The sequence below is a fragment of the Dioscorea cayenensis genome, chromosome 17 (assembly GCF_009730915.1).
Source record: "Dioscorea cayenensis subsp. rotundata cultivar TDr96_F1 chromosome 17, TDr96_F1_v2_PseudoChromosome.rev07_lg8_w22 25.fasta, whole genome shotgun sequence".
Taxonomy (NCBI): Eukaryota; Viridiplantae; Streptophyta; class Magnoliopsida; order Dioscoreales; family Dioscoreaceae; genus Dioscorea; species Dioscorea cayenensis.
In genome coordinates this window covers 18,082,219-18,152,854 of record NC_052487.1, presented here as the reverse complement: position 1 = coordinate 18,152,854, position 70,636 = coordinate 18,082,219, and the positions used below count along the sequence as shown (strand labels likewise).

The window sequence follows — 70,636 nt, the reverse complement described above, 5'->3', positions numbered from 1 at the left end:
TCTATACTTCTTTGGTCTGGCAAAAGCAAACTTACATATGCTTCTCTTGGGTGATTTTGTATGTTGCTTGGCCTATCCTAAAGGTTTAATTGTTGACGATTTAGCTTGAAGAGTATTCCCTGGTGAAGGACTTCTACTGAAGAAAATTGTCAGGAGAGAGGCACTAGAGTACTTGGTCCTGAGAAGAGAAACTGAGAATGTCGCAAGTGCAACACAGCTGAGGAGCGAACCCGATGGCATCTCACTCTTTGGAAGATGCTGGATGTAGAAAAAGATGGCAAACTTACAGGATTCTGAAAATAAAGCAACAAATAGCGGCTTTCTGCATGGAAAATGGGAGATGAGGTCGAAAGGAAGAGGACAAGAAGGATCTAAACAACTGTATAACAAGGAGAATATCATGATGACATGTGAGGATTTAAAGGAAATCTTTCAACAGATTTGGAAACCGCCAAGGTATTCTTGATTTGCCTGCTTGTGCCTTGCTTGTATCTCTTTTACATCACCCCATCTTTTGTTGTCTTGAAAAACTACATTCTTTTTATGGTTATTATGCGTATAAATCGGATCTACGATTGCTTGTGATGGCTGGCTGGGACTGCCTCATCGCATGCATAATGATAGTAAAAGTAAGGGAGCAGTTGAAAGAACAGGATTTTTGGTTATTCAATGAGAGATCTGTTTATTATGGAGACTGTGGACTTTTTATGCTATGTTATATCCATTGGACTCACTGATATCCATGATGCTCGAAGTTTGTGGGACTTCAGAATGGGGAAGAATCAGGATATATGTCAGCTTTGAGGATTCTGACTCAGCTGTAAAAGCTCGCGTGCAGCAGCAGTACTAGTTGAGAAAGCGGCTTGACTGCTGGAAGACTGCAACTGCTACTCCAGCAGTTACCTTGACCTGCCTGCTACGCTCTAAATATGCTGTAACTAAGTAACACATGTACATTTTTGTTTCGACGGCGTCTATATATATGTTACACCTTTTATTTAGTTTATCTTTTGGGCAGTGGGATAACAATGATCTGTAATAAGCATTGTTCCCATGATGACGAATTCTAATATGTAAAATATGAGATTTCCTGCACTAATTGTGCGAGAGTTTACTGTAGCCAGTGCCCATATAAGGTATGCAAGGCCTTAGAAGAACTCTAATTGACGCCTAGCAGGCTATCACAGCTCAAATGCATTAGAGCACATTTTACTCTTCTACACATACGAGACTGGGATCACTTTAAAACTAGAGAGGAGACTTTTAGTAGTGCGTTTTGTATGGACCTTATTGGGCAACAAACTTTCGCTGACAATTTAGTGCCCAACTTCGGCGATTGAGGCAGAAAGGAATGCTGGGACTTGCTCACGAATGGGAAACCACAGGCGTTTAGGGAAAACAAAGAGGCGGCAGGAAGGTGCTGACTATTATTCTCTGAGCAGTTCCATTTATTGGCAGGAATTCTCTCTCAATTGTTGCTGCGCAATCCTCAATCATGAGGCTAAATGCTGACACCATGTTCCGCCAGTAGAAAAGTAAGGTATCTCAGATCCAAGAACTTTTTCTTAACCTCAAGTCTCTTGTTTGCCACAGGAGGTGGAGGAAACTAAGCGAGGTCGACTTATCTCGATGGCAAAGCGCATAATGACATGCTGGATTCGCTGCTACACAAAGTGCCGTTCCTAAAGTTCCTAAGTCAATCGCAGTACAACTTTCTCGAAACTCAGGCTGTTTCTCCCCTCACATGGTGCACGCAAATGCTTTTTGGCACTGTATGAATACCTGTGTGATGCTTGGCAGTGAAATCCTCTGATCTTTTGAATTTAGACAATTTACATGAGCAGCTGAATGTGATCTTTCCTTGTCCCAGCAGGACGCAAGAAGTGGCATGGCCGCCTGGTGAATTATTACCGTTTCGCTCACACTCATGCGAAACTTTGAGTGCTAAGAAAATTTAAGAGTGTTTTCTCATGCGCTATATTACATTGCTATAAATTTATGTTCTATATGAAAATTAGGAGAGCTTCTAATAATGTTACGACTTCTGTGTTGTGAGACACACACTAGTCGTTAATCCTATGTAGAGTGCCTAGAGAATGCTTGCTCGGTATGCTAATTTTTCCAGCTTTTGCTGATTGGATTCAGAAAGCTTGAAACACTAAGAATACATCGGAACTTACTTTCGCAGCATGGTAAATACACTTTGTCAAGCCTTAATGTTTGTTTGAGCATATGTATGCATGATGTTGTTGGACAGCCCCAAATGCGTATATATATTTTCCTCAAAAGTTAATTGGGCATTAAAATTTGTCATCATTTAATCATGTAACTGATTTTTAAAAGAAGTAGAAAATAAAAGGGAATATGACTAGTAAGTGTCTCTTTTCTTGATGTTTTCTTATAGAATAGGAAAGTTTGGTATGCATTTGGTACCCAAAATGGGCTACGATTTGGAATCTTTTCTTGGTTTGTTTTCTCAATGGAATAACTAATCTCTAGCATCTGTGTTGTCTCTAACCAATTCCTTTTGTGTTTCTGGGTCAAATTTTGTCTAGAGAATTTCACGTTTCTACCACACAAAATTGTCTTTCTGTTGTTTGGTAGAATTTTTCCATTTATGGCTGAAAATACTCCTACCTTTGGCTGGTTAAGAAACCTGAAAGTTGAAATCTCACCCATGCGTTAGACTTTGAGGGAAGACAGCTAATTTCTTAAATTTTAAACATATATATATATATATATATATAAATTCGAAATTATTTTGATCAATGTTGTCCTAGATTTCTTTTGCATCTGTTTAGCTATTGGTGAGGAAATGATTCGCGAAAGCTTTAGAAAATAATTTATATAAAAAGGGCTATCAGGTACCATAGTATTGATTTAATTTACCTATATTTTTGAGTAAAAGTTTGTCAAATATAATTACGCAAAGAGAGCAAGATTTTATAGGTTTAGCACTTAAAATACTGAGAGAGAGAGGAGGCAGTGTTAGGCAAAAAGCAAGCTGAAGGCACTAAAACCCACAAAGCTCTAGCAAATATTCTTTTGCGTCTTATGATGAAACACTCTCATCTCTTTTAATCTTTAAAACTCTTTGGAGTTACTATAAACGCGTCTTTCTTTTTGCACTTTTAAATTCATTTACATTTCCATTCATGAAATCATGCTTTTCTCCTTTTTCTTTTTAATACTAGTATTATTAGATACAAATCAAACATATTTGGATTTAACTCAATTTAAACGCTGAGTGATAGGAATGAGAAACTCAATTTTATATACTCTAGATTCATGATTTTAAATTAATCGTATGGCTATTACATGACAATAATACACTTTTTAATACGTAATAATCTATGGCAAGTAAACCAAGTGAGCTTTTGTTAGAGAAAATTGAGATTTATATATTTAAATCTATATATATTTTTAAATTAACCAATGTATAAGACTCATTAGTTATTATTAATTACTCCTAACAATAAAAACTTTATTTGAAGCAGTGAAAAAGACAGGCATTCATGCACATAAATGGATTAGATGAAAAGAAACCACATTTACCTCATAAAACCTTCAAGTATGCCCCTCACTTTGTATTGCAGCTTATATAATCTCTGATTTATGAACTTATTTTAAATATTATTGTAATATAAAGAAATCATTTCTAATTTAGTAGTATAAAGCTATATTTGATAGATTAAGAAGTACATGTCAACATTCTCTCTTTATTTTTATTTTTATTTTTTAAACACTCTTAAATCATGTCGGATACTCAGACTTTTTGGGCCCAAAGTTTGGTAAACTGAAACATCAACTGGTTATGTTTGGCTGCCTGCTTCTTTTCACAAACTATGACCATCTAACCATCTTTGAAAATTTTATTTCATTCCATTAAACTTAAACCAATTCTAAACCATGATGTTAGCATGCACTTAGAGATTCTCTTTCAGTATAGGTTCCAAAGTGTTTTTTAAATCACTAATAAAAAGGATAAGCATCACATGCACATATATTAATATATATATATGAGAGAGAGAGAGAGTGAAGAATAGACATGATATATATAAATTATGATAAAGAGTGAGACACTGAAACATTCTTTATAGCTGAAAGATTCTCAATGAAGAACCATCTCACATGCACAAACAGGATTGATCACTTAAAAAAGTACAAATTTATGCTTCTTTAGAGACATAAAACAAATCAAAAGGGATCTGATGCTGGATAATGCTTGCTAGAATCCTGGATTTGAACATTAATCTATTTGCTTGCAAATTTACATGCTGATCTGATGTTCCCTTCCCTCACTAACAACCCCTCAGAAACAAGATATAAAGAGCTCAAGATTTTAAACTCACAACAACAAAGTGTTAGACATAATAAACAACAACCACAACAATAACAACAGCAGCAGCAGCAGCAGCAGCAAAGTGTTCTTCTCATCTTGTGCAGCTTTCAGGTGCTGTTCTTTTCCTGCTCATAACTCCCAACTGAAACAAATAGTATGAACATAATCAATCTAACAACCAAAAACTTTCTTTTAATAATTTCAAGTGTAACTATATGTCTTAGTTCTTACTGATAATCCAGATAGATCAGATGTCTTTAGAACTCTCAACCGTTTTGCTGTTGATACAAACATGCTGCATTTTTTTCCAAAGAATATATATATCAGATTTATTTCCATATTAATCATGTAATGTTTTCCCTAGTTTTTAAAGCTTACTTCCATGGAACATCATCACCAACAAGCATCCTATCTCCTTCCAGTGTCTTCTAGCAAACTAGTGTGTATTCACTGACTCCCATCTAATAAAACCAGTTAGCACTAGTTTCTCTTCCACTGTTTTCAGATCTCTTTGTGCTGAATGAAAAGAAGTTATTAGTATTCAAGTAAATTTATCAAAGAAAATTTACAATGAATATGAATTTATACCAGAAAGAAGACCTCTGAAAAGGTTGTCTACAGCTAAAGAGAGTTCTTCATAGTTATCATAAGCATTCAAGTCCACTTTTCTTCCAATTGGAATTCCATCCATGTTGATCTTCACAAACAAGCCTTTCTTGCTGGTTTCAATCTTGTTTACATCCTCGGTTCCGTCGTTTTGTTGTTCGATAGATGGTTTTGAGGTGCTAGCAAGTTTTTTTCGGAAAGACCGGATTGGAGGCCAGCCTACTATCGGAACATTACTAGTTCTACAATTCACAAAAAAAGCATAAAATAGAATATCATAATACAGTCTAAATACTAGAAATATATAGTCTGTTTATCTTGTGTTCATGTTTTAATACTAAAAACACAGCAAGTAACACTACAAGATCATATGAACAGTAAACAGTAAACAGTAAACATACTGGCTTTTGAAAATCATGAGTTCTTCTTTGAACTCTTGAAAGTAGTACCTAGTCTGTGAACTGTTTGCATTCCCAGAAACAGCAGATGAAAAAGTAGGCTTCTTCTCTTGTTTCTGCTGCTGCTGCTGCTGCTGCTGCTGCTGCTGTTCTTCCTTTCCATTTAATAATCCTGAAAATTTAGAAACAAAATAACAATGAATACTTGTTATATATATATAATAAAACATGGTGATTTTCTTTTTGTTCTAACCTTCTGGTTTTGATTGAACTATAGTCATGAATCTTCCTGCAGTTCCAGCACAAGAGTTTGGCATGATGTTGTTGTTGTTATTATTAGGTGGAGTTGAGAAGTAGGCAAGAGTTAGAGCAGAGGCTGCTTCTTCACCTCCAGGAAGGCCAAGCCTGAGCTCTAGCCTCTTCTCAACTTCATCACCAAGTCCATTCACTCTCACACCTCTAGTAACTATCCACTCCCTCTCTTTTGGTATCAAATCCAAAAGCTTAGGCTTCAACTCTTCTTCCATCTTTCTTTGAGCTCAAAACAATGCTAACAAGCTGGCAAGGCTTTAAATAGAGACAGATAGAGAGATGAGAAGGAATCAAAACAAAAAAGCAAGAGAGAAGTGACAATAACAATAACAACAACAACAGCAATAATAATAATAATAATAATAATAAATAATAAATGATAAGATCATAAGACCCTTTTGGGGACAAAGAGAAGTCTGGAGAAAAAAAGAGAGGAAAGTAAAGAACCTTTAACTTTTGCTTGAACCAAAGGCTGGGAAAAAAACAAGAGTCATCCAAAAACAACAAGAACAACAACAACAACAGCAACAGCAAAACAGTAACAGAGAGCAAAGCAAAAGATCAGTTCCTTTTGATTCCCTTGAAGAATGAAAATCCACTGCTTTGCTCCTCCTGTGACTCAAGTCCAAAAGTCCCAAAGTCCAAATGGTTTTCTGTTCCCTCAAATGCTCTGTTCCCACTGATACAACCTCTGTTTTTGTGAATTATGTATTTTGTGAGTCATAAAAGGGAGAAGGAAAGAGAAAGGACATGGGATGGGAGAGAAAGAGGAGAGATTCCAAGGCAGAGCAAAAGGGAAATAGAGCATTAGGCACGCAAAAGGATTGTAGATGAAATGGAGAGGAGGCGTGCAAAGAAGAGAGCACAGTAAACGAAGAAACAGAGTAAGAGAGAGACAGATACAGAGACAGAGAGGGGTTGGTTGAAAGAGATGGGAGTTCTTTCCCTCCTTCCAACTGCTCTTTATTGAAACAAGTGTGTGTCCTTGAAAAGCAATGATCTGGATTATCTTAGACTAATCCTCTCCTAAGTAATTGCCCTTTTTTGGTTTAGTTGTCATGCAATGATATTTCTTTATTTTATTTTTTTATTTTTTGGTTTTTGAACACTAGTTTTTTTTTTAAAAAAAAAAAATTTAACGGTCTCTAAATTTATTCGAGGTGATATACAAAAATTTTGAAAAAAAGTTCTTCGAAGGTCATATAAAGTGACCAATGGTTTAGAAAAAAAAACACGAAAATCTTTCTGGGGGTCAAGCATTTGCCCAAATAAGATAAAAAACTTAAATTAGAATTGCCGGGGAGAATCACCATATATAACACAAAATTTAAATCTTTTCTGGTTAGAGTGTTTTTTTTTTTACACATGAAAATTTAGATTTGAATCACTTGTTTAATTTATCAAAGTCTCTACTATTTCAACTAGTTACGGTTGGTGTTTTTTCACAACAAAGTTTTAGTTTTTTATTAAATGATACTTGGTGTTAAATTTTGTTTTCGTCAAAGTTTCTGTTTTCTATTAATGAGGGAATTTGTGTATTTTAATTTTTTTTTTATTTAGTTAGTTGAGGTATTGAGTACAACTGAAGTAAACATGTTGTTTTGACAAGCATTAAAATAAAATATATTTTTGGATTTAGAAACCAAAATATATTGCAAGTGGGAAAAATAAAAGAGTGATAATAAAATTTAAAATGCTTCACAAGATAATTTCAATGAGATATAACATTAATTTTATTGACATGTGGTATTTATTATTTTCAACAAATGATGATTTTGCTTTCTGAAGAATTTGTTTGCATGCTAAATAAAATAATATTTTATGAAAACATTTTAAGTTCATTATAGGTAGTGAAACCATAATAGATAATTTCTCATATTATCTTATTCAAATTATTATTAAAGATATTAAAGTTTGGGTCAATTAGATTTATATGTGCACTTGTCATATCATAATATTATTTCACGATTTAAATTTTCATAAATTTAATAAAATTTCATAGAAGAGTCAATTTTTAATTTATTGACACCAAATTTTTTATAAGATATTTCAAATTAAAAGTACAAATGTATAAAAGTATTAATTGTACGTTTATGCACGGTCTAACACGTGATTTTATTTAAATTTTATAAAACAAATATATATGTACATATATGTGAGAATAGTAGCAAATCAATAATTTTGCATCAAATCAAATATAAATCAAGAAAAATTATAGCTTGCATATATATATATATATATAATATGAAAAAAAATCAAAACAGATATTTTTTTAATTAGTTTGATAGACTAATAATAATCTTAATTTAACTATTAACAAATAAAAAATAAAAGAAAGAAAGAAAGAAAAATTAAAGAGTGATTATAAAAAGTCATTGTCATGATAATGAAGAGATAAGAAGAAGGGAGGGATTCATGTTCATTGTATGTGAGAATTGTTGGGATGGTGGTCCATAATCTTGAGGAGCAGCAGGAACAAGATGCTTGGGCGGCGCGTGGCCGGAGATATGGCCTACATAGTGCACTACTAGTACATTATATATTTATAAGCTCTATAACAAAAGCATTACCTTACAAACTTATCAAATACCAAAGCAAAACCATTAAATATTAATAATAATAATGATGATGATAAAGTGTTTTTTTCCACGTATCTCCATGTTATTTTCCAATTTGTTTGACTTCTTCTTGCGTACATAAAACTCCCTTGGATTTTTATTTTATTTTATTTGTTTGACAAAAACAACAACTGCAATTAAAGAAATAAATAATTGCGAGGATGCACCAGTTATAATATTTTAACTGTCTTTAAAGATGAATTCCCTCTTAGTATATAATCTTGGAAAGGAGAAAATATTGTTTTTTCCACGAGAGACCCACACATACAATACTGATGAATTATACTGGGGCTCTAATGCACAATGCAGAAAAAATACTCAATAACAATACCGTTAGAGTAAGGTTTTGAGTCCTCATCCCATTTCACATTTTGTGGTGAGTTATTATTGGACTACTAATGGTTTCTTCTCTCTAGAATTTTAAACAAAGCTAATGAAAAAAAAAAAGGGGATAAACCACAGTTTATTGAAAATTAAAAACACAGACATGATAAAGGGAAGACTCAAACTAAGATGATGAAAAGACAAACAGACTACTTTGATAGACTTGCAGCTAAGAGTATAACAAGTAAAAGACAAAGATGAGATCACGAATACTCAAAAAAGTAACAAGTGCGCTAACAATGCCCATTAAAGGGTGTGATCAAAACACCAATTACAAGATTGAACAACAGGCACAAAAGAACTCCGAAAAAGCTTTATTAATGGGACGAAGTTCCTCCTGGTGGGGTGGCATTAGGGGCCACTATACAAGCTAGCCATACTGTCCTCTAGCTCCAGATTGCCCACAAAGATCTAACTTCTTATTATCGCCAATGTCGACTTCTCCAATGTAGCTTTTGTAATCTCCGAAATTATAAATATCCAAGTAAGAAGCATATAATTAGGTCCATCTCCCGACTGCCACACAGAAATATTTCATGTTTAAAAATTTTTAATTGAAATTTTAATGTTTTTATTATAGAGGTGTTTGGCTGACCGGGAGTGAGAACTCCAATTTTTAGTTGAAAATGTAAATTTTTTTTTGGTTATTTGGTAAATCAAGTTAGTTATTGAGGAAAATTCAAATTATTAGTATATTAATTTTATAGCATTAAACTAAAAATATTTAAAATGTCCATTTTTTTTTTTAATTTTTCTCTTCTATCAATTTTTTTTGAAGCATTCCTTTACTTTATCACTCTTCTCTCTTAATGTTTTTTCTCAACCCAACCTTTGTTACTATTGAAATTGTCATTACAAGAAAACAAATTATTGAATAAAAAAAAACTCATAGTCTATTGACATCTAGTCCCCTGTATGAATTAAAGCACTCATAAGCTAGTGCCATATTGTCCCCTTTATAAATTAAAGCACTCTTCTCTCTTAAATTTTTTCTTAATTCAATTTTTGTTTCTGAATAACTTCAATCACATTATAAATTAAAGCTAAATCACTCATAGCCTAGTGACATCTAGTCCCTTGTATTTAGAACAAGTCCTGAGTTCGGCTTCTCACTAGTGTAGGTGAATACATGACTTGTTCATATATTCCAAGAAGAAAAAAAAAACATTATAAATCACAGAGATGAGAGAAGTCAACTAATTTTGAGTAGAAATATAACAAAGATAAATTAATAAATAAACATAAAACCTAATTATGATTATTTATTTATTTATTTATTGGCTGTTAAATCAAAGAAGGACATGGAGTTGTGTTCTCCAGCAAAATGTCACAGATTTCTGCATGATGAGACTGGGTGAGTGAGACCAGTGGTTCTTGCTTGACTGGTTTTGTCTCAGAGCTCTATAACAAGTTCACAAGAGTTGGTGCCATGATTGTACTCACCTGAACAAAGGCACAACACAACCCAACCACTTCATTACCAGTATATTCTTAATAATTAGTTCTTCATGCTCTGTAACTATACACTTTCCTATATTTGTGTTTTGTACTGCAATTTATTAGAGCATGTTTGGTATGTAATTTATTTGTTATTGTTATGCCACCCACAGACATAGTTGAAGTTGAAGATATTGCTTACAAATAAAAAAAAACAAAACATTGCATGATCTTTTCTTCTTTGTTTAACATATATTAACAATTTAGGATATGTTGGTACCTGAAGCCAAGATACCTGAGAACTCCTAATTTGGGTTGTTTTTTGGAATATATATAACTTGAGAGGAGTAACAATATATTTCATTAAATGCCACTGCTCACTCACTTGTTTTTATTGTAATTAAAATTAATCATTTTTTTTTATCATCTACAACCCATAACTCTACAAGAGACTTAAAATAAAGGGTGTTGCAATAACTATCTATAACAGTCTTAACTTCTTATACACCTTCCCTAATGCTTGAGAGAGCTCTTCTTTACCAGAAGACCTAATTAAAGATTTTATACACTTTAGATTGATAGACCAGTTGTGAAAGGATGATCTTTTTTTTAAGGTTATTTTTTGAAAGCCTTATCATGCTTCACTATCTCCTATTCTTTTTCTTGTGATTATTTAAATATCTCTGTCATTTTATGTATCTGCGCTACTTGTTCTTACTGTTATATTTGTACCTATAATCAGTTGTTTTTTTTTAATACGTTTTGGGTATAATTTAGGGTATATGATATATTTAGTTTTTAGTATTAGTGCTTAGGAGTTTAGAATTTTGGATATATGATTTTATAGTATTTTGATTTAAGATTTTTGGGGTTTTATAATATTGTATAATTTTAAGGTTAGAGGTCTATACTGTTGAAATTTGAAGTTTATGAAAAAAAAAATGATGTATATGCCAACTTGGCATCTATGTTATTCGGAAAATTTATTCAATATACATGTTAAGTAAAATATAAGATTGATTATGAAAAAATATTTTTGAAAAACCATAACAAAACACAATTTTCTTTAATGTGGATATATTTTGTCTGAATTGATTGTATTCAAATCACTTGTAAATTCTATGAAATTGAATTTTAAATACTTCAAAGATTTTGAAAATCATACTTTACCACCTTCGTAATAGAAAAAAAAAGTATAATACTCGAATTAATTCTTTTACTTTTCTCTCTCTTTCTTTTTGATTCTTCTACTCAGAATTATGTCATATTAATCTCTCTACTCTTGAAAATGACCCAACGTAATCCTTTTACTTTTAATCTCTTCCCATCTACTCCTTCTATTCTTGAAAATACTGCCACTAATTTGTTCATTTTAAAATAGAAGAAACTAAGTAGAACCATTTTCAAGAGTAGAATGATTAATGAAGCGCATTTCTGAGTAGAGGGACCAAAAGATAAGAGAGAAAAAAGTAAAAATACCAATTTAGATATTATACCTAAAAAAAATAGTAATTTTCGTTCATGCCAAGTGAGAGATTCACGAATCAACTCCGTCATACAATGATTGATATAACCGGCCTGCTCACTTTATTAAATAAAAATTGCATGCTTCCCAATTTAAAAAAAAAACATAATAAAAAATTAAAAACTATAATTTTGTCATAAACATTTTTATAAGACTGACGCAAGCTCATGAATGTTTTTTTTCATAAGTTTATATTTTGGTACAATTTTCTTTTATTCACAGTATTATAAATGATTAATTTAAAAAAAATAATAATATTTAATATCCCTATGTGACACCACACATATCAAAGCAGAGGAGGGAGTGCAAGCATATATACATATGTGTATCTTTGGCTGATGTTATCTGGAAAACAAGGACAATAGTGAGAAGTGAGAAATGAGAAAGGTGGTACAAAAAAAAAATAAAAAAATAAAAAATAAAAACAAAAACAAAAAAATCCAAAAGATAAAGATGGATAGATGGATGGGTCTCTATTTGTTTGTTGTTGATTGGTGTGATGGCAGAGAAAACTTGCCGCTTCCACACTGCCCACCGCGTGCTGTCCGAATATTCCTTACTTATTATTATTATTATTATTATTTATTATTTATTTATTGTTATTATTATTATTAATTTTTTATGTTAAAACCACCCCGTTCTAGTTGTTAATAGCATTATCTCATGTTCTTTACGAGAGGTTTACGAGAGGAAAACGGCAGCTTAAAAAAATCTCTTTAAAAGTTTGGATTTCGTGTGAATCCTGATAATCCAAGATGAGAGCTCGTGAAACATTAACTCCGGACAAGTCTATTTTGAGTATCGGCACTTGTCGCTTTTTTAAAAAAATTCAATTTTTTATATATTTAAAATGAGTAAAATGATGCATGTAATTTGTATTTTTTATTTATTATTTTTAGGATTTTAAACTTTTAGCATATTTAATATAGTGGTCATTTAATTTATGATGATAAATATTTACTATTTTATCTCAAATCAAGGTATAATTCAGGACCATAGGGGATGGTTTAACCTATCAAATTTGTTATATTTTATCATATTAATATTTTACAAGTTATTTTTAGAATAACCAAGAAATTTTTTTGAATGAGATAACCTTCATATTGAACATTTCAACATGATAAGAAAAAATATATTACTAATTTATATATTTACAAATTATAAAAAATGGCACTGGTATTTATTCATGATAAAATATTATTCTCACTATTAGTATAGATTTTTTATATTCTAACCGCTCAGCTTTTGCCACAGTGGCTAATATCTTTTTTTTTTTTTAATTTGATGTTATATTTACTAATCCATGCAAGGCTCTTGCAATCTCAAACATAAAATGCTAAAATAAAAAACAAAATAACTGAAACTTGAACTAACAAAGATAACACAGCACTAACAAATACAACAACGTGATCAACATGCTCCTATTCTCATTGCTTCCGTCTCACTATCCATTTTAATCAACAACTTGTCATAAATGTGCCCACTTCTTACTTTTACTTCACCTTATAAAGCAAATCAAAAACAATATAAAAATAATAATTTAAAAAACAACCCTAATGTCCATTTATTATTATTATTATTATTATTATTATTATTATTATTATACATTGAAAGTGATGCATAGAAATCAAATATCTTATCACTCGGCTTCTGCTGCAATGGTGGCACACTGGCCTTTTTTATTTAAGCTAGGATAACAACACAGTTCCATTACCGAAAGCCGAAAGACATACAAACAAGCATCAATTCTTCATATATATATATATATATGACCAACCAGTACAAAGCCACCAAACTACTGCATCAATTATCAACAAGCTTCTTTCATTCATTCCATTCATTCACTCACTCATTGCTTGCTATTCATTCATGCTTTTGGTGAGAGAGCTTCTTTGTCATTGAGTGGATGACCATCTTTTCCCTTTGTACCAACACCCACGTTTCACAAGATAAAGGAAACAGCTCATGTTCAATGAATTCACATGTTTGTTATCTTTGTCATAGTGCTGTGTGTTATTAAAATTAAGCCAAAAAGACAATAGAGAACAACAAAACTGTATTTCTTGTATTTGTATCAAATGAAGCAAATAAGATGACCATGCTTTTCTTTTTTTCTTGTTCATGTTTGCATGTAATATTGAGGAAAAGAGAAAAAGAAGCACATATTAAAGCTGATATAGTACTATTACATCAAATTATATAGTACTATAAATGATGTCAAAGAGAACAACATTAACTTATTGAAGTAGCTTGCACTATGGACAAGATTAGTCATCTGCCTAACTGAGTGTTCGAGACTTTCATACTTTGAAATGGACCCATTCCACGTTCATTTACATCATGCTTTTCTTTTTCTTTCTTCCATTGTTTTTTGCTGTTGTGATGCGTCATCCCAACAAGTATAATTAATATAAAACCTTATCTAAATACTTATGATAGCTAATCAATGCTTACAATGCGCTAAACTTAAATCACTTTAAAAATCATGTAGAGATAGATAATCTCTAGTTAAAGATTCATTAAAATGTCTGCAGCTTTTCTTGTCATACTAAACATGCAAGAAAATGGATTATCTACTGGCATAAAAGCAAGATATATATATATATATATATATATATGAACTTGTTTCTTAGATCCTGATTTTGCTTATGAGAGTCTTGAATCATCTTCCATGAATCTCTAATTTCATTGGTCACATATCTTAAATCTTTTGAAAGCATATAAATATAACATAAACTATTGTCGAGCCACGAGTGAATGACGCATTAGTGAAACAGCATATAATTGAACACATTCTTCGTCTTTCTGATCCTAATGATGCATGCATGATTGTCATTAGGAAATCTTGAAGTTAATTAATTAATTCAATCAAATAGTGAACCATGATGCAACAAGCAGTGTGTTTTCCCTTATCCTTAAGACGCCAAAAATGGATAGATGACCAACCTCATACCTTACTTGAATGTCCATTAAACCAGTCAAGTGTTAGGTTTTACACTTCCGAAAGATGCCTTCACAGCTGGCTTCAGGAAGGAAATTAAGAACTTCTATACTTGAAGAAACCATGGTAGACCTGTTCATCAGACAATAACATTTTTCAGAACTTGGAAACAAATATTCTATCATTATATATGGATCATATGATATACTTTCCTTCATTTTTCATACATTGGAAACAGAAGATGTTCACATGAAAATCAAACTTTAGCTGCAATAATAGAATTTTTTTTTTCCGGAGTCTTTGCAGTAATTTCTGCATTGCATAAGCAAGAGACAATTTCATAGGTAGTGTCTGCAAATTTAGTCCCATCCATGGTTTCACATCAGCCTATCAAGATAAAGAAGACTAATTCCACAAACATTACAGTGGGCTTTACCTTTCCAAACCAAGTTTCTCCAGGAGGTTGCTTAGATTCTAACATCAATTGATTACTCGGTTGAAAGTACATAGGAACTAAAGATCATACAGAAACAAGAGAATGACAATTGTCGGCTTATTACATTTCTTGAAATCAAAATCATAGACATAATAAGAGGATAAGGCTTGCAAGAATTTAAATTTACTTTGTAGCAGGTTGCCAAAAAGCATCCATTTATCTCACATTATTATGATGGCTTACCATACTATAATTCTGATGCAGTATTCAAAATTCATTGGTGCCAACAGTGGGGTCCAAGAATAAGACATACCATGTATTGGAATCCAAGTCATCGTCACCCTTCACCAGCTGCCTCCAACCTAAAATTTAGGATTGAATCATTAAGGTAGAAGACCCTTTGTGCTAGTGGAGTAGCATCAACTTGAAACACACAATAGGCACCATAAAGTTTTCAAAGTCATTACAATTGAATCATAGACCTGGCCCTGAAGATAAACTTCAGAGAAAAAGGCCCTACTTGTATATGCCAAAGAGTCAGACTTCACCATTCCTACAAGTGCAGCAGCAATTCATGGGTTAAATCACATGAATGACATCCATATATATCCATAATCAAGCAATAATCAGTGCTACCTTTGACACAGCCCCAAGCATAAATATATATAACAGTAGTTTTTCGTCAAATTGTTAACTCAAGGCATGACCTTTTCTTCAAGGAAATCAAATGATCTTCAGAAAGATATTATATATGAAAAGATAGACACATGCAACATGAGAAATAAGTATGAGGATCATGGAAGACATTCACTGTTTACTAAAGAAGATTACCTGGGACAAGGCTATGGAACAGGATGGCAATGAATTAATTCCAAAAGCTTCACCTTTTCCACCTTTATCTTGATGATTCTCCATCCAATCCACCATGAGATTTTCGAATTTATCTGACAGTACTTAAACAATTAAACATCCAAAGTTAGTAAATATCATATATAAACTTAGGCTCAACGGTTACACTACAAGAGTTAGTATCAAGCAAAGAGATACCTCTGCCAAGACTGATGGAAAGTCAATGAGGAGTATCAACATATGTAGTCAATAGAACAACAAGACACAAATGAAAACAAAAAGAAAATGCTACTTAAAAAAAAAAGAATTCCTTTCAATGCTGAGTCAATGGCACAAAAGTAGCATGCAGATATCCATCAAAATTCAGGACCTAGCAAGAGATAAGCCCATTACATCATGAAATCCCACCATCAACTAATAAATAGTCAACGCAGAAAGACGGATAAATGAATATCACATTTCGACAAACCAGTCATCACAAGCCTCCATTGAGCATCTTATCGACGCTAGTCTCATCCAACAGCAGAAATCAACAAGCACCATTATGCTCAGCGCTTAGTCCACATGCCATCTATTTCTTTCTCCTTTTCTCCCTTATGAATCTTCTTCAAATAGATCAGTACATTTCAAGTTGGATCAGCAATGAAGGAAGCAAGAGATTGCTAAATGCCCCCATCTTTCAAAAACAAAGAAAGCCACAAGCATCACAACAAAGATAATACCAAACTCTCAGATTCCTCGTACTCGGCATTCCTTTTCTAAATCAAACATCAGCAGAATGGAAAATAAGAAAACAGATATAAAAGCAAATGAATGTAGACCAAGTGAGTTACTGTACTTAAAAGTACCAGTATCAACCATGGTAGTCGACAACTGCCAACCAAAGATTGACCTCACCATTTAATTGTAATTTTTTTTTTCATATTTCAGGAAAATCTAAAACAAACATATCCATATACATATTATGGAAATAGTAGGTGAGCAATTAAAATGTGCACTCTGCTATTTACAAAGTGAAGCAAGGATCCGTCGAGGAGGTTCAAATGATCGGCGTGAGTGTAGGACAGCCCAGTTGTCCAATAGAAGAATGTCACCCTGCTTCCAAGGTATCGCAACACACTCCTCTTCCAGAATCTTCAAGCATTCTTCTATGATATCAGAGGGCAAGGGTGCACCATCTCCAAAAGTAACTGCCTTATGAGGATCATTTCGAGCATCCTCCCATCCAGTATAAGCAGCAACCATGCTATTGAACCATATTTTCCGCCCCCTTGTCTGATCAAATTTAATTGCTGGTATGGGACCCATTACTGTTTTTACACAATCCTCCATCCATTCCAATTTCATACCCAGTTTGGCAGCCCTGATACAAAAAAAATCAAATGATCAGGATGCAAATCTTAAGGAGAATATGCTGCATACATGGTGTGGTGTTGAAACTGAACTTAGTTATCGCCTATAAGGAACAGAGAGCAAAAGTTATTCCTAAATAGAGATGAACTTGCCAAAATGGTATGAATAAGAAATTAAAGAATTAAATAAATCATATATAACTATAAATGCAATTGGAAAGTACAACACTATATCATCATAAGGTCTTAATTGAAAATAAATTCAACTGGTCAACTGAGCCAACATTGTCTCCTAAAATAAGCAGCTATAGAAATTAAAAATTTAGGCAGCAAGGGGGTTCAAATATATATTTTTCCTAATTGCAAGCATGTCGATAATCATAAAACTACAAGAACTTGGTTAGTGAACAAGTCAAACCAGTTGCACCATGAAATGTTAAAGCAATAAAGTGAAACTTGAATCAAGCCTTCCAAAATTAGATCTGAAGCAATTAGCTTGAAAATTTATCAATTTCAAACTTTGAAAACACCAACAGTCATGAAATTCAAAATGCTGGAAACATACAAAACTCATAATAAAACAATAGTTTTTATAAAACCACATGAGCAAGTTGAGTTAGAATCTCTACAAAATGGGCCTTAAAAAAACACGTGCAATGTTTCAACACAACTACATCCACAGAAACTAGAAATGATGGAAACAAAAACATGTGCTCAAACAATACAATTTCATTAGATACACTAGAACCATAGCTAATCAATGTAAATTACATTTTTGTTACACTGACAGTGCATTGTTTATCAACTACATTCACAGGTCAACTTTTATCATAAACTTGCAACTCACTATCGAAATGCATATTCTTGTAGTGTCCCACAGACATGTTTTTTGAACTCTATACACTAGTAAACTTCAAATAAACATCTAAAGATAGCAAATTCATAATGTCCATCCCTACATACAATGATAATGACATACTTGGGTTCATAAGCACTTATCAGTTGATCCACCTTCTCAAGAAATTTTTGGTAGATATGAGCTTCGTGAACTCCAGCACTTCTAGGTTCTCATGAAACAACCACACTTGCAAAAAGGTGACATCTTTTCTCATGATCAACTTGGTCACAGATAACACGGCCCTCCTTACTACATAGAATCTGACACCAATTCTTGGCATCTCATTATCTAAAGAACGCGAAATAGTCCTGACTCCTTACCAAAAGCCTGGAAAAGAATTTGATGGCCTTCCATCTTGTACTTATTCAACTTACATGGACAACATTCAACGATATAATTGCACAATTAATCATCAAACAAACAGCAGACCAACAACAACCAAACTCCAAAAAAACTAGTCCAGGCTGACCTTTGAGAATATTACTAAACTACAAATCATTCAGCATAAACCAAATGAAGGAGAAAGCAAACTTTAAAAAGTAAATGCAACAAACAAACCTTTCCTCAGCAACACTCTTGTCTTTGGTTAAGAATGTCGATTGCCATCCACGACCAATGGGTGAAGAAGGATCATCTCCCTCCCCCAATATTCTTACATAAATCAATCCATGCTTTTCCAGCCTATCTACAAATTCAGGAAACTTGTCTTTCATCCTTTCATAAACATAATGACTGAGCACAATTGGGGTCTCCCCACCGCATTTAGGCTCCTCCTCACAGAAGAAAAACAATTTGGATGGAAACTCAGGAACCTGGCAATTCCACCCAAACAAATCAAGGATTTTTTCTCCCACAACAAACTTATTTATCTAATTTCATGACAAAATATAAGCACAAAAAGTGCAAAGGAATCAACAAATCATAAATTGAACAACCTTAAATTCCCACCTCCAAAATCAAACTGCACCATAAAAAATTCCAAATATTTACTAGAATAATCGTAAATTCACAAAAGCTTGTATTTTTCCATTAACAAAATCATTAAAAATATAAAAAGAAAGAACCTTTGTAACTAATTTAAAAGATAAAAACAAACCATTCAATATTACAAACACTGATTAAGAAAATTTTTTTTGGGGGAAATAAATTGAACCTGCGCCATCTCATGATGGAATGGAATTTTCTGATCCGGCGGCGATTCATTGGCAGTGAAAACCCGGCCAACAACGTTGGTCCGCGGCGCAGCTCCGCCAACGTAGGGCAGCTCCTCATACCCAAAAGCCTCAACGGCCCGGTTGAACTCCAGCGCCCCCAACACCGGGAACCCACGGAAGAGAACCGCACCGCTCGATCCAAGCAGCGATTCCAACTGGGGTTTCCTTGCCTTCACGGCCTCCGTGAACCGGACCAGGTCTAGCTCACTGCCGGGCCTCGGCGAGAGGACCGCCGGGAAAAGCACCCCGCCGATGGTCCGCTGGTGTTGGATTCGGGTCTCAATAAACGGATCCGGAGTCATTGCGGGTTATCGGATCCTCTTCGGATGGTTCGATAAGAAGTGTATCTATGTATAGTTTGGTGATTTCGGTGAATCTGGTCATAATTGAGGTTAGATTCATTAGATAATTGTAATACGGTATAGATCAGCATCGCAAGAACAAAAAAGAGTTATTATTTGTTGTTTAGTCCTTTTTTGTCATTTTATTTGAGGTTTTGTTTTTCTTTGACGACCTTCAAATGTATCATATTTATGGATGGGTAATATTCTTTGAATATGTTCATTATCTAATATTGGAGGTTTTATTGATGAGTTAAAATAATGACATATCGCTATTGTTGAGCTCACCTTATTTTGAAAAAAAAAAAATTATAGATATGCATGCAGTTATAAATTTTTTCATAAAATATCAAATAAGAAATGAGGGAGTTACAATAAATTTTAACAAATATTTTTTTAAAATTATTTTTTTAAAAATATATTATATCCTAATTTATAGAGATTTTTGAAAAAAAAAAATTTGATGCTACAAAAACCAATTTATAAAATATCAACAAACTAAATAATAATCTTCTATATATTATGAATATTATAGAAATAGTGGATGGCTACTATAGCACATGACACCATTGTTGCAATCACATTATTGTAGTGGCCGCGGCCGCCAATGTTCTATGGTAACAACAACACTATTACTATTCTTTCTATCAAAGTATTTTGGACAGTTAGATTTAATTAATCATAATCGTCAATTTCTCTCTTGAATAGTTATAAATATCCCCTTATTTGTTATGAATCATATAGAGAAGAAGAAAATGTTGTGAAATGTAAGACCTTACAGAACAGTACCACAACAAAATAAATGAAAATAACACTGAAAAATAAATGGCACAAAGATATTACGTAGAAAACCCCTAAATAATTAGGGTAAAAACCATAGACAAATATAAAAGAATTTATTAAGTAAAAAATTTTAAGAGTTACAAACTCTCTCTAATAATAAAGAGAAAACCACCACTCTCTCTTTTACTAGGAGAAATACCAACTCTCAATAACATTTTTATTATTATACTCTCACTCTTCTCTTTTACTAGGAGAAATACCAACTCTCAAATCCTCACTCTCACTTATCTCATTCACTTAGGTGGTGTTTGTTTCTCAATATTTGGAGTTACATGTAACTCCAAATACACTGAAAACTAAAATCCTGTGTTTGTTTCAATGAATTGCATTTTCCCAATGTAATTTCAAATTCTTTCAAAACATACGGATAAAGAATTTGGTTTTACGGCCAAATTGGCTGTAAAACCAAATCCCCTCCTTATTGGAATCCTGTACATGATCATTCAGTGGCATAAGGGGGTAATCTCATCTTTATCCTGCCCGACGCGCTTCAACAAGTACCTTTCGGTGATCCGCACATCTAACCCCATTGCACTTCAACACAGATGTTCCTCGCTTCAGCATGGACCTACGAACATCCATAACTGATCCCCGCCGTTGTGCTTCAACATGTGCCTTCCGGAGATCCACATCTGATCCTTGCCACAGCCCTTCAACAAGAAGCTTCCAGAGATCCACAGTCATGTCTTATCTAGGGTTTTCTCTCACTAACCATCTTCCCAAATAGGAATGGGGATGGGGCGGGGCGGGGCGGGGAATGGGATCCCCGTCCCCATCCCCGCTCTCCACGGGGCGGGATTCCCGTTAAAAATTCCCCATGGGGAAAAAAATCCTCCCTGTTTCACTCCCCGCGGGGATCCATCCCACGGGGAATCTCCGCCCCGTCCAAAACATTAATATAAAATTTTTTTATAAATAACTATAATATTTCTAATGCGATTTATATTCACATGCTAAAGATGCTTATATACTGATTGAAAAATAAAAAAATATAATGTATGATGAAAAAAATCTAGATCAAATGGATATTTAAATAAAAAAATATAATGCTTATATGTAGCAACACATGGATATTTGAATAAAAAAATCTAGACAAATTACAATTACCTAATTATCCAATTCATTTAAATTAAATAAATAATTAGTTTTTTTATGAATATTAGAAATTTGAAAAATTAGAAGTTTGAATTTTTAATTTTGTAGATATATTATATAATAATTTTTATTAAAAATAATTTAAGATTTTTATTAAATAAATATGTTTTAATGAAATATATAAATTTAAATAGTTAATAAGTTGTATGAAATAATTATGAGTTCCATAATAATAACTAAAAATATTAACAAATAAATATTTATTGATTATATATATATATATAATATTATGTTAATGTTGAAATAATTTTTTTAATAAATATATTAAAAAAATATAAAATATATTCTTTTGGGGAATCCCATGGGGATTCCCCACGTGTTCCCAGCGGGAGGCGGGGCGGGGATCCCCGTGGGGCGGGAGACCATTCCCCGCCCCGCCCATGGAACGGGGATTCCCCGCCCCACCCCCATTCCTATTCCCAAATCTCTAGGATTTTCAGAAAATATATATTAAGCTCCCATCTTTGATCACACCTAGTTTAGAAGGGAAGAGATAGTGGAGGGCAAAATTTGGAGTTTAGGAGGGAAGAGATAGTGGAGGGGTGGGGGCATTCAAGGGTCGAGATCAAGAAGGTAACGGTGATGGTTGCGAGCATTATCCAAACTTTTTTTTTAGAAATTTAAATTCATGTATTCATGTTCCTCTCATTTTTTGGGCACGCATTTTCTCAATATTTTCCACAATATTTTTAATAATAATAATAATAAATAACTAAAATAAATCATGTGATAATTAAATTTATAATTAAAAAAAAAGTATATACTAATGTGTCCAGTAATTAATTTAATAATAAAGTTAAATCAATATCCGATTAGTGTTTAGATTTTAATTCTTGATTTTGTTTTGTAATTTATGAAAATATCTAAAATACTGGGCTAATTTCACCTAAGGTGATCATATACCTCAAGTGCATTTATCAATCCCTTCAACCAAACAAAAAATTCTATAACACAATAATTCCAGTTACATCCAACCAAACATAAGATTTGATTGCACTGTATTTTGAAAATCAAGTATTTTTAATTACATTGTAACTGAAAATCCATTATAATTATAATTACATCCAACCAAACGCTACCTTAGTTGTGTGTAAAGAATGAGAGCTTCATCACTTATTTATAGGGGAATGCAAAGTGTTTTTCACCTACCAAGCCACCAAATTTGGTTACCTTCATCCTTGAATTTATGGGTGCCATTTGATTAAGCTGTTGGTTTAAGCAAATGGTTTGGAGAGCCATGGGATGGGGGTTTTAGACTAACAATTCTCCTGCTTGAAGATTTGATTAAAAGGCAATCAAGTCTTCACACCATTCTTTCTATCTTGTCATTTGATGTTGCTTATGTCTCTGTTAGGCCATAAGGGGATTGACACCATATGAATCTACTAGCGTTGATTGCTTTTGTCATAGAGTCTGCTAGGTTTTCCTTGGTATGAATCTTTTGCATATCAATTATACCTTCTTCCACTTTCTCACGAACGAAGTGGTATTGAACTCTGATATGTTTTGCTTTGAATGAAATGTTGGATTCTTTGCAAGATCCAATGCACTCTGGTTATCATGTAATGTTCTCTTTTTGTGTCCAAGTTCTTCTAACACCATCTTCAATCACACCGCTGCTTTACTGGCTTGTGTAGCTGCAAAATACTTTGCTTTTGTCATTGACATAGCCACGACTGACTATAGTTTTGAAACCTAGCTCACAGCTTCTCCTGCTAGTATGAACACATATCCAATAGTGAATTTGCTTTTATCAAGATCACCTGCATAAGCAGCATCAACATATCCACTGACAATAAATCTAATCCCCCATAACATAATGCAACATCTGAGGTTCTCTTTACATATATGATAATAATCTTGACAATACTCCAATGCTTTCGACCAAGATTCGCAATGTACCAACTTACCACTCTCACTACATGTGCAAAATCTGGTTTTGTACAAATCATGGCAAACATTAAGCTTCCCACTGTTGATGCATATGGTACTCGAGACATCTTCATCCTCTCTTATTCACTGCTAAGACACATACTGGATAACTTCAAATTGATAGAAAGTAGAGTATAATTTGGCTTACAATATTACACGTTGAAATGCCGCAAGATCTTCTTCAAATAATTATTCTGAGAAAGCAAAGTCTTCCTATTATCTCTGTCTCAGTGAATTTGCATCCCTAGAATCTTGTTTGTCGGTCCCAAGTCCATAATTTTAAATTCCCTACCTAATTGTGCCTTCAACTCATTGATATGATCTTTGTTTGGGCTTGCGACCAACATGTCGTCAATATATAGCAATAAGAAGATAAAATCTTCTTCTTCAAACCTTTTAACATATGCATAAGGGTTTGTATTAAATTTGTTGTAACCAAGGCTCATAGTGAAGGAATCAAATCTCTTGTGCCAACATTTTGGAGCCTGTTTTAAACCGTACAGAGATTGGTTCAGCCTGCAAACTAAGTTCTCTTTATCTTTTTCTTCAAATCCTTTTAATTGGAGCATGCAAATTTCTTCTTCAAGATCTCCATGAAGAAATGCAGTTTTGACATCTAACTGCTCAAGCTGTAAGTCAAATGTAGTACGCATTGCTAAGGCTACTCGGATTGTTGTGAATCGAACCACAGGTGAAAATAATTCATTGAAGTCAATTCCTTCCTTTTGAGCATATCCTTTCACCACCAATCTAGCATGATAACAATCTACTAGATCATCACTATTATGCTTGATCTTATAGACCCATTTGTTGCCAATGAGCTTTCACACTTGTGGTAGTGACACTAGTTCCCATGTCCTATTTTTATGAAGAGCTTTAATTTCTTCTTGCATTGCTGCCATCCACTAAGATGCATCTGAATTGCTCAGTGCTTCTTGAAGAGTTTATGGTTCTCCATCCTCAGTTAGAATACAGTATGCAATGTTACCTGCATAATATAATCAGAATACTAACTTGGTGCCTTTCTCATACGGGTTGACCGTTGAACTTCTGGAGCTTCAGATTCAACTGGCACTTGTACCTTGCACTATGGTGTGGCTTCAGCTTCTTTTTCTACTTGTATTGTTGTAGTCTTTGTGCTTGTGTTTTCATTTGAAGTGTTTTCACCATTTGCTTTCTCTAATTCTTTATCTTCTATGAAGATGACATTCTTGCTGGTTACAACCTTGTGGGCAGTAGGATCCTATAGGCGACACCACTTAACTCCATTAGCATATCCTAAGAATATACATTTTCTGGATTTTGGTTCCAGCTTTGCAGTTTTTTGAGTACTGTACATTACATATACATGATTTCCAAATATATGAAGGTTTGAATACTCAACTGCCTTACTAGTCCACATCTCCATCGGTGTCTTTAATTTGATTACAGTTAATGGAGCTCGATTCACCACATAACAGGCGTTGCTGACTGCTTCTGCCTAAAACTTCTTGTCTAGGCCTGCAGCTTTCATCATTGCTCTTGTTTTTTCCAACAAAGTTCTGTTCATCCACTCTGCCACTCTATTTTGTTGAGGAGCGTATGATGTAGTGAACTGTCTTTCGATGGCTTCTTCCTTACAGAATTTATCAAATTCTTTGCTAGTGTATTCTCCTATATTAACAGTCCTCAAGCACTTGATAATCTCGTCTGATTCAAGTTTTACCCGCACTTTGTAAAATTTGAAGACTTGAAACACATCTGCCTTCCTCTTGATAAGTTACTCCTAACATCTCTTAGAATAGTCATCAATAAATGATATAAAGTAATTTTCTCCTCCTAGAGATGTAACTGGTGCTTGCCACACATTAGAGTGAATCAATTCTAGAATTGATTTGCTTCTAGAATTAGATGTGTTGAACTTCAGTCGATGTTGTTTGCTCGCAATTCAATGTTCATAAAAGGGTATCGTACCTTTGTGAAATCTTGAAGTAGATTTTTTTCTATAAGAATCTTCATTACTTACTCTGACATGTGTCCAAGTTTTTTGTGCCATGCCATTGTGCATTTTTCACTTGAACTACTTGTGGTAACTGAAGCTTCTCCTTCTTACAAAATTTCTCCCTTCAGCATGTATAAATTTGTAGCTATCTTCTCTTCTTTCATGCATACAAGCACTCCTCGAATTACCTTCATGATCTTATTTTGGACTTCAATTTTGCAACCAAGATTATTAAGTTATCCTATAGGCAACAAATCCTTCATGAGGCCCTCCACATGTCGGACTTCTTGTATGGTCCAAACCTTACCATCATACATCTTCAGTTTGATGATGTCAATACCAATGATCTTCAAGGCTTGATCATTGCAATCGTACACAAATCCCCCAAAGATAGGTTCATAGTGATGGCTTCTCCATCATCTAAAGTGTTTGCAACATTCCGTTGAGTATTGGAGTATTTCTTATTTAGACTCTAACAATCCTTCTTCAAGTGATCTTTCTTGCCACAGTGGTAGCACTTGAAAGTCTTCTTACTCTTTGAATTTGATCTTCCATAATTGTAGCTCTTATCGGAGCCACGTTTTGTTGGTCCTTCTCTCGTCACCATTAAGACCTCCGCTTATTGCGAACCTGTCAACCTGTCTTCGTTGTTCTTGCGCTGACTTTCTTCCTCCAAAACAACAACTGTAATGTTGTCGAAGACTAGAATGTTCGTGGAGATATTATTTGTTAAGTTGATGATGAGTTGATTATATGAATCTGGTAGACTTTGAAGTAGAATTTTCGCATGTTCACCTAACTCTATTATATGTCCCAATGATGTGAGTTAGGAAAATAGAGTGTTTAGTGCATTCATGTGCTCTGTCACTGAAGTAGATTCCACCATACAAAAAATATAGAGTCTTCTCTTAAGAAAAATTTTGTTGTGGAGTGACTTGGCCCCATACAACTTAGTGAGGTGATCCCAGATCTCCTTCTCTGTCTTCTTCTTTGTAATTCTTGATAGAACTCCATCAGCAAGTACTAAATGAAGATTGACAACGACATTCGAGTCCATCTCATTCCACTTGTCATCTTTGATCTCAACTAGTCTTTCGATAATGGCAGCCAATCAGTTGTCTATCCTTAGGATTGCCTTTATCTTCAATTTTCACAGTGAGAAATTACTCCCACTGAATTTTTCAATCTCGTATTTTGCCGCCATTGCTTCTATTAGAAATTGCTTCAAGAGCAATAATTAGGGTGACTAATAATCTAACTTATTTTTTTTATGTGGAGGATCCACTTATAGTGGCAGCCATAGGGTATATGATAAGTATATATATATATGTGTGTGTGTATAAACACCCAAATCTAGCTCTGATACTATTTGTTGTGAAATGTAGGACCTAATAAAGCAGTACAACAATAAAATAAATGAAAATAACACTGAAAAATAAATTGCATAAAGATATTATGTGAAAACCCTCTAAATAATTAGGGTAAAACCTGACGAGCAAGAATAGAAAAATTTACTAAGTGAAAATTTTAAGGAGTTACAAACTCTCTCTAATAATAAAGAGAAAACCACCACTCTCTCTTTTACTAAGAGAAATAACAACTCTCAATAATATTTTTATTATTATACTCCCACTCTTCTATTTTCTCTCAATTCCTCACTCTCACTTATCTCATTCACTTAGTTGTGTGTAAAGAATAAGAGCTTTATCACTTATTTATAGGAGAATGCAAAGTGCTTTTCACCTACCAAACCACCAAATTTGATTGCCATCATCCTTTAATTTATGGGCACCATTTGATTAAGATGTTGGTCTAAGTAGATGGTTTGGAGAGCCATTGTTTAAGCACATGGGATGGGTTAATGGCTTTTAACTAATAGAAGATATAAAAAGAGATGAAGTAGAATGAAAAGTGTTCAGTATATTTTCTTTGGTATAATACTCGAATTGGTCCCTCTACTTTTTTCTCTATTCCCTTTTAGTCCCTCTACTCAGAAATGCGCCCCACTAATCTCTCTATTATTAAAAATGACCCAATTTAGTCCCTCTACCTTTAATCTCTTCCCATTTAGTCCCTCTACTCTTGAAAATACATCCAAATAATTAGCCTATTTTAGAGTAGAAGGAACTAAATATAACCATTTTCAAGAGTTGAGAGACTACTTGAAATGAGTAGAGGGACCAAAAGGGAAAAAAGATAAAAGTAGATGGATCAATTCAGGTATTACTCTTCATTCTCTATGTTTCTCTTTATACTTATATATGTTGATGGAAATCTATATATATATATTGAAGATGAATTATTAGTAGCATATATAATATTATAATTTTAAAAAATATTATTTTTTAGGTTATAGGCAAATGCTACCCCATCTCTCATGTGTAAAAGAAGAGGTGGGGAGATTAAGAGTCACTTGAATTCTCACGTGCTTTATTTTTATTTTTGATGTTTTTTTTTAACCTAGTAGTGTCAGGTAGTGTTTGATAGTGGGATATTGTATTCTATGGATGGGGGATATCCGTGGATGAAATATCCGTGGATGGGAATATCCATGTTTATGTGTTTAGTTAGAGGGACTTAATAGTAAGGATAAAACTTGTTTGGTGTTTGGTTAGAGGGATAAGGATATGTAAAGTTTTGAATATCCATTTTTGAATGTTTGGTTGGATGGATATGGGAGTGGTATGATGACCCAATCCATAAGAAGGTGAAGTTACCCCTTTATTTAATTAATAATTTTTAAAAATATTTTCAAATTGTTTAATTAAATTCAATTATAGTGGATGATTAGAGAAATTTATTTTTTAAATATTTTAAGTATGTCTTTGATTTAAATAACGGATATTAATAGATATTTTTTTTTATTTATTTAGCATGAAATATTTTTAATGAATTATTAATGAATAACATAGCAATTTATTATTTAACTTGATTTTTGTAGTTAATGACAAAATGAAAACAATGAAATCATAATGTAAAGAAACAAAAATTTAACTTAATTATTGTAGCTAATGAAAAAATGATTATGTATTAAAACAATGAAAACATTAGCATTACAATAATTCGATAAACCTCAAAATAGAGTTTCAATCTGATAGTATTACACACTAATAACAAATCCAACACCATAAGTGAAGCTATAAGTTAACAATCAAGTTATAAAAAACATTGTAGACATAATGTCGTAGTTCAAAACTAAAAAACACAAGCGATTAACCCTCAAGCAAAACACATGGCATGTTTACAATCCCAAACTAAAAAATTTGTTCTGGCAGTCCTACAAGTTCCTTTGCCATGTACTGGCTGAGAATATCTGGCGCGCCCAAGAATTTGAATGTTCTAGTTTCACTATCTGCATAATATAAATAAACTTTAACCACATCACATGTTGAGTAACCAACTTCAGTAAGAGTGACTGGGTTATGCTCCTTAATTGCAAGTGCAAGTCTATCCATTTTTTAACCTACAGTTTGTGCCAAGGCAGAATCAACACTAGCATATCTTCTTTTTACCTTTCTTTCTTGTTTGAGTGGCAGAACCAAGGGAGGGGGCGAGCAGGGGCTTCAGCCCCCCTTTGGTGCCGGAAATATCGCTGTGAGGTTAGCTTTCATCAAAGACTCAGAAGCTCTGAGCTTGCGGCTTTAGCCGAATCAACCCCCTCCCCTTGGGGCTTGGGCGGCTAGGCTTTGGTCCTTGCTTGGAGTCTTGGACCTTGGTTATGCAGCTTGCCAGCTTGTGATGTGCTCTGCAAGTTGCAGCTCCGGTCAGTGGATCATCGTCTTGTTAAGATGTTGTGAAAGTTTGGAGAATGGAGACTTTGAACTCTTAAGCTTGGAGGAAAAATGAATATGTTGAAGATTCAAAGAGCCAAAGCCAAAGTCACACATGACACAGTCACACAACTGACACAAGTTTAATTTTGGATCCATAATTCAGATCCAATAAGGTGATAGATATTATTATTGGGTTATCGGACTTAATCACTTAAACTTCGATCTGAATCCAATACCCAAAATTAGCATACCCTCACTGGCTCAAAATCAGACATTTGTTTACTACTCAACATATTAAGCCTCAAGATCTCTCATTCGTTCAGTTTTTTGGTAGGTATTCTTACTATTCTAGCTCCAACTTAGACTGTGATTCTGTGAATGAGTAAATCTATAATTCGGATTCACTGATTACTCTTTGTGTGCAAGTGTGTAACTTAAAGTCTGATTCTCTAAGCATGATTATTGGGCTCTCAATGAGTTAAGCTGCTGAGGTATGGTTTCTCCAACGTCCAAAGTGTAGGTTTGTTTAAATGTTTTATCTTTTTTTTCTTTTTTAAGTTCTTGTTTGAATTGGATTTGGATTTTCTTGTTTTGATCATAAAATTTATCACTTTGTTTTTCAGAAATTCCTATATCTAATCTAGAGACCAGAATTCAGATTTGGCATTATGAGAAGAAAGATTCAAGATTTGAGGAGTGGATTTGATCTTTTGAGGGTCATATATAAGACTTTGTTCTTTTGCTTTAGAATTTCATCAATGCAATAATATGCAATGAATGAACCATCCCTTCCTTACTAGTTACTTCCTATTTGTTTGTCCTGTTACCGTTAGTGTCAAATAGAAAGAAAATGAGATCAAAAAGAGCATATTCACCATCTATTTATAACTAAATGGACATGTTGTCAGTGCCAAATATGATAGCTATATCTGTTAATTAGTACTATTAATTTGCTTGCTTTAGATTATAACTAAATGGAAAAAGATATTATGCCGAAGAAACAAATTAACATTTTTCTCATTATATGAACTTCTGATTGCTCAATCTTGTCATATAGCAAGAATAAGTTAAGTAATCCAAATACAACAGCTAGCCAAGTTTGTGCTCTATATCATTTGGTTTTTAATCAAGGTTAATTAAACTTGTTTGCTAATTAGTAAATTAGGGTGATATTTGTCTAATTATGATTGGATTATCCAAGCATATTTCCTTATTAAAGTTTAAAATGAATAATGTACATATACTTAATGAGAAAAAAATAAGGGACTGACTAAATTTGTTATAGAGAAAAGCAATTGCTGGAAGAAAGCAAACTAAAGAGGCATCACTCTTTGATCAAGTCTAAACCTTCATCTTTGTACTCATGAAAGAAATTAAGACAACATTAATTCCCAATCATGGAGTGGGATAATTAATAATTGCATTTTGTTTCCCTATCTTGATAGATTTGATGGGCATGCTTCATATGCTAATTATATGTTATTCTCAAGCCCACATATATTTAAAGTTCACCAATTTAAATATGAATTCTAAAAAACTTAGCACTCAAGTAAGAATCTCCATATTCATAAGCCCACATGTAACTGTCACAGCCCTTACTGACAAAAGAGGTTCACTCTAACACTTAACAAAATTTTCATCGATTGCTGTGATGACACAACGCATTGAACTCTGGCAAATATGTAGCTGAATATATATATATATATATATATATCTAATAAGAGTCTTCAACAACAAATTAAAGACCAGGTTGTCATCTTCACTAGAATAACAACCTTAAACATATTGAAGCTTTTGGGTTTGCTGACATGAGACAATGAATCAGGTCCAATTAAGTTTTATCTTGATTATATTAGAACATTGATGACATCATTGACATGATTAAAACATTGATTATATTTTTTGAAAGCAAAAGCACACATGCCTGTGTTACTGCGTAGTCTCAATATTCATTTATTAGAAAAATGCCATTCATTTATATATTGGAAAAATGCTTTAAATAAATTAGCAATATTGTTGGCTTTGAATGTCTAGTTATTATTTTATTATCATTTTTTTATACATGTTTATTTTGTCTTTGAATAGCATTATACACTTTAAAGCCACTTGGACATGGATAAATTTGTAATTAAACAGCCAAGAAGTGAAGAGTCCTCAAATTCTCCAAAAGCACCACTAGGCTCCGAATCAAGTGAGAAAAACACTCATATGAATTTCAACTCGAATGACATTGTTAGTGACCCGGGACTATGAAAACCAATTGAAGACTTTGATGTTGGGGTTAGAGATCAAGTTCGAAGGGAATCTAGAGATCCTTGTCAACCAAAAGAGAAGTTTTCAAAAAAATTGGTTTAAACAACATCCTGGAGTACAGTGTGACCAAAGATGCAACATTTTGTTTTTGGTGTTATCTTTTCACACCAAGCAGAGGAAATCGAACAAGAGAAGATGCATTCACAAAAACAGGATTCAATAATTGGAAAAAGGCTTTAGAAAAATTCATAGAGTATGTTGATGCCGTGAACAGTGTGCATAATGATGCAAGAGTACAATTTTAGAGTTTCCAAAATCAAAGGCAGAACGTGTCACACCAATTGGCTGCACATTCACATGAGATGGAGGTTGAATACTGTACTCGTTTAACTGTAATTTTGGATGTGACACGTTTTCTCTTGAAGCAAGGCTTGGCTTTTCGTGGACATGATGAGTCCTCGAGCTCATTAAATAGAGGCAATTTCCTAGAGTTACTAGAGTGGTATAGTCGGTGAAAAGATAAGGTTTTTAAGGCAGTCAATCAAAATGCTCCTGGAAACAATCAAATGAATTCCCCAAAAGTTCCAAAGGAGCTGGCAAATGCTTGTGCATCATAGATTATATGTGCAATCGTTGATGATACGGGAGATAACTATTTTCCCTTATGATTGATGAAGCCCGGGATGTGTCAGTGAAGGAGTAAATGGGAGTTGTTTTATGATATGTTTATAAGAATAGAAGTGTGGTAGAGTGGTTCCTTGCTATAGTTCATGTGCTAGATACCTCATCCATTTTATTGAAGAATGCCATTTATTGTTTATTTGCTAAATATGGGTTATCTCTTTCAAGGCTATGGGGACAAGGATATGATGGAGCTTCAAATATGTCAGGTGAATTTAATGGTTTGAAGGCACTTATCCTTAAAAGAAATCCATATGCAAGATATATCTATTGTTTTGCTCATCAACTCCAATTAGAGATTGTTGTTGTTGCTAAAAACAATCGAATTGTGAGTGATTTCTTCCAATATGTCATTATGATTATTAACGCGGCCGGAGCATTATGCAAAAAAGAGAAATCAACTTCGGTAACATCACCATAATAAGCTAGTTGAGCAATTAGAGAGGATGGAAATAGTAAGTGGCAGAGGAAAAATCAAGACTTCAGCTTAGCAAGACTAGGGGATACTCGTTGGGGACACTACCATTCTTCGCCTAATCTCAATGTGGACTTCAGCGTTAGAGGTACTCCAAAATGTATATGATGATGGTGCTTCTAATGATAATAGAGGTATAGCGGCAAGTTTGATACAAAAATGGAAAATTATCAATTTGTGTTTGTGATGTATTTGATAAGGCATTTATTGGGGATCACAAATGAGTTATCACTTGCCTTACAAGAAAAGGATCAAATTATTGTTCAAGCTATGCGTTTAATTGAAGTTGTGAGGGCTCGACTTCAAGACTTTAGGAAGACAGGATGGGAGTCATTTTTGGAGGAAGTTAGATATTTTTGTGAAGAAAACTCAATCCCGATACCTAATATGAAGGATAATATGCAAATCCGTGGTCGTTCCAGACAGGAAAGGCAAGTCATTACTCATTTTCACCATTATCGTGGTGAGATTTTTTGCGAGGTTAGTATTTTTAATACTTACTATCCTTATGTAAATTTCATTAATGTTGAGATTTTATCATTATTGTGATTTTAGGTTATTGATTTAATTGCGCAAGAAATGCAAAACCATTTCCCAGAAGCTAGTATGGAGTTACTTCTTCTCATGTCATGCCTTGATCCAAGTGATCTTAGGTTATTAATTTAATTGCGCAAGAAATGCAAAACCATCCATAAGCTACTTCATTTACCACTTTCATTTATGATGTGTGGCATGATGAAAAATTTATGAATTTCGGGGACTTAGGTAGATTCGCTAAGAAGATGGTTGAGACAGGTAAACATGCAATTTTTTCGCTCATTTATCTCCTAATTAAGTTGGCGCTTGTTTTACCAGTTGCAACAGCTAGTGTTGAGAGGGTGTTTTCAGTTATGAATGTTGTGAAAACTGACTTGCGGAATAAAATGGGAGATGAGTGGATGAATGATAGTCTGGTTGTGTATATCGAGCGGGAGGTTTTTGCAACTATTGACAATGAAGTAATTCTACAACGCTTTCAAAAAATGCAAACTCAAAGGATGCAACTACCTCCTCTTAGTGGCATACCTCGCATTTCTAGCATTGACGCTGGGATTGGTTCTAGTTCAAGCATCCATCGATAGCTACTTTATGTTTTTATATCCAATATGTATTCAAAGTGTGGTTGTTTTGATAAAAAATTATATTATCTCACTATTTTACATTTCTGATAATTGCTTTTTAGATTAAATTTTTTTATATATGCCCCCCCCCCACCCAACAACTATTAAATCTTGGTTTCGCCACTGTTGAGAGGTACGCGCTTATGAGCTATTTGGTGTCGGTGAGGGTGTCTCAAACCCGTAGTTATTGTCAAATTGTCCATGTCCAACATCCTCTGGTATCAATCCAACATTAAAATTATCTTGCAAAAAGTTTGATATACCATCATCAGTCGGAGGTGTCTCAATAATATCGCGAGCAAAGCGTCATGTTGCATGATCATTGCCACAAACAACTTCAAGCAAATCATAGTCTTCAATGGGTTTATTTATATATGGTTCTTCATTTGGATGGCTCTGTTAACAAAACAATAAAAAATTATCATTAATGTTAGAGAAATATAAACAAAGTGTAACTGGTGACTATAAAATTGTAAGACATAAAGAGCATACATCAGATATGTCATGCATTCCTCTTCACCCGTAATTATTTTCTTGTTTTCTTTGTTCCAACCCACACCACTCATCTCTCGAAGTCTTCAAATTATAGCCCATTTGCCTTTAATGTTCGGAGATGGCTATATATGTTAGACTCGGTGGTCTTTACCAAAATTCTCTCTCAAAGCACGTATGACTGCATGAATTTCTTGTGGTTTGAATGTTTTATCACAAGTTAAAGAAAGTGAATTTATTCATTCTAACCATGTTAATACATGTTGTGTCATCACCATTTAACAAGTGGTCAAGATAATTCTCTCTATCCAAGCCTCTACAGGAATTGGGTGCACAGTATAATCTACGCTTACTTATATGTGTCACTATAATTCGCATAATTGTGGCTGCAATTCCTGCGACCTCTTGTAATTTCCGTGTGGTTTTCTTTTATTCCTTTCCATGAAAAATCACCTAATTGACACAAAAAAAAATAATAATCAACAATTGAAGTGGAAAGGTAAATAAATGTTCATGAATCCCATTCATGACTCTTATTCCTTCAACTGTCATTACATTCTAGCAAATTAGTTTAAGGAAAAAATATTCAATTACTAGTGATAATAATTAAAATCAGAAAACTAATTCTAAGAAGAGTAGAACTCATAAATTCTAATATATTTGATTCATACTAAGTTATTATAGATAATTATCTTGTACATATATAATATATTAATATGTAGGGTTTCTAAGTCATTAGTTTCACATATTTCTTGAAAGCATTCCTCTGAAGTTAGAGAAAAGATATGTAAATAGCCCCGGATGATATGCCAGCAACAGATGCAAGTATTATTAACAACTACCATATTGAATCCTTAGTTTTAAAAGGGTCTAAATGTCTACCATGGCAGTCCATAAAAAATGATCTGGTAGGAAAACATTTAGTTGTAAATGCAAACATTGTTCTGCTCCCACAATGATAAAATTCAATCAAAAAGTGCTAAAATAATTATGTCCTAAGAAGGAAAACAAAACTTTCTACACAAAAAATCATTTTTATATAAACACTTTACAATAATCTAACAACACAAACATTTTCAATAGTTTCTTGAGTTTAGATCACACAGATGACAAATTTAAAGTTCCACATTTCTAAACCACTGGATATTTAGTTGCAACTAAGCTCAACAATGAACAAATATGAAGAAAGAGGTAAATGATCCATAACACATAAAGACATGTAGTTTGCCCTTCAACTCAGCATTTAAAGCTTGCACTACATTTCAGATTGTCTCACCAAGTTCTTTTTGTGATGTCACTACTGGCAATTGTTTTGATTATTGTTTAAATGCACGAGTTGGTTGCCTTTTCTTCATTGTTAAATATCAAATATATTAATTAAGAACAAATCTAACCTTGAGAAGTTTGAATATATTAGAAGTTTAATGCTTCAAATGGGGAAACTAGACTCTGGTCAATAAGGAATATTTTTGCAGATTCCTTTAAGGCAGCATTATCTTGGTGCATATCTTATTCACACATTGATGGGTTCAAACCAGAGATCTAGGCTTGGGCAACACTTCTGGAAGATTTTTTTTAATCAAATTCCACATCAGTGGATTAGTTTGCTAATTGATTTTCTTAATCTTTATAAACACATAAATAAAGAAAACAAACTTATCACAAATGGCGGTGAAAATTGAATAAATAGTCATTTGTATATTTTTTTAATAGAATTTTTTAAATGCCCTGCTGTGTGTTCACTCTTTCTATGGTTTTTTTTACATGATCTGAAATTTAGATTTTTATTTATTTATTTATTTATTATATTGTTTATTAAGAGACCCAGTAATCAGGACAATATCAAATCTCAAAATCATCATCACGTCACTAATTCATGTTAAGATGATTTTACTGACAAAAAAAAAAATCCAAATTTTAATAGAGAAAATGGATAATGATCCATCAAAGCATCAACCAATATTTGAATGCAAAGCAATGGACAAGAGATCAGGATTAGATCCAATTAAAAAAGGTTAGATGATTTGGCATCCACAGAACTAGTTGAAAAGATAAAATATTTTCTAATTAAAAATAAATAAGATGAGATTTTCTTATTTTATTTTTATTTTTATTTTTTTAATGAAAAAAGAAGAAGAAGAAGGAGGAGGAGGAGAAGACTTTTTCGGCTACGCTGGATCCTGAGAGAAGAAAGCCCGTTCGGTGCTGCCGCCGCTCGAGATGGTTGAGACCAACGAGGTTGCGCTGGATCCTGAGAGGAACGCCCATTCACTGCCGCCACCGTTCGAGATGGTTGGGACCAACGAGACGGCAATGGATCCTGAGAGAAGAACGCCCATTCGCTGTCACCTCCGCCCGAGATTTTGGAGCTTCTAGAGTTTGTGCGTTTATCGCATGTGGTACGGGATGAAGATGGATGGGAGAAAGATGAAGGATGGAATAAACCACGAGATGAGCGGCGTCCCACCGATTTGGTGGGATGCCCTCATCCAATTTTCAAGGATGGGGGCCATTTCCATCGAGACCCATCAGGGAAGCCAAACAACCAGATGGGCCTATAGCCCTGGATATCCCATCCCCATCCCAGGATATCCAGGCTGCCAAACACTACTTCATATTAGTGGAGCCTTTCTTTATTATGCCATGAATTATCCATTTCATTTAAAATAAATTCATTGGAGGGAGAGGAGTAAAAGGGAGTAGATGCTGCTCCCATCTCTCATGTGTAAAAGGAGAGGGAGAGATTATTTCTCAAGAGGCACTTATATTTGCATGTGTTTTATTTTTTACTTTTGTTTTTTTCCTTACTCAGTGACATATCTCTCTTTGCTATGTGATGGTTTATCATCTTTATTAAAAACAAAAATCATTAAAATTTTAAGGATTACTTAAACATTTAGAAAAATCAAGGGGCTGTTCATGTAATCCCAAACTTCTCAGGGACTTATTCTTACTTTTCTCCATTATTAAATGGCAAAAAACATAGGGTTGTATTTGCAAAATAAAATTCAAATGGAGTTTTGAGAGGGCTCTCAAAGGTATCCGTTGCGGCCCCATCTCCTTCGAATCGTGTGTGCGTCCCCCCGAGAAAGAGAGCAAGAGAGATGCTCAAGAGCCGGGGGAAATCGACGGCGAGGAAGCCGCTCGCCAATATCTCCAACGCCGGCAAGCGCTCGAGGCCCGGCAAGAAGAAGGCACCGTCGGCGGACGGGGACGATGGCGGTGGCGCGATCGATCGCCTCCTCCTCGCACGATCCGCCCTCTCGGATCTTGTCGCTCAGGTTCGTGTAGTTATACGAAACCCTAGATCTGTTGAAATGTTCTGGAATACAAGCAGAAAGCCAAGGGTTTTGTTCTTGACTTTGGAGAATGAACGAAACCCTAGATTTGCTTTCGTGATGGTAATGTGCAATGGATTTATTTGGATAGGTGATTCTTGATGATTGAAATGTGACTGGTTTTTTATCTTAATAGGAATCCTCAATTTTGCTTTTGTTTACATGGATTGTGTTGTTGCCTATGTTTTCATCAAAGACTGTTTTTCTTGATAGATTTCTTGGGTAATTCTTGGTGATTCAAGTTTCTGGATAAACACTGAAAGATTTGATTTTTTTTTTTTTTTGGGAACTATTAGGGCCAAAGATGCAAAATTAGTTCCATGGTTAGAGGAATTGATCAGTGACCTCATCTTCAATTTCTTAGTTTGGTGTTTGAATCATTCAAGTGGGTATGACTTTTATTTTACAGTGAATAAGTAGCCAATGTGACCAAAAGAAAGTTATATGAACTTGAATTTGAAATTTCTCTTGCTCCATATTGCTTGGTTATAAGAAAATAGCTGATAGCTGATTTGGTGAATACTATTGGTGAAGTTATTTCTGCTTTTTGTTAATGTCCAGTAATACTAAAACACATCCCATGAGCATGGATGGGTGATAACCTTGGTTGATTTTCTATCCTGGGTGCTATACCTAGCACCTTTATCACTGTATTTATGCTATGATCTGCCTCGGCTGTTGATTTTTTTAACCTGGATGTTGTAAAATTATGAAATTTGAATGGTTCCAATTGGTTGATGTTCATTCAGATATTTGTTGGCGTCTGAATTATACTTTACACAGGTGGATGAACTAGTTGCTCAAGCTTTGGGAAATAAGACAATCAACAAAACTGGGAGCCAGGTTGTTGAGTCTTTCAGGAATGATTTATGCACTATCCATTCCTCGCTGAAGGTACTAAATCATTTGTTCTCTTGGAACTGTTTGTTTGATTCTAGTCACGGCCATGCCATGGAATTCTGAAAGAAAGCAAACGTTGAAATTAATTTATTGCCTAACTCATTGTATTTTAATTTAGGCATGGGTCCCAAGACTCCAGCAAGCATTTGCTGAAACTTCAACAGAAACTGAACATAAGTCCAGACAAACGGCCAATGTTTGTTCTGCTTCTTCTGAATATGGAGAAAGAACTGCTCTTTCCCCTGATGAAAACAAAGACATGCTTGAAGTTTCTCCATCGCCTCTTGTATCCTGGCGTCCTGGTACCTGTACCATTGATTGTGGAAGACAGCTGTTTTTGCTTACTCCGCTGCCAAAATCAACATTGTTAACATCCAAACGACCAGGTTTATTAAGATCTACGCTTACAAGAACCACTATTGCAGATCGCCATGTCTCCCATGGAATCCTGGCATTGACAAATGGTGCTAATAATGCTGATGACAGAAGAGTAGTGGAGGGAGTGGCAACATCATTTGAATTCTCTAAACCTTGCACCAATGCAGGAAATTCAACAACAGACACTGCGCTTATGTCTCCTTTGATCATCTCAGACCAGAAGATCACAACAATTTCTGTTTCCAAACTAACTCCATGCTTAAAGAAGACATCACCAAAGACATGCCAGTTACTTCACCCGACATCTGAGGAAGATGATATGAGCAAGAATGGAGGTCCTCACACTTATGACCCACCTAGTGACGAAGTCATCGACAATCTGGCTTCTAAATATCAAGCACTCCTTGGATTGCAGACTAATTACAGTCATGCAGGCCGAAGAAAAGAGGTAGATGAAAGCCTCGATTGGTTCCTTTCACCCCCAAAGACATGTATCTTAATGGAACCATCAGATGGGAAGCTGATTCCTACACCAACAAATGTCATTGCACTTGCCACTCCTATGTGGAATGGTTTTGAGAGCACATTCAAAAAAACCAAAAATGTTGGTGAGAACACACTAAAGAGGGAGCTGTGGACTAAATTCGAAGCTGCAACAAGTAGTGAGTTGCATTTCAATGCTTCTGTTCTCCAAAATACAACAAAGAAGGGGTTTCTAGACATGCTTGAAGAGGTCTCTTGAATCTAGGGATGCTCTAGATTCACATCAGCATCTCTCATTTGTTGTAAACTTGTTGTTTCATTTGATGTTCAATTAGTTAAAACTTTAGTTACTGTTTCAAATGATCAAAATTCACCTTTGATCTATTTTTGAGAATTTACAAAGTTCTCTCCAGCAACGCAATTAATCCTATTGATGTGTATGCTTACAATGTTAAGTTTGTCTAGTACTTATAATTATATTTCTATTTTCTGGTGAGTTCTAAAGTAACTCAAAGTTCTTATTTGAGTTTGTATTAATTGTCAAGGTTTTTAATTTGATCTAGAAAGTAAAAAATCTTTAAGAACATAATTAAGATAATAATAACTTATATATAAATCCTCTATAAAAAAAAAAAAACCCAGCAAGACCCTTATAATAATAGAAAATTAATTTGAAATTTATATTATTTGGAGGATGTTTCCGAAAAATATCTCTATATTTTGGTACAAGTACTAATCCGCCGCGATCTGAAAGAAAGCGCGAGCTTTGCTTTAGGGCGACCATGGCGGAAGGGGAGGAGAGGCTCAGCATATACAGAGCGACGAGGCGGATCAAGAGGAGTGACAACTCGATGTATAATGCTCTCAGGTCCATCTACGAAGACTCCGTCTTCGTCTCCGAGATCGCCGCCCTATGGCCGGAGCTCCCACTGGTCGCAAACCTACGATGTGGTCTCTGGTACTCCTCCCGTTTCCATTCTACTTGCTACTTCAAGTCCACTGATGGCCACACCAACAACTGGGCCTTCAGCACCTCCCGCCTCAACCTCCACCTTGCCCGCCTTGCCGGTACTTCCTGATCCTGTCCCCCGCTTTTACTTTGGTTGCAACGATTTCGCATTGATGTTGTTATGTTTTTTTTTCGCTATTTGATGTGGTTTGGTTGAGAATCATTAGGTTTTTTTTTTTTTGGGAAAAAAAATTGGATTTTTGGGAGATCAGGATTGTTTGCTTAAATTGAGAAGTGATGATTATGAGACGTTTTCTAATTTTGGCTTTAAATTTGACCTTTTGTTACTTGTTGAGAAATTTTATGGAAAGCATTAGGGTTTGGATTAAAAATTGGGTATATTTTATTTTTTCATTACAAGTTTGTTCATTCTATGTTGAAGTGGATTAGAATTGAGTGTTCATGATATTAAATTCATCTTTATATGGATAGGACAGAGAGGAGGGTGTATAATTGTTGATTCTACACGCAAGGGAAAAAGATTTCCAGATAGCATGTCAAAAACCATACCTATCTGGGCATGTGTGTTGAATAGGGCTATTGCAAAACGTTTGCAAGAAAGAGAGAGCAGAAGAGAATGTGAATTGGTGAGTTAACATCATGCCTGTGAAATTGAGGTGGGATTTGTTTTATGTGTTGCCTAGTTTATTGTGTTTTCTGTGACAACCATGTATTTGTGTAGTCTATCGCAAACATCATCAAAACATGGTTTTTTGGGTTAAGTGTTACAACCTATTGATTCCTGAGACCAATTTGCTTGTAGTGTCGAGGTACCTTGCAGTCTTCGTTATCCCATAATGTTTCTCAGCCAACAAATAGGAAAAAAGGCATTGTTTTCTCTTAGCCGAATAATGATTCTTATATTCTTTAAAACATCCATTGTAGGAGCCAAAACCCCCCACATAATACAAAGATTATCTTAAACGTCACCACTTCCTTTTTGATGGCATTAACTAGTTCCGTGTGCCACTGGCTTATATTTGGAAACATTCTATTTAGACACTTAAAAACTTGCTGTCGGTTCTATTTTAGCTTGCTGAATTTGACGCCAACAGAATTTCCTTTTGGAAGTCATTGGAGTAATTTTACAGCTGTGTAATAGAAGTGATTGCCTTGTTTATGGCTTCACTTGCTGATTGCTTTATAACAAATCATACATGCATCAAGGCAACTTGAGGACGCAACAGATGAGCTAGAATAGAAATGCAGAAATCTTATGCGTGAATGTGCATATATATGCGTATATGACAGCTGATCTATGATTTATGGGTTAGTCATGCTGTGTACTTACAAAATGCAAGAAATGTATGATGTAGTCTCTATGTGAATAGCTTGAGAAGCCCTATGTTCCATCTATTATTTATTTCTACAATTGGTTTTAACAAGACAATAGTGCAACGTAGTTGACATTTTTAAACTGACTCCAAATGGTACATACTTAGTCTAGACAGAAAAGTCTTGTTACTATGCAGGGTTCTGTTTTGCCAAATTTGTGAGTTGTGTATTTGCAAAAGAAATTGTTCTGGCATTTGAGCTATATTTTGAATCTGCAGGATTCGGAAACCAATGCCAATAAGACCACTGAAATAAGGTCTACCTTTTCTAATTGGGATAGCTCTTTGCATCTTCCTTCATGGGTGCCTAATAATGAGGAAGCCGCTATTGGGGATCGTCTTGAGGAATGGACTGGGCTGTTGGAAGGTTGTGGTGCAGATATTGATTCTATTGTCTCTGTACTGAAGAAGCCCCTGCGCCCATTATGGATTTCTCAGAAGACACTTATTTGGTTGAATGAAGTTCCTGAATGTGATTCTTGGGATTTTACACCTCTCATTCTCATTTCGGCATCTGCACCAAATGGAACATCTCAGCAAAGAACTACCTCAGTGTTCAGCTGGCAGTACATAGCTGGAGCAGGAGATGATGAAGAAAGCTGGGCAAGGGGCTTATCGCCCAAGTTATTCTGGGATCATGTGTTTGATCTCATTGATTCTGGGCCTGATTTATGCAAATCAAAAGTCGCTGAAATTGTTGAGAGGGAAAGGGTTTATCATGCCCATAGGGGTGCATTTTCTCCCCAAGTTACAGTCAAGCCTCAGAAATTACTGGTAAGCAACGGTGATGCTTCACATAAAGAACTCCAACTTACAGACTTTGAATCCTCTATGAACTCCATGAGCGTAAGATCTCCCAGCGCAGAGGGTTCTCTGTCTTGGGTAGGGTTAACAAATGTTGCAGTGACCTCAACTTTGCATGGTATGGCAACAAGTTCCCTTGCTTTCTTGTGCAAGTACTTATAATTTTGTGTCTCTATGTATGGGTGTTTTTTTGAAAGCCTCATCAAATTTAGCGCTTTTTTACATACGTCAGGAACTTAGAATAATGTCTGTATCAACTATACAGTGGTTCTTTACTATTATTCCAACCTATATTGCAGACTTTGCTTGAATGAAATTGTCTGAACTCACGGGCCACATCCAAAATTTTAAGATACTAAATAAACATATGTGGCTATACTCCTGTACATGAATTAGTTTAAAAGATAAACAAATGATGAAGGATTTGGTTAGGGTCACATTCTGTGTATCTATTTTATGTTAAACGCAAGAGTTGATAACTAAATCACAAGTAAACAATTCATAAGACATCTGGTGTCTATGGATAGTGATGAACATGAATATTTTTGTAATTTGGATTTCTGCTGCTAGAGACATTGAATCTGTTTCCAAAGATGCAGTGGGAAAGTCACCATTGGCACCTTTTATTGCATTTGTAATATTTGTTATTTATTTTTCTCATTATTTTTCAATGTTTCATATTCTGTGATATTCATAACCCTTTCCTTTGTGCAGTTGCAGCTGTGTCTGGCCATGTTGATTGTGTATTGAATTGTGACAGCAAGCTATCATCTTTTAGCTTTCTAACTGCTGATATGTACATGCATCTGCCTATCGTGGTACAACGCAGACTGAAATATCATTTCTCAAAAAGCTCTTTTTTTGGTGGTAATTATGTATACTGTTGCTCTTTTTTTACCATCCTTCATATTTCCTTGCAGACATCAAAATTTGACCGTTTTTCCATAACAAACAACCTCCCTGCAGCAATCAGCTTTGCAAAGTCAAAATTAACCCAAGGGAATAAATTACTTATTTGCTGCGAAAATGGTAAGCCCTATGGCTTCCTCAACCCAATATCTGTTTCTCACATACTGCAGTAATGAAAGTAATATCCCATGTCTTTGTTTGCAGGAGAAGACATTAGCATATGCGTGTGCCTTGCCATCTTAACCTATTTATTTGATGAGCAAGGTAATAAAACTCCCAAGAACTCGTCGCATTGTTTTGTTTTTCTTGCCTATCATAATGTTTGGTTACCATATATATTATGATTATTTCGGAATGCTGATTTTGGATATTTCTGATTACCCTCATTACCAACAAATTTTATTTATGATTTCTGATTGAATACATATGCCCTTCTAAATACCTATGCTGAAGTAAGCTGTTCCTGATATTGTTTTGAAAATGGTATCAATTTCTGGATCTACACTGTTTGTATGCAATTTCTCACATGGCAGTATTTGTTATTTTGATGAACAAATTTTGTTTTTTAGGAAAAATAAATCACACATCTTGTGTTTAATTTTCTCAATTGAACTACACAGACTAAATCCTTGCCAATTAAAAATTCAAGTAGTTAATACGAAAAGGAACACCTAACAAATTGTTTTGCAATGTCTTACAAATTTGTTTCTTCTTATCAGGATCATTTGATGGAGGAAAATCTTTCATGCATTCAACAATTACTAAGTTGGAAATGAGGCGACGACTAGTGTTGATCTGTAAGTTTGCTGTGAACACAAGGCCATCAAGAGGAAATCTGAAACAAGTATTTGCCTTTCTAAGTAAAGAAAGAGACCCAGTGATGTGTTTGAAGTCTGGCTGCCAACAAAGAGAAGAAATTTTGTGAACCTTCTTTTTGATGGATTAAACAACCGTGTATCCATTGTGTAAAATGTTGAGGAAAAAATAGTTGAATAATTTAAAAAAAAGAAAAAAGAAAAATGTCTTACTTTGTATAACATATAAGCTTATTCATGATGCAATTCAATGTGATATTTGCCTAACTATGAGCAACCGCAGAGTTACATTCATATCATTTTTGAACCTTTTTCTTTTACCATATATATTATGATATATTATTCAATGACACATATCCTTTTAATTTTTTTTCTATTTTTATATCGTTGTAAATTCATAAATAATATGGGTAACAAAAATTTTATTCGAACAATAACTAAAAGACAAACACAATTGTCAAAACAAAATCTATATTTAACAAGATATGCAGAGAGAGCAACATTAAACAAGAAACTGAACAGAGAATTCATACTTAGGTTTGGCAGAACATTATAATGAAAAATTATAGGCATGCCTGAAAGTTAAAATTCAGTACAGATATTCAACAAAACTGAATCAACCTCAAGCTGTTAAATTTATAATAATAAATAATAAAAAAAAAAAAACATCATTCCCACTTTGCACAAACATAGTTCAAAACCTACAAAGAAGTAAAGCAACTCAAAATTCCAAAACAAGTTGAGAAGATGGCTCTGGATCCTACATGCAGCCATTGTTGCTGCTTGAAGAGATCTCACTTCTTCTTCCCAGCCTTGGCAGCATCTCCAGCCTTCGTCTGAACATCACACAGAATAAGAGTTAGAATTTTTCTGTGGACAATGTTGTATTGAGGACATATTCATTAAGACGTGCAATTGCTGGTAATCAACTCACCTTCTTGACACCACGGATCTTCTTTGCCCTGTTCTTTCTTTCCTTAACCTGCTTTCTTGACTTCTCAACCTTGGTCGCAAGACCATTCTGTTAAGCATAGAATTTTGAGTATATCAATGTATGTTCCTCCAAAAACAAAAAATATCGGTCAAAGACTACAGGGTATTGCGATGAGAATAAAGTATAGCAAGATGGTTGCCCTCAAATATTTCTTTTTGTGCTTCTTCTACATGGTCTATATCCTAAATGTTTTATTATTGCTTTCTCACTTGAATCACAAGAAGAAAATCATAGAGGTGTAATAACAAAAGCATAGCATTCTTTTTTGCATCTTCCCTATTCATATTTTTCAATAGCTGCTTACTCTCGAGTAATATTTAATGTAGCAATCAGTGAAGCTTTTTAATGAAATATTTTATGAGCAAGTTGATGAAAATCCTCAGTATGGTATCGTGAAACATGTTGAAGGGAAAATAACCAGTAACCCTGAAAGCATTCTTCCAGTTTAGGACGACTTGCAAATATTATTCATTAACATAACTAAATGCAACCCTGGTGCAACATTTTCATTATGTACTGACACTAATAGCAATATCTATAGATGCACTGAATGTCAACCCCTAAACGGATGTCAAACCCTAGACCGATGCCAAAGCCTAAACCGATATCTATCTTTTAAAAATTCAGCAAACTTCAGACACTTAATGACTTAAACCCACAAACTCACTTGGATTAACCACAGCTACTAGAAAGTCAACAACTTTGATGGATGATGAAGTTATATCTATAAGGTAAGCAACCAAAACAAATAAATAAATGAATGATAATAATAACAACAATATTATTATAGTCTCCAATAACATTCGTCGCATTCCTAAATTTAATATCTCCAATTAAAAAACACATTAATATCATACTTTATATTCAAAAAAAGTTCCTGCCAGAACAATATTTATATACTTCTATAATGTTTCATGGGACATCTAAACCCAAACAAGGATCCTTAAAGGGTAAATATCATGTTGATTATGGAAGATGTAGAAGGAAAAAAAAAATAATGTGGGGATGAAGTCAAACAGTACTTGCAAATTTCTCATCCATTCACACAATGATCAATTACTTTATCTAACAACCCAATTCAGAGACACAACTTTTAGAACATAAATTTTTTATGGGCCAATGAACCGAGATACTAAACAACCATGTTTGGAACTAGTTAGATGAGCTGAGGATAAATGGATAAAATGGCATGCCAATAAATTTAAGCCTGCCTTATCCCTACCTAATCCTTGTCGGATAGAAGGAATTTGACATTTAAAGCTTTTTTTAATCGAAACCTAGTTTCAAGTTAATCCAAGAGTCAAATTCAGGACAACAACTTTTATGCTGGGATTATCTCTGACTCGAACAGTTTCCAAGGGTTCATCAGTTCTTTACCTTAATTCGAACTTGGTCATAGATTACTTATGAAGGGATAAAACTCTTCAACACATGAAATCTTCTCACACTCATGGGGGAGTCAGTTCCCAAACAAAATTTCCTACTTTATACACAATCTAAACATAGGCATTCAGATTAATATTACAATCACATTGTCCACTTGATTCCACAAATGACATTTTATTCAAGACATGTGAAATAACAAAAACCAGATCATAGACATAACAACCACCAAAGACAGCAAATTTCAATGTGTTTCACGCATCTCTCAGATGACAATTTCTTACTATTGGCAATGAAATTTTGTTATGGCATAATCTCATTGAACATTCAAGCAAGCATAGTGACACATGAAATAAAGAGTTAAATCGTATATACAGAGATGAAGTAATGATAAGCAAAGCACTGGGTTTCCTAACAAACTCGATCCAACATTATGAAAACAAAAATAGAACAATGCTGAGATTCAGATAATGTTCGATTTACCCTGATGAGCCGATACTTGGGCTCAAATTTTTTCGCACTGTCAACGGAATCGTAAATCAATCCAAAGCCAGTCGATTTCCCACCTCCGAAGTGAGTCCTGAACTTGAAAACGAAGATCGAGTTCTCATCCTTCACCTCGTACATCTTCGCCAATTTATCCTTCAATTCCACCTTCGATAACAAAAACCAAAAGGATCAAACAACCGCCCAAAACCAAAATCAACTACAAACCACAAATCCATCAAAAATCACAAACCTTGGAGACATTGGCACGTCCAGGATGCAGGACATCAATGACCTAAAAACAAGTACAAACCAAAAAAAATTAGGGTTTCGAGAAAATGAATCAAAGCTTAAAAAACTTGGATTTTGCAGGTGATTACAAATTGTTTGCGCGAGAGAAGACGGTTGGTCATGAACTTCCGAGTTCTAATGGTAAATGCGGGCAGCTTCGTATCCGCCATTGCTGTATCTTCTCGCAAAGCTCCGCGCCGCCGCCGCCGCAGCTCCCGCCGACGAGGAGGAGACGGAGATCGAGAGACTGAGAGCGCGGCGCGAGAGGCAAAAGAGTGAACTTTGAATCCAAATGACAAGTTATATAGAAACCCTAACCCTAAAAGACAGTGATTTCATGGGCCGTTTTGGCCTTTAATTGGCCCAAAACTTATTGGGCTCAGCCCATAGTTGAGTTTTAAAAATATATTATCATGATTTATAATATCTATGACAATGTAATAAAATTAAATTTAGGATTACTATCATTATTAATAATTTATTTAGATATATTGTGATAAAAGAAAATGATGTGATTGTACATTTTGAAAAATTATTTATTAAATTGATTCAATGTAGAGGTCATATTACTAATTCTATAATTGAGTTAAAGTTTTTAATTGTGACCCTTTTTAGCTTTAAGATTGATAAATTATTAATTAATGTTCGTAATTTGGGATCTATGAATTTGATCGATTGGAATTAGTTTAAATTAGAATTACATGACATCATATAAATATTATGTGACGATATAACTCAAGATTAATGATTTAAGCGTGCATCCATATTTTTGTTGCTTTTACTTATCATTGATAACTATTTTTAATTGAAAGATAAGTATTGCTCTCTCAATCAATCAAGCAACATGGAACAAAATATAAATATATTTTTATAAATTTTTATTTTTAAAACAAACATATATTTAGTAAGAATTTTTTAAAAATTTTAAGATTTAAATATCAAAATAGTCCCTTTATTTTACGTTTTTCACCCTTTTAGTCCCTCTAATATAAAATTCACCATTTCGGTCCTAGTATTTGCACATTTTCATCTTTTAACTATAAAATCTATAATTTTGATCATCATATTTACATATTTTCATCCTTTTTAATCCCTATAGTTTATCAGCTGAAATGACCAAAATGGCAGATCCATTAATTGGAGGACCAAAAAGATAGAAATATGCAAATATAAGGACCAATAAGGCGGATTTTATATTAGAGGAACTAAAAAGACAGAAAACGCAAAATAGAAGAGTCATTTTGATATTTTAACTAAATTTTAATAAATATTTACTACTATTTAAGAAGAAGAAGATAATTTAAAAAATGTTTATTTTTATTCATATTAATAAAGCTAACTCTATTATTTTATTTTATTTTATTTTTTACTTTATATTCAAGTAATACAACTCAAAACGTGGAAGAAATCATAACAAGTGTTCATCAATCCCACGTGACGTGCATGTTTTAAATTCTTTTGAAAGTGAGCTTAGAAATAATTATTTTCCTTCCAAATTGAATAAAACATTTATTTTTTTCTCAATGTTTCTGCAAAATCACAGTTAATGCCTTGTTTATTTATTATTATTTTTTTTTTTTATAAAATTGATTACATTATTTTACTATTTAATGAAAAATTCGAACTCTTACCTCTCATATGGGAATTCCGTATTTTATTGTTAGGTTACACCGGTCAGTTATAATATAATACATCAAAGAAAAATTTTTTAAGAAAAAAAAAACATTTATTAAAAAAAAAAATAAAAGTAAGTTTTGAGAAAAGGAGATAGCACGTGACTTGGATTTGAAGGACACGTGCGTGTATAAATGAGAACAACAAGGGAAGATGCACTAACCGACATGTTTGTTCTGTGGCACGTGCACACCTCGTGCGGTCCCCACTTGTTTTTCCACCCGCAATGACGTCATCACCCTTTATTGGGCCTGGTATCGGGCCCGGGTTATGGGCCTGGCCCTGGCCGAGATTTGATGTGTGTATTGGTGGTCCAATCTATTGGAATTTGGAAAACGTTTTCAGTAGGGAATTGGAAACTGGAACTTGGAATTATGTTTTTATTTTTATTTTTACGGTCCCCACTTGTTTTTCCACCCGCAATGACGTCATCACCCTTTATTGGGCCTGGTATCGGGCCCGGTTTATGGGCCTGGCCCTGGCCGAGATTTGATGTGTGTATTGGTGGTCCAATCTATTGGAATTTGGAAAACGTTTTCAGTAGGGAATTGGAAACTGGAACTTGGAATTATGTTTTTATTTTTATTTTTATTTTTTTTTGTTGTGCAATATATTCCCATGCCGTTTAGTCAATTGGCACCGGATTTTTTTTGTAGGGTTTTCGTTTCGGAAAGACCTGGGTTCGAATCCCGCTTCGCGCAAAGTGAGTGTATGGTTCAGTGAGCGCCGCTCCCACGTGTGAGTCCTTGACTATCTTTAGATGTTGGGCGTTTGTTACCTATTTATAAAAATAAAATAAAATAATATAAAATATTCCGCACCCAAAGTTTGCCATTTTCATCCCATTGTTTTCAGAAAAGGAAATGAAGGACAAAAACTTTTCACATTTTTTTTATAATTTCATCAATATATCACAACCAATGTGATGTTTTGAATTTTTAAATTAAAAAAAAAACAAAGGAATTAAATAAGACAAAAAAATATTGGTGATGATATTAGGTTTGTATGCTTCTTCCTTGAAAAACATCGGCATTTTAATTGATATTTGAAATGTAGTTTGTTGGTTTTCATTGAGGAATGGAATATGCAATTATGGTAAAGAGATATTTTTGTATTTTGTGATTGCAAAATCAAATTTGGTTGTTTCTTCAAGAAGAATGAACAAAATATGACAAGTTATGTATAGATATGTTTAATGAAATTTGGGCAAATCACATGTGTTTAGAGTATGTATAGATATAAAGTTACTATTTCAATATGTTTGTGTCTTTTTTTATAATACAAAAATATTGTACAAAGTGATTTGGTACCAGTAAAACAAAAAATCATTAACTAATAACTAATAAAAATTACGATGACTCAAGGTTTTTTTTATTTTTATAAAAAAAATGATTTTGAACTATATTTCTATTTTTTGTTTGATATTTAAATCCAAAATAAAATTCACTCTGCAAAAATATTAGTTATATATCTCACCAATTTTTATTATTCGAAACTAAAGGTTGAGAAAATATATGGCGAGTCTCTTGTTATATGGATTAATAAACACTAAATTCTTAACACTAGTTAGGTGCAATACTGTGACTAATAATTACATAAAAATATTCCCCAATTAGTATGAAAATAAAAAATGAAAATAATTTCAATGAGGAAGGAACAATGTGAGCATATGGAAACGAAACAAGGGTTGAGAAATTAGTGCTAGTCTTTTCTTACTCAATTCCTACCAACTGCCAACCATTGCATCCATGACCACACACACGCACACACCAAACTTATAAAAGGAATAGTGCTTCCATTAATTCTCCATCAAGGAAACCTTTTTCTTTTTTCTTTCTTTCTAAATCTTAATATTCTTTTGACTAAAACGAGGACTAAATAAAAAGGGAACAACTTATGCAATCCTTTTTATTTTTTCCAATATATGTTATATTTATATATATATATATAACTTAACATAAATATTTTTAATTATTCCATATATATATCTATACATATATTACATTTTAGTATCTCGGATGATATTAATTTATGGGGAAGTGGGGGAAAAGTGATTTGACTTCGAATATTTTAGATATTTTTTTTATCCTAAAGTTGGTTTTGAACTAAAGTTATTTTAATAATTTTTTAAAATAGGGGAGAAGTGTTATATAAACTCATTAGAATACCCTAATTAAACTTTGTATAATCTGAAATGTGTCCTTTTAGTCCTTCTCATTTTATTTGCCCTTACGATGTCCATTTATTATTCGAATGAGTAAAATCTCCCTGACGTGATAGTCATTCAATTTTCCTTCCATGGGCTTGACATGGTATTTAAAAACATATTATATTATTAAAAAAACTATTTCCTACCATTAAAAAGCTACTACCCAGAGTAACACCATGGCCGTGTTGGTGAACCTTTTACTAGAATTGAGAAACAAGGTGTTGGTGGTGCGGTCTGGAGCCGTGCCGGCTCAAATAGAAGTGATCCAATGTGGCCACAATGAGGCACGAGACCACACAGCGGCGGGTACCATCTTCAACCTCTCATTCGAAGACAACAGACGATAACAAGGGCACCATCAGCATGCTGGAAGAGTACTGTGTGGAAGCATTGTACAGGATGAACAAAAGTTGGTTAAGGTTTGTGGCGATGGCAGAGATGGAGACTGCTGGTGAGGCAGTAAGAGAGATGGTGAGGAGGATGGTGATGGTGCTACGTGGCGAAAGAGAGGGTTCAGAGAGTGCAAAGTCTAATGTTGGGGTTTCATAGAAAGAAATAGTTTTTTAATAATATAATATGTTTTAAATGCCATGTTAGCCCTCATGGACTTAAAATTGAATGACCATCATGCTAGGGACTTAATTTTACTCATTCGAATAATAAATGGATCTTATAAGAGCAAATAAAACAAGAGGGTCTAAAGGAGCACATTTCATACAATACAAGTATCAATTATGATATTCTATCTAAATTAAAACTCCTGTTTCTTCGTTTTTAAAGTCTTTTTTGAATTCATCGAACTCTATCCAACCCTCAAACTCCTAGCCTTATTCCCACTTTCTAATAAATAAACGACAAAAGTATCAAAACTAATATTATTTTCTCCACTTAGTGACATTTCTCACTTTTCCATTTGAAAAAAAAAAAATTGTCTCATTGTCTACATAGTTGTTTGCATATTTGCAAATATCAAAAACTCTAAACGGTATGTAAATATTTTTAAAATAATCATGAAACTTTAATTCCATCTTAAAAACATGTCACTTTTAATTATTTAAATCACTAATATTAATCACCCCTATTAATGGTGGGTGGCTCGTGGCGTGTCACGTTTATAAAATAATAATAATTACAGAACATATGAACATACCATTTTGGAGGCTGGTCAAAAACTCTTCACAGTCAAAATAGTTCTTTGTCATCAGCTTTATCCAAAAAATTAAATTATTATCATCATTTATAATTTACAAAAGAACATATCAACAAAATAATACACATGAATCTCCATATATATATATATATATATTACTCCATGACAATATAATTAATACCGACTGAAATCTTTATTATGAAAATTAAACACATATTTAAAATGACCAACAACAACAACAACAACAACGGTTGCGTCTTCATTGCAATTAAACCGAGCAAACCTGGCAACCAATAACTACACATCACACGTAAAAAAAAGTTTGGACTTGACTCGGTCTAACCTGAACATTTTGACACGAACCCGACTGGATCCAGATTAAAAGTCAAAAATGACCGGCGAGTGCCGCGATGCATCAGAAACCCACGAGGGCATTTTGGGAAAAAAAAAGGATATAATAATGTTCTGGAGTGTGAAGACGAGGGCCACGATTTCTCGTACGTAACATCACCGAGCCCGAGTCAGACACAGGTGACCGGTAGCCTACTTTTAGATCGCCGCTGTTCCACTCACTCGCGGGTACAACCAAATAACACCGAAACCCATACACCTCTCAAAGTCCACGTGTCAGCCTTTTGGTATAATACCCGAATTAGTCTCTCTATTTTTATCTCTCTTTTGTTTTGGTTTCTCTATTTAAAAATGCGCCATACTAATCTCTCTGCTCTTAATAATGACTCACTTTAGTCTCTCTACTTTTAATCTCATTCCATCTAATCTCTCTATTTTTGAGAAATACAGTTAATAATTGGCCTATTTTAGAGTAGAAGAGACTAAGTAGAATAATTTTTAAAAGTAGATGGACTATTTAGGAGCATCTCTGAGTAGGGGGACTAAAAAAGAAGAGAGAGAAAAGTAGAGAGACTAATTCGGGTATTATACTATTTTTTTTTTTTATGTTATATATTTATATATATATAAAATTTTTTAATGACTTTAATAGTAAAAGATAAAACGAAAGCTCTCTCGCAAACTCTAAATTGTGAGACGGTTTATTATTTAGAGTTTAGGAGGTTAGAGTTTAAAATTTAGAATTTATTAGAGGTTTAGTATATAAGGTTTAAGATTTATGGTTTAGATTTTTATAATATTAAATATAAAATTTTATAGTATTTGAGTTTAAAATTTTAATATTTTAAATATAGTTTATAATATTTTATAAATTTTTATAATATCTCAGCTAAATTTAAAATAAAATAATTTATAAAAATTATTTTTATTAGTTTTTAATGTTACATTTAAGAAATAAAATTCATGTGATGAAGGATCCAAATTTATCCTTTTAAAATTTTTAAATTTTCACATGAATATAAATATATGTATTAAATTACTTATTATTTTCAATACAAATGGCCTGCGTTCACACCCAGTTGCTAATATAATATTTTATTAAATCAATTTATTACTTTCTGTATACAGTGAAAATGTCACAAAAGGTATTCAATAGCTATCCTTTCTTTCAATCACCAATTGATGTGAGAAACATAATTTATATAATTAATTTAATTTATTGTTAATTTTTAAAAGAATTTCTATTATTTAAGGGAAAAATTTAATTAAATGGGATAAAATTAGTATTTTTTGAAGGGATTATTTTTCTTACACTTGAAAAAAAAACATTGGCCGTAATGCTCTCAAGTTCAAAACTCATTAAAAATATTAATGATAATAAGTCACTGATTATGGATGTGGACTAAATGTCCAAATTTTTATCCCCTGATTGAAAGTATGTGGACTAGACTATTAATTTTTGATTTATACACATGTCTTTAATGTATATAATATTTATCACATTTGTAAAATTAAAATAAAATTAAAAAAAATTATAATAAATAAAATTCAAATATTATCAATTACTCTATTTAAGAGGAAATCAAAGATGTGCATAAATATAGAATAAGCTCAACAATAAATACTTGCCAGTCTTCATCTTTCAGGGATTTTAAAATTTAATTATATATATATATAATTTTAAATAAACACATAAGAGATTTGGTGTCGATAGATGAAGAGACTCTTGGCTAATTATCAGACTTAAATTTCACATAAATAAAAATATAAATATGCAATTACGACATTTAATAAAAATAATATATTATATATATTTATATATATAAATAAAGATTCAAAGAACCGGGGGGAAGTGGAAGCTGCCAAGTAACACACTGGTAGACCAGGAAAACCAAAAGTGCTCCGCGGGTGAACAGAACAAGAGAAGCCCTCCACCACATAAATTCCACGTGTTTCGGGCTCGTTGTTTACAAGCTCTCTTATTACTACTTCTCTCTTCCTCTCTCTCCCTCTCTCTCTTCTCCTCCTCTCTTGTCGCAGCGATTTCCACGCCATTAGAGGGGGACAAACCTTGAGAGAGAGTGAGAGAGAGAGAGAGAGAGGGGTTTGCAACCATCCCAGAAGACTTTTTCCAGCTCCGAAAGCATGGTATCTCTTAGCCAAAGCTCCATTCTGGTAATCATTCATTAACTGTATATAAAAGCACCAACTTTGCCTTCTTTTTATTTTTTCCACTCGTCTCACGCGCACGCGCATCGAACCAGTCCGTTCGCCGCGTTTTTGACGTTTTGGGAAAGTTTTAGAGGTTGGACTTGTATAAAGGTGTCGCCTTTGCTTTTGTTCTTTTGTTGATCAGGGCTGTGGGCAGACGACGGGATTGCTGGGGTTGGGGAGGAGTAGGAGCTTGGCAGTTACGAGGAGATCTGGGTTGGTGGTGAGGTGCAGTGGGGTTGCGAGGAGAGGGAGCTTGGCGATGGAGAATGTGAGTGAGAGCAACGGGTCGGCTGCTGCCTCGGTGGTGGACGCGAAATCCGCCGTTGGTGGTGGCGTGCAGGATGTCTACGGCGAGGATCGTGCCACGGAGGAGCAGCATGTCACCCCTTGGGCCGTCTCTGTTGCTAGGTCTGGATCTTGACCGAGATGCTTCTCTTTGGTTCTGTCCGTTCTTTGTTTTTTTCATCACTTTTCTTTTTTTGTTGTTGTTTTCTCTTTCTTTTGCGGTCGCTTTCCAAGTTTCCATTTGTTTAATCGTCGCTCTTGAATTTTCCTATTTTACCTTTTAATATTAGATCTGGGTAATTGCTCAATAATTTTATCCTCGTTTGCTTTTTTTTTTTCTTTAAATTTTTTTTATTTTAGATCTGTTATTTTAGATTTGCGGGGAATTTTATATTGTACTGGGATGGTTGAATCAATTCTTTCATTTTGATTTTCTATGAATTTTGAATTGCGGATTGATGTGTTGAATTGTTGCTTCGTTTGTTTTTCAAGCAATTTTCAATTTTATGTCTAGAAAATTTTGAGTTTCGATATAATTCTGGATCAAAGTCTGGAAAAATCCAATCTTTATTGAATGAAATTTTGTTCCATAGTGGCTACTCACTGTTGAGAGATCCACACCACAACAAAGGGCTTGCTTTCAATGAGAAAGAGAGAGATGCACACTACTTGCGTGGCCTCCTCCCACCTGCTGTGGTTAGCCAAGACCTTCAGGTTTGCTTTTCTCTCTGTTTATTGCACCACCAAATGTATGAGATGCACCTCTGATGGCATCATTGTTTGCATTGTTTTCTTCAGGAAAGGAAGATCATGCACAGTCTTCGCCACTATAAGGTGCCACTTCAGCGATACATGGCGTTGATGGATCTGCAGGTGTTTAACCGCTTCTTCTTCATGTTGATTTGATGTTTGTCAAGCTGATTTCGTTGTTACTATGGTTATTATTATTTTGTTCATCAGGAGAGGAATGAGAGGCTTTTCTACAAGCTTTTGATTGATCATGTTGAGGAGCTGCTTCCTGTTGTTTACACACCTACAGTTGGCTTGGCTTGCCAGAAGTATGGTGCCATTTTTAGAAGGCCACAAGGACTATTCATCAGTTTGAAGGAGAAGTCTGTTCTTGTTCTTGTGTCGTGTTTTGTTTATTTGGTATAATTGTCTAATTTATTATCAGATTCTAAGGTTTATTCTTCTCACAGGGGGAAGATTCTTGAGGTATTGAGGAACTGGCCTGAGAAGAGGATTCAAGTTATTGTGGTTACTGATGGAGAACGAATTTTGGGGCTTGGAGATCTTGGCTGCCAGGTCTGAAAGTTATAATGTTATAATGCCTGGATGTCTCTTCTAACGTCGTGGCAATTTCTTCTTTGACGTCTGTATAGGGAATGGGAATTCCTGTGGGAAAACTTTCATTGTACACTGCACTGGGAGGACTCCGCCCATCTGCGGTAAACATTTAGCCATTCATTGCTTTGCTTACTTTTGGAGGAAAGGATTTCTTGTGATATCAGTATCTTTCTTAAAATAGTGAGAAAATTCAAATTTGATTTATTGTTGGCAGTGCCTACCTATCACAATTGATGTGGGAACAAACAATGAGCAATTGTTGAAGGATGAGTTTTATATTGGGTTGAGGCAGAGACGGGCTACTGGACAGGCAAACTCACTGCCCTTGCAAATATTGATTTGCTTCCAGTAATGATTTATGACTTCCTGATGTGACCTTTATTCTGGTTTAGGAATATTTGGAGCTTTTGGATGAATTCATGTCTGCAGTCAAGCAGAATTATGGAGAAAAAGTCCTTATCCAGGTTGAACATTGGCTTCTGGTTGCTTATGATATGAATTCGTAGCGCATACTGTTGATACTGATGTTTGCAATTTGTGCCTCATTTGTGGTATTTTTGCAGTTTGAAGACTTCGCGAACCATAATGCATTCACATTGCTTGATAGATACAGCAGATCACACCTTGTGTTCAATGATGATATTCAGGTACCTGGAAAACAGTTTTGTTATTGAAATTTCTCAAATTTCTATTGGCTGATTGCCTTTGTGGCTGTTATTAACTCTGGATGGTCATATTGCTTTTAATTTTTTCATTTTTGTTTGTGAATATGGCCTGAAATAGTTGGCTGATTATTTCAATAATTATCATTGCAGGGCACTGCTTCTGTGGTCCTTGCAGGGGTAGTTGCAGCACTAAAGTTGGTTGGTGGAACTTTGGCAGAGCACACTTTCTTGTTCCTTGGAGCTGGAGAGGTAAGCCACCTATAATGTGTCTTTACTTGCTATTGATGTCAAACTATGGACAGGTGGGATTTAACCATGACAACAAATGATAAAGCTATATAAAGTTTTTAGTAAAAAAAAAATGTTGAATTTAATTGTCTGTTAAAGGAATACTATGCATGTCCTGTAATTTGGATGGAACAAATAAATGACAGAAGGTGATATTACGAGTTCTATTATTTCTTGGTTGCAGGCTGGCACTGGTATAGCGGAACTCATAGCTCTTGAAATGTCAAAGCAGGTAACACAACTAAGTGCGGCAAACTTTCGAGTTACATGTTGTCCTTGTAAATTATTCATTTGTTAACTAAGAGAATTCCAAGTTTAGATCATTACTGTAAATTGTATTTTTTTTCCTCGGATGATTGTTGTAGACAAAAGCTCCATTGGAGGAGAGTCGCAAAAAGATATGGCTGGTGGATTCTAAGGTAAAGAAGAAGTTGCTTGATTCTCTTTGTCAATGGCCCTCAACTATTTAATCTTTTTATTTGAATTTATATAATAAAATTCATGAATATTGTCCATGATAGGGATTGATTGTCGACTCCCGGAAGGACTCACTTCAGCATTTCAAGAAACCTTGGGCACATGAACATGAACCTGTAAAAAACCTCTTGGACGCGGTTAAGGTATAAAATATCTTCATTTAATATAATTTCCCTGCACCCTTTATTTTTTCTGTACTCCTAAGTTAGCTTTACATAGTCTATCCTATTTATTGATTTCCTAAATCATAAATGGTAAACTTTGCAAGTCAATAAAAGCTTGTTTGTAAAAATAAATCTCAAGCGAGTTTAATTTATTACGCATTGGTGGTGGCCATCATGAAATTAGTTTTGTTTAACAATGGCCACATATCTAAATGGTCTCTCTAAACATAGTCCACATTCATATTTTTTGATATACTCGTGTAAATTTTTCAGCAACAGAGAATATTTTGTACGTGCAGATGTTATAAAACACCGAACCCAAGAGGCTTTAAATAATATAATTTGTTCAATTCAAACACTTCTTTAACTATTAATTATTAAAGGACCAGCTTTTGATTCGTCTTGCCACACATCCTTCTTCTACAGAGTTGTCTTACAAGAAGTTTGTCATATGAAATGTCAAATTCACTTTCTGTTTTTGTTAGGCCATCAAACCTAATGTACTAATTGGATTTTGGTTTGTCTTGCTGCACATCCTACTTTTAGAGAATCTAGTATATCATAAGAAGTTTTCATATGAAATGTCTAATTCACTTTCGGTTTTTCTTTGTTAGGTCATCTGCTGTTTGGATTTTGATTTATCTTGCTGCACATCCTACTTCTAGAGAATTTAATGTATCAAGAAGTTTTTCATATGAAATGTCTAATTCACTTTTGATTTTTCTTTGTTAGGCCATCAAACCTACTGTACTGATTGGATCATCTGGAGTGGGTAGGACATTCACACAAGAGGTGGTTGAAGCCATGGCTTCATTTAATGAGGTCCGTCTGTAGATTTTTGTATAACATCACCTAATTGTCTTGTCTATACCGTATTTATCTCACGGCTTAAATAAAAATGCAGAAACCCTTGATTCTTGCTCTGTCAAACCCAACCTCACAATCTGAGTGTACTGCTGAGCAAGCTTATACATGGAGCAAGGTAAATTGCCTTGCATTATACATTCTCACTATCAATTGTCATTCCTTCAAACTTCAAAGATTAATCCTACGCATAAATTTGAAAAGAAACCTCTCTAACCAGTAACCATTGACACATGATTTCTTTTCCCAGGGCCGTGCAATTTTTGCTAGTGGCAGTCCATTTGATCCTGTTGAATATGAGGGCAAGGTTTTCGTTCCCGGCCAGGTATGAAGTTCATTCTATAGATGAGCTTGAGATGTTAAATAATTTTCTCTGGAGACCTGGTTGATGTTTTATTCAATGTCACCAGGCAAACAATGCTTACATCTTCCCTGGATTCGGCCTTGGTCTGGTGATGTGCGGAGCGATCCGTGTACACGATGACATGCTTCTTGCAGCCTGTAAGTGAACAAATACAGATTCACTGATCTCATGTTAGTAATCCAAACATTTTCTTTCGAGATAAATAATGCTTTTTGTCCTCTTTGCTGAAAAACAGCCAAAGCTTTGGCTCAGCAAGTGACTCAAGAACACTACGATAAAGGATTGATCTATCCGCCTTTCACAAATATCAGAAAAATATCTGCACATATCGCGGCCAAAGTTGCTGCCAAAGCATATGAGCTTGGTAACTCTTTGACGATTAATATTTCTTTAAACCTTAACAAAATATGTTCATCAATCTTATTGACATCATCAAACTTGGATTTTTTTTGCAGGGCTTGCTAGTCATCTCCCTCGTCCGGAGAACCTGGTGGAGCACGCGGAGAGCTGCATGTACACTCCTCTCTACCGTAACTACCGATAAACCAGCTCGAGTTTTACCACAGAATAGAATCCATATATATATATATATATAGTGATCATTTTATGCAGCTATTTTTAAAGCTGCAGTTTAAGTTCAGTTATGGTTGTGGTTGCTGTTGTGGTTTTTAATTAATTAGTTTGGGAAAAAGGCTTTTAATTGTGTGGGATTTATGGTATTAATAATTCTTTTGGTGCTGGTTTGAGGTTCAAATGCAGCATTTGGGTTTTAAGTTACTTAGCCTGCAGTGGAGGCTGTTGGATCTAATTAATGAGTATTCGTTGTATCATGACTCTTTGCTTTATATTGCATATTCATTATAGATTTAAATTTAAATCATTCCTTTAATTTTTCACTTGCTTCTTTTTATCAAAAGATTTAATTCCTGCTTTGTTTGTGTATAATATCAGGCTTGTTTCATATATATATATGTATATACGTATATATGTGTCATTACAAACTTTGCAAGGGGTGTGATTATATATATATGGACAATAATATTAGTTTTTGTAAGGGTCTGAAGGCAAAAGGTGGTTTTTCTTCTAGGATTAAATTATTTAAAAGTCTCTGAGATTTTTTATTCTATCTATTCAGTCCCTCTGATTTTTTTTTTTAATTTAATTTTTTTAATCTTTTGAGTCCTTAATTTATAGTAACTTTTCCTATCATCTTAGAGTCAGGAGTTTAAAATTTTCAAAATGCCCATATTACCCCTTGACCAAGCAATCAGTGCGTACCAAGTCAAAGTGCAAGGGCGGCCTCCCACGGTGAGGTTAAAATAGTCATTTTGGAACTATTACTTGTGTTTTGGTAGCCGTACAAAGCAAAAAACAAAAAAGTGAAAATTGCTTGTCTGCCCCTGCAAAACCATAAAATTGCTTAAATACCCCTATAAAAATACTATTTGCTTGCATACCCCCATAAAATTAATTTTTTTACTTGCATATCCCTGCCGTTAGTTACCGTTAGCCACTGTTAAGGTTTATAGAATTAACCATAGTTCCCACTTAACCCAACTTAATAAAATTACATAATTACCCTTAACTCTTTCTTTCCCATTTCTTCCAAACAAGAACCCTTAACTCTTTCTTTCCCATTTCTTCCAAACAAGAACCCTTCCATCGTTGCTCGCTCGTTAATGGCGGTCTGAGGGCTTCTCCATCCTTTCTTCCTCTTTTCTGTGACCTTTTATTCTTGGTCAATAGGGGTTCTAGAGTTGCAAGACAACCAGGTTGGGATGAGCATTTTGTTGTTTTTATATTATTTTGGAATTATTTTCCCATGATTTAGTGCGTTGGAATTTGTTATTTGTGAACCAATTCTGTTGAGTCTTGGATTCTTTCATGTTTGGTTGCTTGATCTATGGTTCTTGATCCTTTGCTGGTGATTATTTGTTAATGGATTGGAGTATGATGCGTTTGTTTTGTTGGAATTCTTCAGAAATTAACCAGGAAAATGTTTCTTTCTGATTGATCACTAGGGTTCTTGTGTGGCTGTATGTTCTCCTTTCTCTTTTCATAGTGTGATAAAGATTGATCTTTGTTTATTTTCTTGATTTAGTTTATGTTTTGAGATTAGACTTGTGAGAAGATATTTTTATGAGATGCAAAAACTCATTTGCCGAAACATACAACATTACAATAATAGCCTTTTTATTCAAGGATAGGTTGGTAATAGCAGATAAGAGTATGGCAATTACTTTGTTGGAGTGAACTACAACCAGCCATAAATGTGCAAACTGAGCACAACAACAAAACAACCTTTGAAAAGCTCTCTTCTGCTCTCTCTTGTAATAAATTGGAAAAGTATTAATAATAATAATAATATAATATAAAAAAAAGGAAAGAATAATTTTAATGTTTGGTTGTGGCACCAGATATCTGGTTAACCAAACTGCTCTCATATGCAACTTGGCCATCATGATTAATAAACTGGAAAAGTATTAATAATAATAATATAATATAAAAAAAGGAAAGAATTATTAATGCCTATGACTGCCTTTCTTATATTATATCATTGATTGATGAAACCAAATAAAATTTGTATTGTACGTATTATCAGCATGTAAAAGTTTTATGAAATAATGAACTATTTTTTATTGTGGCCAAAGAAAGAAGGAATTCTCAGAAATAATCTGCTAATACTACCAGATTTGTTATCCCTTGTACTAATTTATGTAAATCTTAGTTTAGCATATGATTCTGTACCAAAATTCTACAAATTACATCTTTTCCTACCAACTGACTAATGTACTTTGCTCTCAAGTATACAAATGCAAGGTAATTGCTGCACCTTAAGTAGAGGCATTGCATCGAAGAAAGAACTTGGCAAATGCCTTTGTATATATCTTTCTTTTTGGACTTTGTATCAAACCTAATGTCCGGACGTCATTATATTGATGTTCTTTATATCCACTTGCCTGTTTTTTTTCTTCTGCTGCTGTGAGTTTGGGTTTCTTGTATATAAGCAGTGAAGCAATAATAGAAGGTTTTGATTCTTCTACAACTGGTACAGGTAAGAAGTTTCATAAGTTAATGCTTGACTATATAAAAATGCCTTCATGCTTCACTAATTCAAAAGCCATGTTTGTGTTGTTGAACATGGTAATGTTTTTGTTATCTTGGTGATGTTTTTAATCCAAATTTTCTTTAATTTTGGGTTTGCAACTATTTGAAGATTGTATATCCTTTCATGTACACTTTAGTTAGAAAGTGTTGCCAACTATACTCAATTTTCTTGCTTTTTAGCATGGTCATAGAATTTCATCCTAATGGTATATGTTGATTATTGGCAGATCATTTCATACAATGGAAAGTTCTTCTACATTAAGACTCAAATTTAAATATGGTGGATATTTCAAGAACCATGGGGATGCTAAAAGAAAATATTGTTTGGGAAGGCAGAAGACAATGGTGATAGATATAGATTTCTACAACTTGAAAACACTAGAAGAATATTTATCACAGTTTTTTTTCTTGGGATATCAACCAGATTCCAAAGTATTGGTGCATCAAAAGAGGTGTGGAGCCAAGGGAATTTGTTGAAATCATCATCGATTCGGATCTTCCGCATGCATTAGATATGTGGAAAGAAGATAAAACATGTGAGATTTATGTGGTGTTGGATGATGTTACACCTATTGGCAGTACAAGGGGGTTGGAAAACAAAGCAAATGAGGGAACAAGATATGCCCTCACTGAAAAGCAAAGTTACCAAGTGCATCAAATAGAAGGAAGCTCATGTGATCCAATTGAAACTGAACCAAGAATCATAAATGAAATGCAACAGGCAGAAGAAGATGAATCAGATGAGGACTATGTAGGCAGTGATGAGGATAGTGTCTCTACAGGAGTTGATGAAGATATGGAGGTTGAAAGTGAAAAAAGTTATCATTCTCTCTATAATAGCAGTGACTCCGATGATGACAAACATGTTGATGCCTTTGAAGGTGAGATTTATGAAGTTGATGAAGAAAATCCCATTATAGAAGTTGGAAGAAAGTTTGAAGATGTCTATCATTATAGAAGATGTTTACAACATTTTGCTATATTGAAAGAGTTCTCAATAACTTATATTAAAAGTGACCAAAGAAGAGTAACAGCAAGATGTGCTTCTGAAGATTGCTCATGAAGAGTTCATGCATCTACACTACCGGAAGAAGATGTATTTCAAATCAAGACAATGCAAGGAGAACATTCATGTAGTTCAGTGAACAAAAAGTGGGAACAAAAATGGCTACCAAAAAAATTGGGTTGCGAGATAGAGTTATTGAGTGGCTTAGAAATGAGGGTGAAGTGGCACCATCTGAATTAAGAAGAAGACTAGTGGAAAAATATCACGTGGCCTTGCCTTACCATAGAGTGTGGAGGGGAAAGGAGATTGCAATGTCTATTATTCATGGTTGTTGGGACAACTCTTATTCGAAGATGATGGCATTCAAAGAAGAGTTGGTTAGAAGAAACCATGGCACTGTGGTGAAAATTGATAGGATTCAACAACATGATGGATGGCATTTTAGAAGAATATTTATTAGCATTGGTGCTTGCAGTGTAGGCTTCTTGACGTGGGTGTAGGCCTTTCTTGGGCCTAGATGGATGTCATCTAAAAAGGCAAGTACAAAGGCGTCATGCTAGCTGCAACCTCAATTGATGGTGCTAACAGATTATTTCCAGAGAGCTCTATGGGATTGTAGAGTCGAAAAATATTGAATCATGGACATGGTTTCTCGATGCATTGTATGAAGCAATTGGAATGCCTAATGGATTGGTTTTTGGCTTCGACAGTGCGTAAGGGGTTAGAGGAAGCAATTTCTAAGATATATCCTCTTCTCGAACACAGGACATGTGTGAGACATTTATACAAGAACTTCAAGAAGAAGTTTGCTGGGAATATATTGCGTAAGATTGTTTGAGTCACCGCAAATGCATTTACTACAACAAGCTACATTTCTTCTCTAGAAAGTTTGAAAACAATAAATATGAGGGCATATGAATGGTTCTTAGACTTGGAGAAAAGGCGTGAAATTTGGAGTAGATCTCAATTTGGGACTATTGCCAAGTGTCATTACATCACAAACAATATCTCCGAAAAGCTTCAATGCATGGGTTGCGGATCCAAGACACAGGCCGTTGTTGGATTTACTTGATACTCGTCGGACAAAAAAATAATGGAGATGATGGATAAAAAGAAGGACTTTTGGCGACTAGATGGAAAGGGAAAGTTGTTCCATTTGTAGTAAAAAAATATCGGAGAATCAAGTATGTGTTTAACTGAATATCATGTTAGAAGAAGCATTGACTATAAGGCAGAAGTATCATATAAAGACAAGAGATGTGAAGTGGTACTCAATGAGAGAAAATGCACATGCAGAAGATGGCAAGTATCAGGTATACCATGTATGCATGCCCTTGCTTTTATCCATTCCATCAGAGGAGCAAAATGGGAAGATTATGTTGATGATTATTTCTCAGTAGACAAATATAAAGCAACCTATCAAATGGAGGTTGCACCTATGCCTGATATGAATGAATGGGTCATTACTGGTGATGGTGAGTCTTTACTACCACCTATCTCAAGGAGGCCAGCTGGTAGGCCTAGGAAAAATAGGATCAAAGGTTTTGATGAAGTCAAGAAAGGTAGGCACAAATGCAAAAGGTGTGGATCTTTTGGTCATCATGCAAAAAAATGTAAAGAGCTAGAGAAAGAAAGTGATCCTTCAATGCAATCTATGGCTTCATCATCTAATGTTCAACAAACCTATAGGTAAGCAATGAATATTTAGTTAGGGGCTTCAATACATTCATGTCATACTCATTTTTAACAAAAGAAATATTTTATTTAGGGGAAGATCAAGATCAAGGGAAGGATATAATGTTTTTGTGCCACCAACAGTAAAAAAAAGTGGGAGGCCTAAGAAAATTAGAAGGGAGAATCAAAACCAATGAGTTGGATGATCCACAATTGATACTTAAACATGTATATCTTCATTTTCTTATTTTTTGTTAGTTATTGATTATGAGTTTCATTCTTTCTTCATGTTGTCTTTCCTATAATGATTTCATTTATTTTTAAGTTCTAATCGCAAATTCATTTTCATTTTTCAGGTTGATGTTGAGAATGGAGTTTGAGGTTGTTATTTGTGTTATTTGGAGATTGTTGTTTTTTAGAAGTTTAGTGTGTTTTTGCATTAATGAACATATGTATTATTTTAGTTGATGTTAAAAAAGTTGGTGTTGGATGTAATTTGTTTTAAAGAATTTTATGGAGAACTTGTTTTGTTCAAAAATTTGATGTCCTTTAGAGAACTTGATGGTAAAAATCTTGATATTGGATGGATGTTCAAAAAAATTTATTGGACTTCTTTCTTATAAATTTCATATGTGATAATATTTTGAGTAGATGTATGAAATTATTTGTTATATATTGTTACATGTCGTAATTTTTTACCTATTTTTAGGTTGTGATTGTAAAGAGCAAGTGATAATGTAAATTTTTTAGATATTGTAAAAATCTTAAAAATATGAATTTACTCAAAAATTCATGATTTTTAATAATTTTTTTAAAAAAATTATTGCGTATATAAAAAAATTACATTAGTTATCTATAATTTAAAGTCTATAAAATATAATAAAAAAAATTGATGGGTATATTAACAAACCCATAAAGGTCATTTATTGAATGAAATGAGTAATATCTACAAAATAAGAAAAAAATTTAGAGGGGTATATAAGCAAACCCATTTTAGTAATTTACCCATTTGTTGAATGAAATGTGTAATGTCTATAAAATAAGAAAAAAAAAATTTTAGAGGGGTATATAAGCAAACCCATTTTGGTAATTTACTCTTATTCCATCCATTGATTTAACACCATCAATGGTCAACTTAACCATAGGGGCATATAAGTAAATATAATTAATTTGTAAGGGTATACAAGCAAATATCATTTTTATGAGGGTATTTAAGTAAATTCATGATTTCATAAGGGTATGCAAGTAAAAAACCCAAAAAAAACCTCAAAGTTTGGCAACTGTTCTATAGTTTTAGGAGAAATGATTCTATGAACACGGAACTGACTTATCCTCACATGTTGAATTATTTCAATTTAATGATTTAAAATAAAAAGTAACAATTTTTTTTAATATAATTACTAATATATCCATATATTATATAATAAATAAATAACAAAATTTATAAATCCATAGTTAAGAATGAGCCACGTTTCAATTTCATGGTAACTACAATGGGCACCAAAAGTCCCTTAACTTGTGGATGATGGGATCGAATCCAATGAGGGTAAGGTGAGACACCTAAAATATTTAAAAAGCCTGCAAATGCCTTTATAAAACTTATGTTATGTTTGGATTGAGGCCGGCAAAGGAAAGTAAAGTAAAACGAGAGTTTTTGAGGGTCAGAGTCAGCCCTCCTCTCATTTGAATAGATATTTTTAATTTCACGAAGGGAAAAGAAGAGTTAACTCTGGCCCTTCAAAACCCTCCGAAACCCCACTTTTTCTAGCCTCCCGATTTGGGGTTCCGGGGGAGGGAGAATCTTCTAAAAATTTTAATTTTTTTTAAAAGACCCTAATACCCTTTATTTTTTAAATTAAGTATATAATACCACTTCATAAGTTTCTTCTTTTAATTTTTTTTTTTCAAACTAATTTTATTTTTATCAAGCATTTATATAACACTTATCACATATCCTTGTTTTTATGTATTTTTTTATTTACTTATTTATTTATTTATGTTGTGTTTTTTATTTGTCAATTCATCCTTCTTTGATATTCAAATTTTATTCAAAATACAAATAAAATTAAAACTTTCTTTCAGTGAGAAAAAAACTAATAATTATTTAATTCAATATAATTATTATGTTATGAATTAAAATATTAGAATAGATTTACTAATAATATGATAAAGTGATATTGTGATGATTCAATAGGAGAAATTGATTTTTAAATAATGTATGATATACTTTCAAAGAAAAAATAAATATAGGAGATATTGATTTTTAAATAATGTATGATATACTTCCAAAGAAAAAATAAATGGTGGTATTGAGAAGAGACAAAATTAAAATATAAAATTCAAAATCAAAATAATAATGATAATTATAGTAATTAAAATATTTATTAAAAACTATGTTTAAAGTGTGAGTTTATTTGTGATATTTATAATATATAAGTTCAAGTAGAAATAAATAATTTTTTATTTAATAATAAAAATATAATTGGTAAATCATATTATTATATGTCATTTTCTTTCTTTTCTCTTCTGTAACCAAACAAGGTTTATCAGAAAACTCTACATTTCTTTCCCTCCATAAAATTTATCTATCAAAACTAGGTTAAACCCGTCATTTTCTTTCCCTCCTTTTCCCTCCCCTTATTTTCCTTTCAACTATTAACTTTTGAATCCAACACTATGTTAGTTTCTTGTGGGCTGGGAGGATCATTGCCAAATGATCACTCTCCAAGTTTATTAAATAACCAATTCTTGATGGCAGGCTTGCATAAAAGGCATGTAAAACTTATCCAAATCTTTCTAATAATAACAATAATAAATAAATAAATAACGTTTAATAATTGATGCTAATGGATATCGGTAGCAACAACCTTTAATTCATGAAAGGTTCGGATTACACAAACCACAAAAAAACGAAACAAACAGATGAAGATTTTTTTTTTTTTAAAAAAAAAACCTTTAGTTAAACACGCTTTATATAACAGGGGTTTTAAAGTAATTTTTCTAAAATTTAGTAAAATATTGTTTATTTATAAAGTGATTTTTTAAATTAAAAAAAGGTGTTAAAAATATTTACATCGAGTAATTGAAAAGACGCTTTATATAACAGGGGTTTTAAAGTAATTTTCCTAAAATTTATTAAATTATATTTATTTAGAAAGTGATTTTTTTTTTTAAAAATTAAAATAAAAAGTGTTAAAGATATTTACATCGAGTAAAACTATGAAAGGATAATCATAATAAGAATCGAATTAGAAATATATAGTCCTATAAATTGACAAAGAAGTGAACATTGTGTGTTCATAGTCGTAGTTAAATTGAAGAGTATTTTCATAAATATTCTTCATTAGATGGAGAAAACTCCAAAGCACCAGTTTTTAGTCAAATTAATCAACCCTGGCTCAAAGCTTGTAAGTGTCTTTCTATTTTAATCTTTGCATACAATCATCTTGTTTTAAGTAGTTAGTGAGCATTAATTATTTTCTATGTTTGTTTGTTGGATTTTTTTAGATTTCTTAAGCTTTCTAAGTTTCTATAAACTTTTATCAAGTACCAAATAACCCACTATGTAGTTTCTTAACTAGTGAATTAATTAGTGATTATATATATATAGCCAACGAGTTCATAGCTCAGCCGCATGGCTCCACTTGTTTAAAGTTGAGATAGGTGATTTTCATTATCTTGAGTTCAAATCCTCTCGGTAGCAAAATAATGATAACAAGACCTTGTTGTGGATTCAAATTTCCCACTTGAGTCCCGCGTCTCTAGGTAGAGTGTAGAATTGTGTGTTTATTTTCTGACTCTGTGCGACGCCCCTGATTACGTGACTTGTTCACTTTGTCAAATATATATATTGTGTTAATGATCTTTTGGTCCATTGACACCGGATCGCTTGATAAAAAGTAAAGGATCTAGTGCCAATAGACCCCCAAAACTCAAATTCGAACCCCAAATCTCACTCAATGCCCCTGATTTCCCTTAAATAAAGGAGGCTTCTCCCCTATTTGTCAATATATATATATATATATACACTTCCTTTAGATAAGGGCAATTTTTTTTCATGTGAAAAATTTATCAGAATTAATTTATGTGTTTTATTTTTTGTAATTTTGAAGTAAATTGCTAAATCTAAATCTGTTCTATATTTTTAGTAATATCAGTTGATATGTAATATTCTCAATTGTAATGTGTGGATGTGTTAATCTTTCTCTCTTTTATTTAATTTGGGGGTTTATTTTAATTTATCCTTCATTTCTTGATTATGTAATGAGAAAGTAGGGGTTTTTACTTTATTTTTTATTAATTATTATCAATCATCTCACTTTAGTATTGTAATCCACGTGCAAGCTTTAAAAATCCAAACACACACTCAGTGAAACAAAAAATAATTGAAACTAATGTATATTAACAAAAATATACATCTCTAATGAGTACTGTAATAAAAATTTGGTCTTTGTGTTTTTTTTTCTTGTGTTTTGTGTTTTTTTTCTTATGTTTCTCTTCTCTGATTTCCTATTTATTTTTTATTTATTGTTTTTATTCTATATTAGTCGTTTTTTTAATTAATTAGTGATTTATTTATTTTTATTAAAAAAAATACTGGAATAAAGATTATCCCAACTTTAGTTATATTTTCACTCATGCTTAATTTACACTACTTTGTTTTTGTGTATATATTTTTCAAGATGATTCTCATGAATCAATTTTAGTAATTAATCAAATAACTGAGAGATTAAGATCTTAACAAATTCATGAACATCTTTTCAGCATATTCCTCAAGCTTTTGCAAAACACATTGCCAAAGATAACCATGGGAAGGCAACCATATTCATCCTAAATAAGTTTTGGCATGTAAAAGTTCAAGAAGATGAACAAGGCTTGCACTTTGGAGATGGTTGGCAAGAACTAAGAAAAGCACTTGATCTCATGGATGGTTACAATGTTGTGTTTAGTTATGAAGGCAACATGGTTTTCACTTTAAAGGTTTTTGATCTAAGCTGTTGTAGAAAATACGATTTCATGTCGAATTATACCGTACCTTTGAAGAAAAGAAAAATCCAACATGCAGACAATAATCTTCGACATTTTAATGTTGATGGTGAGTTTGCTCTCTATTTCGAGTTTTTCGTATTTTTACATTTGATGATCTGTTTCTAAACATGTATTTTGTGTTTTGCTCAGATGTTTGTGAAAGTGTGAGACCTGCATTTCAAAGGGAGATATCTGAGAGCAACATTGTTTATTCATATTTAGTAAGTAAAATTATAGTACTTATAG

At 33.6% G+C, this 70,636-nt stretch overlaps 8 protein-coding genes across 9 annotated transcripts; 5 read left to right on the top strand and 3 right to left on the bottom strand.

The window, feature by feature from the left end:
- Positions 1-4,115: 4,115 nt before the first annotated feature.
- LOC120281352 (auxin-responsive protein IAA26-like) lies at positions 4,116-6,599 on the bottom strand. Its single transcript, XM_039288197.1, is given in 8 exon segments — positions 4,116-4,484; positions 4,574-4,637; positions 4,721-4,800; positions 4,803-4,858; positions 4,931-5,190; positions 5,398-5,518; positions 5,600-5,913; positions 6,106-6,599. Coding segments are annotated over 7 exon segments (906 nt in total). The 5' UTR covers positions 5,874-5,913; positions 6,106-6,599; the 3' UTR covers positions 4,116-4,433.
- A 10,148-nt stretch (positions 6,600-16,747) lies between these two features.
- On the bottom strand, positions 16,748-19,667 carry LOC120281347 (clavaminate synthase-like protein At3g21360). The gene is made up of 3 exons (XM_039288195.1): positions 19,252-19,667; positions 18,657-18,910; positions 16,748-17,211 (listed from the first exon to the last, which is right to left on the bottom strand). Exons 1-3 carry the CDS (start codon positions 19,612-19,614, stop codon positions 16,851-16,853), a joined length of 978 nt encoding a protein of 325 aa, XP_039144129.1. The 5' UTR covers positions 19,615-19,667; the 3' UTR covers positions 16,748-16,850.
- Positions 19,668-27,770: 8,103 nt separating this feature from the next.
- On the top strand, positions 27,771-33,867 carry LOC120281199. Its single transcript, XM_039288085.1, has 7 exons — positions 27,771-27,784; positions 29,101-29,163; positions 29,289-29,354; positions 32,440-32,599; positions 32,879-33,226; positions 33,302-33,389; positions 33,602-33,867. The coding sequence occupies exons 1-7, from the start codon at positions 27,771-27,773 to the stop codon at positions 33,865-33,867; spliced, it is 1,005 nt and encodes a 334-aa protein (XP_039144019.1).
- A 3,587-nt stretch (positions 33,868-37,454) lies between these two features.
- On the top strand, positions 37,455-39,904 carry LOC120280276. The gene is made up of 3 exons (XM_039287054.1): positions 37,455-37,679; positions 38,520-38,630; positions 38,755-39,904. The coding sequence occupies exons 1-3, from the start codon at positions 37,503-37,505 to the stop codon at positions 39,754-39,756; spliced, it is 1,290 nt and encodes a 429-aa protein (XP_039142988.1). The 5' UTR covers positions 37,455-37,502; the 3' UTR covers positions 39,757-39,904.
- A 352-nt stretch (positions 39,905-40,256) lies between these two features.
- Positions 40,257-44,655, top strand: LOC120279940 (tRNA A64-2'-O-ribosylphosphate transferase). 2 transcript variants are annotated; one of them, XM_039286619.1, is made up of 7 exons: positions 40,257-40,565; positions 40,939-41,093; positions 42,060-42,762; positions 43,359-43,511; positions 43,611-43,673; positions 43,758-43,817; positions 44,273-44,655. In XM_039286619.1, the coding sequence occupies exons 1-7, from the start codon at positions 40,280-40,282 to the stop codon at positions 44,476-44,478; spliced, it is 1,626 nt and encodes a 541-aa protein (XP_039142553.1). In that variant the 5' UTR covers positions 40,257-40,279; the 3' UTR covers positions 44,479-44,655. The 2 variants fall into 2 exon arrangements, with proteins under 2 accessions (XP_039142553.1, XP_039142554.1); XM_039286620.1 differs by having other exon boundaries at positions 43,359-43,462; positions 43,565-43,673; positions 44,273-44,652.
- A 243-nt stretch (positions 44,656-44,898) lies between these two features.
- Positions 44,899-47,797, bottom strand: LOC120280017 (40S ribosomal protein S24-1-like). Its single transcript, XM_039286717.1, has 5 exons — positions 47,612-47,797; positions 47,485-47,526; positions 47,229-47,399; positions 45,303-45,389; positions 44,899-45,204 (listed from the first exon to the last, which is right to left on the bottom strand). Exons 1-5 carry the CDS (start codon positions 47,690-47,692, stop codon positions 45,163-45,165), a joined length of 423 nt encoding a protein of 140 aa, XP_039142651.1. The 5' UTR covers positions 47,693-47,797; the 3' UTR covers positions 44,899-45,162.
- Positions 47,798-54,865: 7,068 nt separating this feature from the next.
- LOC120280398 (NADP-dependent malic enzyme-like) lies at positions 54,866-60,445 on the top strand. The gene is made up of 20 exons (XM_039287240.1): positions 54,866-55,081; positions 55,263-55,528; positions 55,999-56,119; positions 56,204-56,278; positions 56,366-56,517; positions 56,605-56,710; positions 56,788-56,853; positions 56,967-57,062; positions 57,145-57,216; positions 57,316-57,399; positions 57,568-57,666; positions 57,890-57,937; positions 58,071-58,124; positions 58,227-58,325; positions 59,079-59,168; positions 59,251-59,328; positions 59,461-59,535; positions 59,621-59,711; positions 59,810-59,938; positions 60,030-60,445. The coding sequence occupies exons 1-20, from the start codon at positions 55,052-55,054 to the stop codon at positions 60,116-60,118; spliced, it is 1,920 nt and encodes a 639-aa protein (XP_039143174.1). The 5' UTR covers positions 54,866-55,051; the 3' UTR covers positions 60,119-60,445.
- Positions 60,446-64,931: 4,486 nt separating this feature from the next.
- Positions 64,932-65,911, top strand: LOC120281412. Its single transcript, XM_039288257.1, has 2 exons — positions 64,932-65,377; positions 65,719-65,911. Exons 1-2 carry the CDS (start codon positions 65,013-65,015, stop codon positions 65,828-65,830), a joined length of 477 nt encoding a protein of 158 aa, XP_039144191.1. The 5' UTR covers positions 64,932-65,012; the 3' UTR covers positions 65,831-65,911.
- The last annotated feature ends 4,725 nt before the right edge of the window (positions 65,912-70,636 follow it).

Bases quoted from the DNA above. Each gene is read 5' to 3' on its own strand.
- LOC120281347 (XM_039288195.1), bottom strand. From the start codon at position 19,614: ATGACTCCGGATCCGTTTATTGAGACCCGAATCCAACACCAGCGGACC. The intron at 18,911-19,251 runs GTTCAATTTATT...TGGAATTGCCAG, and splicing joins TCCATCATGAGATGGCGCAG to GTTCCTGAGTTTCCATCCAA. The intron at 17,212-18,656 runs GTTTGTTTGTTG...TTTTTGTATCAG, and splicing joins AAGAGTGTTGCTGAGGAAAG to GGCTGCCAAACTGGGTATGA.
- LOC120281199 (XM_039288085.1), top strand. The intron at 32,600-32,878 runs GTGAGTGATTTC...TAATGATAATAG, and splicing joins TTGCTAAAAACAATCGAATT to AGGTATAGCGGCAAGTTTGA. The intron at 33,390-33,601 runs GTGATCTTAGGT...TTGTTTTACCAG, and splicing joins CATGTCATGCCTTGATCCAA to TTGCAACAGCTAGTGTTGAG.
- LOC120280276 (XM_039287054.1), top strand. From the start codon at position 37,503: ATGCTCAAGAGCCGGGGGAAATCGACGGCGAGGAAGCCGCTCGCCAAT. The intron at 37,680-38,519 runs GTTCGTGTAGTT...TACTTTACACAG, and splicing joins TCTCGGATCTTGTCGCTCAG to GTGGATGAACTAGTTGCTCA. The intron at 38,631-38,754 runs GTACTAAATCAT...ATTTTAATTTAG, and splicing joins CTATCCATTCCTCGCTGAAG to GCATGGGTCCCAAGACTCCA.
- LOC120279940 (XM_039286619.1), top strand. From the start codon at position 40,280: ATGGCGGAAGGGGAGGAGAGGCTCAGCATATACAGAGCGACGAGGCGG. The intron at 41,094-42,059 runs GTGAGTTAACAT...TTGAATCTGCAG, and splicing joins GCAGAAGAGAATGTGAATTG to GATTCGGAAACCAATGCCAA. The intron at 43,818-44,272 runs GTAATAAAACTC...TCTTCTTATCAG, and splicing joins CTATTTATTTGATGAGCAAG to GATCATTTGATGGAGGAAAA.
- LOC120280017 (XM_039286717.1), bottom strand. From the start codon at position 47,692: ATGGCGGATACGAAGCTGCCCGCATTTACCATTAGAACTCGGAAGTTC. The intron at 47,527-47,611 runs GTAATCACCTGC...ACTTGTTTTTAG, and splicing joins TTCTCTCGCGCAAACAATTT to GTCATTGATGTCCTGCATCC. The intron at 45,205-45,302 runs GTGAGTTGATTA...TGTGATGTTCAG, and splicing joins AGATCCGTGGTGTCAAGAAG to ACGAAGGCTGGAGATGCTGC.
- LOC120280398 (XM_039287240.1), top strand. From the start codon at position 55,052: ATGGTATCTCTTAGCCAAAGCTCCATTCTG. The intron at 57,063-57,144 runs GCAAACTCACTG...ATTCTGGTTTAG, and splicing joins AGAGACGGGCTACTGGACAG to GAATATTTGGAGCTTTTGGA. The intron at 59,169-59,250 runs GTCCGTCTGTAG...ATAAAAATGCAG, and splicing joins CCATGGCTTCATTTAATGAG to AAACCCTTGATTCTTGCTCT.
- LOC120281412 (XM_039288257.1), top strand. From the start codon at position 65,013: ATGCATGCCCTTGCTTTTATCCATTCCATCAGAGGAGCAAAATGGGAA. The intron at 65,378-65,718 runs GTAAGCAATGAA...TTCATTTTTCAG, and splicing joins AATGTTCAACAAACCTATAG to GTTGATGTTGAGAATGGAGT.